This window comes from Hibiscus syriacus, unplaced genomic scaffold (genome assembly GCF_006381635.1).
Source record: "Hibiscus syriacus cultivar Baekdansim isolate YM2019G1 unplaced genomic scaffold, ASM638163v2 tig00111634_pilon, whole genome shotgun sequence".
NCBI lineage: Eukaryota > Viridiplantae > Streptophyta > Magnoliopsida > Malvales > Malvaceae > Hibiscus > Hibiscus syriacus.
Genome location: NW_024063140.1, coordinates 642,250 through 697,355, shown reverse-complemented (window position 1 = coordinate 697,355; position 55,106 = coordinate 642,250). Strand labels below are relative to the sequence as shown.

The window sequence follows — 55,106 nt, the reverse complement described above, 5'->3', positions numbered from 1 at the left end:
TCTTCTTGTACCTTCCATGATAGTTCGCAACAATGTGTCGGAGACAATACCTATGTTGGACAAAGGGTGGTTGCAACATTGGACCCAAAGACTCCATTGCTGCTTTGATACCAGCTCCGCGATCTGAAATGACACAAATTTTTTCTCTCGTGATAACATGTGCACGTAAATTTCAGAGGAAAAAAACCCAAGAATCTGTATCTTCTCCTTCGACAAGAGCAAAAGCAACTGGAAGAATGTTGCGATTGCCATCTTGGACAACTGCCAATAATAAAACTTTCTTGTATTTTCCATACAAGAAAGACCCGTCGATCTGGACCACAGGCTTATAGTATTTGGCAGCATTAACGCACTGTGGGTAACTCCAAAAAACCCTGTAGAATTTGCATCGGAGGTTTCGAAGTCCACAATTGTCCCAGGATTCAACGTCCGCACCAGCCTAAACCAACCTGGAAGTTCGTTGTAAGATGCATCTCATTCGCCATGAAGTTTGACAATGGCATTTTGTTTTGCCAACCAAGCTTTTTTATAGGAGACGATGTACCCATACTGCGATTGTATAGCTGAAATCAACACTGCAACAACTATATGAGAGCTTACTTTTACCATGGGCATGATGGCTTGGCATATCACTTCAGAGTCCAAGTTGGGATGATCTTGGTTGACCCCTCCAGCACAACATGTGTGAGGACCGTTGTATACTGTTAGTTACCATATGTTGTTTTTCCTCTTCATTTTCGATATGCGAACCATCTAATTGTATCCGTTTTCGCGTCGGGCACAATAGCATACATATTTTTCGATCGTCGATCGGTTGACTCTGGACTGAACAAAATTATGGATATTGTAATTTTTGATAGCCATCATCGCTTCTTCTTTGATTGAAAACTCCATGCCTAAAGATAACTCACCATTATTTATTGATGAGTAATATCCATAGTACCGAGATGAGGCATATCCGCAAATTCTGGCCCGTACATTGCACCATAATCAGCTTCATACATTTGTGCAGGAGGGTCAGTTTGTGCCACATTTCCTGAAACTTCATCATCATCGGAGTTGAATTGCGGTGATTCTGGGTGAATTAATAGTCCAGTCTCAGCACCATCCGCACCAGGCTCACGAAGCGGTTCTTCTGGTGGAGATGATGGTTCCTCCATGCTCTCCACATTTAGGTCGAAGAACCTACTACTTGCACGCCTTCCCCTTGAACTGGAAGGCATATCGACATTGAGATCGAAAAAGCTCGCAGTCGAATGCCTCCCCCTGGAGCTTGAAGCTATCGTGTCAAATGGAAACTGCACAGATGGTTGTGTCGATGGCATCTCCATATGGTCAAAGAAATTTACAGATGAATGCCTTCCCCTTGAACTGGACGTGGTGTTGCCATACGGATTGTTCATGGACCCACCTTGGTACATATCGTAAGGAGTTACGGATGAATGTCTCCCCATTATGGCATTAAAATCATTACACATTATTGTAGTCGGGCTGTCAACTTGATCAACTTGTTCAGCCAGCCCATAGTGTGAGCTTAAAGATTAACCCCGAACAGCACGCACTTGAACAAAATATGCATACATCTCAATAGCGGCGTCTGAATAATTACTTTGAGCTTCAACCATCATTTGAACATCATCATTGTTCGAAAGTTCGAACGATGTATAAGTTAATGGAAACAATGATGTTGGAAATCTGTACTGCAACGACGACATTCTTCTATTACTTCCAACATGAATCTTCCTCGAAATCTTCGTTATCAGCTCCTCAAGAGTTATGTTTCTCTTAAATGATATTTTAACACGCTCATTTGATAGGAAAACAACGTCGGTTTCATCTTCTTGAATTTCACCATCATAATAAACAATAGCTGAAAGTCGCGTCATTCTTTGAGTTTAAAAGTGCGGTAATATTATATCTATAAAAAAAATAACTTAAACAAACCTGATTAAATAAATTATATATAAACGAAAATATAACACAAAATGTTTTTTACACATCAACGTAAATAATTTAAATAATATAATTTTATGTTATTACCTGCACCGTAAAATTATTTCTACGTATGCTCCCGCTTTTCAATTTTACAAACATAAAAATTAATTGGAAAATAATTAGTATAATATTTTTTTCAAATAATGATAATAAACAATAAGTATAATTAAAAAATTATAACAAAATTACCTTATAACGAAAAATCGTACGAACTTCTAAATCAAATATGAGAAGATTGCCAGAATTATTACTCGTTGACGGAATTGTTGTATTAATTTATAAGAGAGGAAAGATGCATGATATGTGAGGAGAAATGCGGTATTTATAAATATATAAGGCGCGGTACCGGCACCGCGTTATATGTAATTATTATATAGCGCGGATCAGGGACCGCGTTAAATATAATTTTGGTACGACGTATAGCGCGGCCCCCTGATCCGCGCTATACCCCTACGTGGCATATAGCGCGGAGCAGGGGCCACGCTATACCCCACGTGTAACCCAGTCAGCGTATAGCGCGGTACAGGGGGCGCGCTATACTCCACGTGGCGCCAAATCAGCATATAGCGCGGTTCAGGGGGCGCGCTTTACTGCTACGGGTGTTAGATCGGGAAATATAATCTGACCGATGTTAGATCGATAAATATACCGATCATCGATGATTTTTGAGGAAAATCGCCTGTCACGTGCTTTCTACTCTTCAATATATATTTTTTCAAATTCAGTTCTCACGTGATATTGTTTTGGGTTCGGTTAGCAATTCGCCAATTCGCTTATATTGTAAACAGCCAAGATTTTTTTTCCTTTAATAAATTAACGATTTTTTTTAAGTTATAACCTTCTACCACGTACCAAAATGGAAAAATTATTAATAGTACATGCAGGAATACTTTTCCAAATTAAATCGAGGAGTTTATTTATAATTTATATAAATGATATTTGAAGTTGAAATTTTGGATTTATTTTTAAATTTTATTAGTTTGAGGACTACATTAGAGAAAAAAAGAACTTGTGTTTTAGAGAATGAACTTGTGCCTCTCAAACTTATTATCATGGGTCGAATCATAAGAATACAACAAATATTTTTTGTGTTAAACACATGTTTTCTTCAAGTTCTCTTCTAGACTAACATTGGAATACTAGCGCGACTCAAGAGGTTGAAGCTAAGGACAACCATCGAGATAGAGAATGGGATGCACACCGTTGCTCGTAAGTTTGCTTCCAAAGAGATGGAGGTGCCGTAATTCAAAAATAGTTTATGCAATCACTAACACTTTCTTATCATATTCTGAAAAATAGATCTTATATACATGATTTAAAATTATTATTCAGTGCTTTATTTAGTGTTTTAACATTAATTTAAACTGAACATTAATATTTTTGTTTATATTTTCGCATCATTAATTCTATAAAATGATGGTGAATTAATTATTTTATTATAAATCAATAACATTTATAATTATTTTTTTACTTTTTGAAATTTTAATAAAAAATTACGATATATTCAAATATCAATGACTGTTTATTTAATTTACGGCCGAATCCCCCGGTATTAATCACTCTCTCTGTCACTTCGCATTGGACTGTTGATTGGCCGTCAATGGCGGCTCTAGAGACCTCAACTGCTGCCTCCCCGACGTTATACACCAACAACACATTGCGGAACGCTTTCGGCGGCGTTCTTTCTTTCTTCATCCTCCTCCTTATTGGAGTTCTCGTTTTCTCGATCCGTCTTTTCTCTGTAAGATCTTTCATTCATCGCGCTTTCGAAAATGTTCTGATCGATCTGTGATATATAATTTCCTACAACTCATTTTTCTCTCTATTTTTTGCCGCGAAGTATTAAGGGGAGAATGAAGTTAAATTGAGCTAAAGATTGACTCGCATATTTGATATATAGTCATTTTTTATTTAATGATAGTACAATTTAAATCTTCATCGTTTGGATGGTAAGAAAGTTTGAGGAATGTGAATGAAAATGATCTTTTGTTTCTATTTGTTGCATATGGGCTGCTTATGTTGAAAGTATTAAAATAGTTTTCAAGTTTGGTAACCAACTTTGAAAAAATGGTTTTCAAAGTTTGGTAAATGTTTCTTTGAAAATGGTTTTCAAATTTTGGTAAATGTTTCTTTGAAAAATAGTTTTTCAAAGTTTGGTAGATGTTTGTTGAAAAATGATAATAGGATAATCACAATTAATCCCTAGGTTTTAGGGTATTTATAAGATTAAGTCCTTAAGTTTCAACTATAAATACCCTAGCTCATTTAGCTTCAAAATCATCCCAAAAATCATTTCTTTCTCCCAATACTAGAGAGATTTCTTGTGAGTAGTGAGTGTTTTGTAAACACCTGTAAATTTTCTCTCTTAGTAAAAGATCTGCAGCAGTCCGGAGACGTAAGCACAATTGGCTGAACTCCGTTATCAATTTCGGGTATTATTTTTCTGCTCTTATTTCGTATTCTCACTAATCTGACTATAAGAAAATTACTTGTACTTGGTTTATTTCCCAACAACTGGTATCAGAGCTTTTGAGTTGTGAATTTTGTCAATTTTTTGCGAGGTTACTATTCAGGGTACTATTCACGTGAATAGTGAATTTCGTGAATAGTGAAATTCGGTCGGCGATACGAGTTTGTCGACGGAGGTGTTCTAATACATAGCGGTTCGCAAAAATTGTCAGAAACGATCCAAACGAAGCCAGATTTGAGTGGGAGCGATGGCTACAGACAAAGGGAAGGTAGAAATTGAAAAGTTCGATGGTGTGGACTTTGGACGATGCAAATTGAAGATTTTCTATACCAGAAAAATCTATATCAACCCCTCTCAGGAAAACAACCAGAGGGCATGAAGAATGAAGACTGGGCTCTTCTCGAAAAACAAGCCCTCGGAGTTATCCGACTGATGTTATCCCGCAATGTTGCTTTCAACATAGCAAAGGAAAAGACCACGACGGGTCTTATGACGGCTCTCTCCAGTATGTATGAGAAGCCATCGACCTCAAACAAAGTTCATTTGATGAGGCGATTATTCAATTTGCGGATGACGGAAGGGGCATCGGTGGCACAACACCTAAATGAACTCAACACAATCACAACCCAGTTGAGTTCAGTGGAAATTGAATTTGATGATGAAGTTCGAGCTTTAATTCTCTTATCATCTTTACCAGACAGTTGGAATGCTACTGTTACAGCAGTCAGCAGTTCATCGGGAAACAGCAAATTAAAATTCGACGATGTTCGAGATCTGGTACTGAGCGAAGAAATTCGACGGAGAGAATCGGGTGAAGCATCAACCTCCTCAGCCTTGCACACGGAGTCCGGAGGGAGAACTTCAGAAAGAAATTCAAATCGTGGCAGATCGAAATCCAGAAGGGGAAAATCAAGAACAGGAAATAAAGATTTTACCTGTTATAATTGCGGTAAGAAGGGCCACTTCAAAAGAGATTGCCGAGCACTGAAGAAAAATACCGGCGCACAGGAATCTGCCAACATGACGGAGGAGACAAGTGATGACATGATTTTAAGCGTCAACAGTCCAATTGAATCATGGATTTTGGATTCAGGGGCATCTTTCCACTCCACGCCATGCCAAGAAATCATGGAGAACTATGTCAGTGGTGATTTTGGGAAGGTTCATCTTGCTGATGATGAAACCTTGAAGATCGTCGGAAAAGGAGACATCCGACTAAAGCTGCCAAACCAGACCACCTGGAAGCTGACAGGAGTGAGACATATTCCTGGTCTTAAAAAAAATTTGATTTCTGTAGGACAGCTTGATGGAGAAGGATACAGTACAACCTTTTCAGGTTGTGAATGGAAGATTACCAAAGGAGCACTCATCATTGCTCGTGGTAAGAAGACTGGTACTCTCTATGTAACCTCAAATTTAGAGAATATCATTACAGTAGCAGATGGTGATGGAAAATCAAACCTATGGCACCAAAGGCTTGGCCATATGAGCGAGAAAGGGATGAAGACACTTTTGTCAAAGGGGAAGCTGCCAGATCTAAAGAATGTAGATGTCGGACTATGCGAGGATTGTATCTTTGGCAAACAAAAGAAAGTCAGCTTTGCAAAGATTGGTAAGACACCCAAGGCTGAAATGTTAGAGTTAGTTCATACTGATGTATGGGGACCATCTCCAGTTCCATCTCTTGCAGGCTCATTATATTATGTCACCTTCATCGATGATTCTACAAGGAAGGTGTGGGTTTATTTTCTGAAGAAAAAATCAGAAGTCTTTGATACCTTCAAAAAATGGAAGGCCATGGTGGAAAATGAGAATGGTATGAAAGTCAAGCGGTTGAGGTCTGACAATGGAGTAGAGTACAGAAATAGGAGATTCAGAGATTTTTGCGCAAACAATGGGATCAAGATGGAGACAACAGTTCCCATGACACCGCAGCAGAATGGCGTAGCAGAGCGCATGAACAGAACTCTGAATGAACGTTCCAGAAGCATGAGGATACATGCCGGATTGCCCAAATTTCTATGGGCTGAAGCTATTAACACTGCAGCTTACCTGATCAACCGTGGGCCCTCATTTCCTTTGGATGGCAGAATATCAGAGGAAGTTTGGAGCAAGAAAGAAATAAACCTTTCAAATTTAAGAGTGTTTGGTTGTATTTCTTATGTACACATAGACTCTGCTGAAAGAAGTAAACTTGATGCTAAGTCCAACAAATGTACCTTTGTTGGTTACGGCGGTGATGAGTTCGGTTACCGGTTTTGGGACTATGAAAATCGGAAGATCATTAGAAGCAGAGATGTCATTTTCAATGAGAATGTGATGTACAAAGACAGGTCAACTGTAGAATCAAGCAGCTCCAATACCACAGCTGAAACAAAGGAATTTGTTGAGTTTGAGCAGATTTCTGGAAATGATGTTCAGATCAGTCCTGAAGCAATTCAAGAAGAACCAGGCACACCGAAACTAAGACGCTCCTCCAGAATTCCTAAACCAACCCAACGGTATTCTCCTTCTTTGCACTACTTGTTTCTGACTGACAATGGTGAACCAGAGTGCTATGATGAAGCAATGCAAGTGGAGGATTCAGTCAAGTGGGAGTCTTCCATGAAAGATGAGATGGACTCGCTTTTGTCAAATCAGACGTGGGAATTAGCTGAATTACCACCAGGAAAGAAAGCGCTTCACAACAAGTGGATTTACAGGATCAAAGAAGAGCACGATGGGAGTAAACGCTACAAAGCGAGATTGGTTGTCAAAGGTTTTCAGCAAAAAGAAGGTATTGACTACAATGAAATTTTCTCTCCAGTCGTGAAACTGTCTACAATCAGACTGGTGTTGAAAATTGTAACTGTAGAGAATTTACATCTTAAGCAGTTAGATGTAAAGACAGCTTTCCTTCATGGTGATTTGGAGGAAGAAATCTATATGAGGCAGCCAGAAGGCTTCATAGAGGCAGACAAGAAAAACCTGGTATACAGGTTGAAGAAGAGCTTGTATGGTTTAAAACAAGCTCCTAGACAGTGGTACAAGAAGTTTGATAGTTTCATGAGTAGCACTGGTTTTACCAGATGCCAAGCAAATCATTGTTGCTACATCAAGAGGTTTGACAATAGCTTCATTATTTTATTGTTGTACGTTGATGACATGCTCGTTACAGGCTCAGACATGCAAGAGATTATAAACTTGAAGCAAAAATTGTCAAAGCAGTTTGCTATGAAGGATCTGGGCGCTGCAAAACAGATTCTTGGGATGAGGATCAAGAGAGACACAAAGTCAAGGACTTTGATATTATCACAGGCTGAGTACATCAACAAAGTACTCTCCAGGTTCAACATGCAAGATGCTAAACCAGTAAGTACACCTTTAGGTGTTCATTTCAGACTCTCCAAAGAACAGTCACCAAAGACGGAGGAAGAACGTGCACACATGGTGAAGGTGCCATACGCCTCAGCGATTGGAAGTCTGATGTATGCCATGGTTTGTACCAGACCAGATATTGCTCAAGCAGTGGGAGCTGTTAGCAGGTACATGAATAATCCGGGCAAGGTACACTGGGAAGCAGTCAAATGGATCCTCAGATATCTGCGGGGTACCACAAACAAAGCATTTTGTTTCAAAGGTGGAGATACGATACTGACAGACTATGTAGATGCTGACTTAGCCGGAAATGTTGACATCAGAAGGAGCACTACAGGGTATGTCTATACTCTAGGAGGAACCGCAGTGAGTTGGGTTTCTCAATTATAGAAGATAGTTGCTCTCTCCATAACTGAAGCAGAATATGTCGCTGTTACGGAAGCTAGCAAGAAGATGGTTTGGCTCCAAATTTTCTTGGAAGAGTTAGGCAAGAAACAAGAAAACAATGTCTTGTATTGCGACAGTCAAAGTGCTATACATCTAGCAAAGAATCCGTCTTTTTATTCCAGGACAAAGCACATAAAATTGCGATATCATTTTATCCGGTCTCTTCTGGAAGATGAGATTTTGAAACTTGAAAAGATCAGTGGAGCTCAAAATCCGGCAGATATGTTGACAAAGACGGTGACTACAGACAATCTGAAGTTGTGTTCAACTTCAGTTGGCATGCTAGAGTAACAAGACTAGAAAAGTTGTTGCATTGATCGAGGTGTGAAGACAGATTAAAATCAGTCTTCAAGTGGGAGATTGTTGAAAGTATTAAAATGGTTTTCAAGTTTGGTAACCAACTTTGAAAAAATGGTTTTCAAAGTTTGGTAAATGTTTCTTTGAAAATGGTTTTCAAAGTTTGGTAAATGTTTCTTTGAAAAATAGTTTTTCAAAGTTTGGTAGATGTTTGTTGAAAAATGATAATGGGATAATCACAATTAATCCCTAGGTTTTAGGGTATTTACAAGATTAAGTCCTTAAGTTTCAACTATAAATACCCTAGCTCATTTAGCTTCAAAACCATCCCAAAAATCATTTCTTTCTCCCAATACTAGAGAGCTTTCTTGTGAGTAGTGAGTGTTTTGTAAACACCTGTAAATTATCTCTCTTAGTAAAAGATAGGGAAATTACTTGTACTTGGTTTATTTCCCAACAGCTTAGTGATTTGGAATTTTTGTGTCCTTCAATGTTTTCAGGTTATAAAATACGAGAGTGTTATTCATGAGTTCGATCCTTACTTTAATTACAGAGTCACTCAGGTCAGTTTACTCAGTCTCCCATCTCTTTTACAATTTATAGCTGTATTTGTCTGTTTTGTTATTTTTCTCAAATTTTTGGCTCTTAAGTTACATATCAAAATGATATGGTTATCTTGTTGGTTTCAGTTTCTTACAAAGGAGGGAATATATGACTTTTGAAATTGGTTTGATGATCGAACCTGGTAACTGCAAATTAGTAGTTAATATATATTGTTTATGGCTTTAGGCTTTTACTATGTTATTGCCGAGCATTTCTGAGTTAACTTTCCGTTTTGGTATAATCAAGGTACGTACCCTCTGGGGCGTGTGATTGGAGGAACTGTTTACCCTGGGTTGACCTTGACAGCTGGCACCATATGCTGGTATGTTTCCTGAAAATTAACAGGCTGAACCATTCTATTAGATTTCGCTATTTTTTGGTATAAGTTTTCCATTACTTGTGTTTGAATTGTTTTTCTTTCCCTGTTGCATCAGGTTGTTAAATTCTTTAAATATTCCACTGTCCGTGGAAACCATTTGTGTTTTTACTGCACCTATAGTCTCTGCTTTTGCTTCATGGGCAACATACCTCTTGACTAAGGTCTTTATTATGTGTTTAGTTACTTTCAACTGTTCACCTTGAATTTATTTTTTATATTCTGTGGCCTCTTTTTATAGGAAGTTAAGGGTGCTGGTGCTGGACTGACAGCTGCAGCTCTTTTAGCGATGGTAAATTATGGAAGAGATATTTGTAGCATTATTAGAATTCATTATTTGATAATGATTATTTTAAACTTCAATTTTGGACAACAGTGGTTGAACATTATTTCACATGGCACATAGATAAGTAAAACTTACCTTTGTTTTTACTGGTCTGTATCTGTCTCTCTGTTGACAATATTTGGAATTGCCATATCTCTATGTCAACTTACGTTAATGTTTCTTATGGTTGACACCTTATTTCAATTCATTTATGTTCTTATATGCAGGTTCAATCATATATCTCCCGGTCCGTTGCTGGTAGCTATGACAATGAAGCTGTAGCAATATTTGCTTTGATCTTCACTTTCTATCTTTATATAAAGGTTAACTTTGAGATATAGTCAGGATTAATTTACTGGTTGTGAATAGTATCTCATCATTAACAGATAACCTGCTATTTAATTTGCATGGAGATTCCTTCCATTAATTAATTTCAAGTCTGACAATTCTCTTCATTATGGTTATATGCGGACACTAAATACTGGATCCCTGTTCTATGCCACCTTAAATTCAATTGCATACTTTTATATGGTAGGCATGTGCTAACTTTTATCCATGTTCTTGTTTCACTCATTATTTATGTTCTCAATTAATTATTTTGTTTTCCAGGTCTGTTCCTGGGAAGGATACACATTCATTATTAATCTCATTCCGATGCATGTGCTTCTATGTATTGTGACTGGTCATTATTCTTCTCGATTGTACATCGCATATGCTCCTCTTGTAAGTATCTGCATTACTCTAGAAGCTTGAATACCAGTCAAAAAGCAACAGGAATAGGCATTCAGTACACCATCGAAAAATTTCCTTTAGGCATCATATTGATTGGAAATGTGCAAAAAATAATAATATTTTGAACCCTAAATGTTTGAACTTTCTTTATCCGCTATACAGATTCTTGAACTTGTTAGGGCTTGCATTTTGTATAACATTCAGTTTTAACCTTCACTCTTGTCTCTTTGGTTAGAAGCTCATTTACAAATAAAGGTGTTAGTTTTCTCACTTAATGATGGTAGCATGTTTAAATAATGTATCTTTATTTTTCCTTGAATGGAGGACATATATCTTTCTGGAGATATCTACTTGGACTTGATTACAATTGTAATTACAACTGTTTGCTGCAGGTTGTTTTGGGAACATTGCTAGCTGCTTTGGTAGCAGTAGTTGGGTTTAATGCTGTCATTACATCAGAACATTTTGCATCATTTTTGGTAAACCTTTTCCTTCATCGTTTCGCCGAGTAGTTGGCTTGTTTTGTTATTAACTTGTGCTTGCTGCAATTCATTTGTCTTGCAATCTCAGGTTGTTATAGCATTAAAGTATCAAGAGTCATTTATTCTTGCTAGCATTTCATGTCATTGACTGTTCCACTTGAGGAGCTGTTGCTGTATGACGAACTATTGTGTTTAAAATGTCAATGATATTCCTGATTCGTGGAAGTGTTTGTATGCTCTAGAACAAGAGATAAATAGAAGAAAATTTTGATGTTTGAAATCTTAATAACTTAAGCAGTATTCAGATTTCCGAAATACCTCACATCCCCTTTTTGCAATTATTGGTTCATGTGATGCATTTCCGCTCTCCTTAATCCGATTGTGTTCTCCCCACTGCAGGTTTTCATTATTATCCATTTTGTGGCTTTTGTGTACTATGTCAAGGGGATTCTTTCCCCCAAAATGTTTAAAGTTGCTGTGACACTTGTTGTATCTGTTGGCCTGTAAGCTTTCCTTCTCTTCTGTTTCTGTAGCTTTTTCAGGGAAACATGAATTGATATGCTAATGGCAAGTGGCAACTAGGAACAAACTATAATGAATATTTTGTGATTTAACTTTCTTATTAATTAATTGAGCATACAATGTGATTATATTCCATGCGGATTTGCTTGGTAAATTTACAGATAACCATACAACTAAGATGCAGAAATAAATAAAGTCACATCGTTTCTGTTCTCAGGGCTGTGTGTTGTGCTGTGATAGCTGTTCTTATAGCATTAGTAGCTTCCAGCCCAACAAAGGGATTGAGTGGACGAAGCTTAAGTCTGCTTGACCCGTAAGTACTTGAATCATTTTAGTATATTATATGTGACTGTTTTCTGCATTATACTGCAAATTAAGTCAAGTGGTAGGAATTCTAATCAATGATAGTGCAGTTTGATACATATTGCAACTGAATATCTTGACATATTTGTTGAAACGATTTTTTTAAAATGTGAAATTTTGAAAATCACATTAATTTTTAATTTACCTCTTTCAATTGATTTTTAATTTAAAAACAAATACGATTTAAAAACCTCTCGTTTTGAAAAATTTTGGATTTCCTTTACAATAAAAAAAATACGGCTCAAAGAGTCGCCACCAATCTTTGATTAGAGTGTGATTGGGCACCCAAAAATGTTTGTTATTTTAAATAAAAATTAATTTTAATTAAAATAAAAAAAAATACGGCTCAAAGAGTCGCCACCAATCTTTGATTAGAGTGTGATTGGGCACCCAAAAATGTTTGTTATTTTAAATAAAAATTAATTTTAATTAAAATAAAAAATTAAAGTATGCGTTACCAAAATCCGAGTTCGGGAGTCGGTTACGTGCAGGGAAGGATTAGCACCCCCACAACGTCCTAAAACGGTACCTAGTCGATTAATTTGCGTCTTTGCAATGAACTTTACAAATTCGAATTTAATTTTTGATCCCGTAAAACAAAAAAAAAACATTCAAAAGTACTCAAATAAATTAAATTTAAATTACCAAGTCGTTTTAGAAAGATAAAGAATGTTCGATTATTTACAAATATCGAGACCATATCTTAAAAGCTATAACAACCTTTTCTTGATAAATTTAAATAAACGAACATTTCCTTTTCTTTCGTTCCCAAATTTTAGGTGACGAATCAATTTTTGGTTTCACTTTCGGGATACACTTTTAATTTAAAATGTTCATAACGGCCCTCTAATCAGTTAAGACATGCCACTCAAGACAATTTTAAATTAAAAGGGTATTACCCTTAGTTCGATTATGTAATAGGTCGAGTTATGCACGTGAGACTATCATGCAAATTATGCAAAAAGTGGATGTCATGCCAAAATTAATTAAACTAAATTAAAAATATCATACAACGTGACATACAAAAAAAATTATATACATACATTTAAAATTAAAAATAGAAACAATGCATATTAACATATAACGTACAAATATGACTCAAATATAAAACAAAAATTTAACATATTAACATGTTAAAATAATGACTAAATTTAAATATATGTAAAATTAAACATACAAATCGAAAATTAAACCAGGGATAAATAAAAACACGCATAAATATAAGGGATTTAAACATGAATAATCTAATGAAATTACAACTAAAATTAAAACTGGAAAAATAACGAAATCAGGACAAACACAAAAGGTTAAATTCGAAAGCAATCCTAAAAGTGACTAAAGTGTAAATATGAGGCTAAAGTACAAGGGCACCAGAGCAAATTATCCTAACATTTAGGTGGCTGGAAATTAATTAACCAAAAATATTAATAAATAAAACCTAAACTAAGTAAAAAATCTAACCTAATTACACCTACCCAACATCATGTTTCACTTTTCAGTTTCCCTAGCTCACGCCTCACTCTTCATTTTTCTTTTTCAACACTCTCCCTCTCATTATCACGCAAGCTACAGACCAGCAAAGGAAGCCGACTTCCGCTCTTCCCCTTCAACCACCATCGCTGCCACTCCCTCATTTGAACACCGCCGCCGTCGCTCGGCCACCATAAACGCCGATTGGCCACCGTGATGGCCAAAGAGACCAAACAACACCTTAATCAACATAAAAAACTTTGTTCTACTCTCCTAACCTTTCTCTTCTCTGGTTTAAGCCAAAAACAAGACTAAGGCCAACATGCAAAACCCCCTACCCCTTAAAGAGGATCGATTGTTCAATTTCCTAGCCCCGATGGCAAGTCCCTGTCAACGAGATCACTAACAAAAGGTAAACTACTCCCATCTTTTCCTATATTTTGGTTCGAATCAAAGAGATGGTTGCAAAGAAAAAACGTAAAAGGGAGACAAAAACTACCTCCCAAAAGAGATTCCTTTTCTGTTGTAATCCTTTTGTTTTGAAAATGATGAGAATTTTACATGAGTTGTTTCTTTTTCTATTTTGTTCTGGTTTCGAGATAAAGAAAATATGGTTGTTGGAAATGCAGAAGAAAGAAAACATTTCGAGAAGTTTTTGTTGTGTATCTCTTTGCTATGAATTTTACAGGGGAACAAATGATGGAGGAGAGGCCTTCCTTGCTTTCTACTTTTTCTTTCCCAATTTCGCCGGCGCCCTTACAACGCTCTCAACCAACACTGCTGTGTGATGAAACTACTACCAGTCGAGCTTTTCCTAAAACAAATTTCAATCTAGAACCGAAGCATAACAGGTATATCGAGACTAACTTAATATTTCTACTTGCTTCGAATAAAAAAACAACAAATATGCGTGCTCAGTATTTATAAAGTATAAAGAAGATAACATGCTTGTATTGATTCTACTGCTTTTCAGAAGAGTAAGCTGAATCTTTTGTTACACCAATTGATCTTTGAATGTGGCAAAGAAATATCTTACTGCTCTATTGTGTAAAAAAATAAAAATGAAAAATGGTCCCTCGTCCCTCTCGTAATGGTAATGAATTATTATCTCCCCCGTTCTTTTTTTCGTTCCTCTCTGTATAATCTGTGATAGTTGATCTCTAATCCTCCCCCCTTTTCTGGTGGTTAATTGCTTATTAAAAACTGACCCCCCTCCTTTACAGTTTTTTTCTGATATATTAAGAAAACTAAAATCCATATTTTGTTAACTCCCGATAACTACTTTTAGTTTTCCAGGGAGTATTCACGTGGGCTTGAGTTGGGCCTTCAATTGCTCTGCTTCGGGTCTGCTCCGATCTAGCCCGAACAAAAACGAGCATCTACAGCTTCCCCTCTTTGCTCATTGTCGTGCAACGAGAATAGAGCAAAGATCAATAGATGATCAAGTTTGTCTGACCATTAGAACTTCAAAAGATTAATCCGCTTCTCTGCTACTTCAGGATAAGCGAGACTTGAAAAATCTTCAAATAACGGGTTTGCTCCCTATTCTTTTAAGGAGTATAAGACTCGAACAATCTTCGGCAAACGTGTCTGCTCCCTATTCATTCAGGGAGTATAATACTCGAACAATCTTCAATAAACGGGTCCGCTCCCAATCCGTTCAGGGAGTATATAACTCGAACAATCTTCATAAAACGGGTCCGCTCTCTATTCCTTCAGAGAGTATAGAACTCGAACAATCTTCATAAAACGGGTCCGCTCTCTATTCATTCAGAGAGTATAGAACTCGAACAATCTTTATAAAACGGGTCCGCTCTCTATTCCTTCAGAGAGTATAGGACTCAATCTTCAACAAACGAGTTTGCTTCACTACTCTTCCGTGAAGGCTTATAGATGATTTGCTTCACTACTCTTCCGTGAAGGCTTAAGTTTGAATTGTTTCGAAGGTTCAACCTGGAAATCAAACATTATCAATCGTTAATGTATGTTTGAAAATATTATACTCAAAAATTTAGAATTTGATAAAATTTTTGAAAATCCATCTCCATCGCGAAAACTTGTCTGGAAACCATTGGATACGTGAATCTACTTTGGCTTAGTTTTCATCTAAACATCGTTCTTTTCAAGATCTCAAAACTAGTTATCTTCATCTCAATGCTTCAATATCTTCAATCTTCAACTATCTTTGGGAAACCTGTAAATGCTTAAGTCATCATGTAATTATGAATGCCATGATCCTATTCATGCCTAAAATGTATGCAATTATGCAATTTAATGCATTTTCTTCTTCGAAAGAACACTGTCTCATTTTGATCTCAATGGAACTCAGATTCATCTTGGGCACAGAAGATTTGACCAGTTCACCCCAGTTAACAATCTCAATTCCATATCTCTCGGCTTAACAGGACCTTGACTCCTTCCTTTCTTGAAACCTGCCAGTACCCATGACCAACTTCTTGATCAATGACAATCTCTTTGGGTCTTCTTATCATGGCTGAAATTTTCTATGAATTCCAAGGTTTTAGCTTCTCGTAACCACACAAGATTATATGTTAAAACCATTGTCAGCTTCAGAATACCTGTATTTTCCAAAACCTTTTGCACAATAATACAAAATAATCTTATGTACTTCAAGTTAAGCTATATGTTTTAACTTTTCAAAATAAGATGTTTGCAAAAGGGAGATTAACAAGAAAAGACATCTCTTTATTTAATATAATACAGAGAATTTTTAGGTAACTACATGGCAAACTTTTAACTGGGAAAAACAAAAGAACAAAAGAATAGGCGTCTTCAAATATCAATAATGCAAATGCTTTTGAACTGGCACGCCGTTAGAATGACTCGAGTGTAGCTTCTGTCGAAAGGATCTCCAAAATTGTGATGATGCTTAAGAGTATGAAGCTACTTCTAAACTCCCAAATCTCCATCATTGGATGCCTTAAACCAGTATTGAATCTCATGTGCATTCAATTTCTCTCTTGGTTGTTTCAATCGAGACTCATTAATCTTTAGTCTCAACCCTGATCACCAACTGTCATTGTTACTACCCATATCAGGAGCTCCTTCTACTTCCAAAATCAATTCAGAACCTCCACTATGCACAAATTCTGAATTTAAACAAAACTCAAGTCGCCCTTTGCGGGTTTTCAACTTGAGACCTCCTTTAGTTTCAAGACGCCCTTTGCGGATTTTCATCTTGAACCCCCTTTTTATTTTTCTCTATTTTTTTCTTTTTTCATCATTTTTCTTTTCTTTTTTCTTCCATTTTCTATTTTTTTTTATTTTTTCCTTTTCATTTTTCATCATTTTTCATTTTTTTCTCATTTTTCTTTTCTTTTTTTATTTTCATTTTTTCATTATTTTCATTTTTTTTTTCATTTTTTCATTTTTTCATTTTTCATTTTTCATTTTTCTTCTTTCTTCATTTTTATTTTTTTATTTTTCTTTTTTCATTTCTTTTTTAGGCGAAATACCTCTTAACAGCATCAGAATTCACTGGATAGGGTAATTCCGATCCATCCATTTCAGTTAAGACTAGAGCTCCCCCAGAAAAGGCTTTCTTGACAACATAAGGTCATTCCCAGTTGGGCATCCATTTTCCTCGGAAATCCTTCTGAACATGCAAAATCCTTTTAAGCACCAAATATCCTTCATGGAATTCTCGAATACGAACTTTTTTACCATGTGCTCGTATCATACGTTTTTGGTACATCTGACCATGGCAAATAGCTTTCAATCTCTTTTCTTCAATCAAATTCAACTGGTCATACCTAGCCTGTACCCATTCTGTCTCATTGAGCTTCACCTCTGACAAAATCCGAAGTGAGGAAATTTCCACCTCAATAGGTAAGACAGCTTCCATCCTATATACCAGAGAAAATGGAGTTGCCCCAGTTGACGTCCGTACAGAAGTTCGATAGGCAAAAAGAGAAAATGGAAACTTCTCATTCCAATCTTTCTAGGTGTCAGTCATCTTCTCTATGAGCCTTTTGATGTTCTTATTAACCGTCTCTACTGTCCCATTCATCTTCGGGCGATAAGTGGTGGAATTATGATGCTTTATTTTGAATTGTTTACAGACCGAGTCCATCATCTTATTGTTTAAATTCAACGCATTATCAGAGATAATCCTCTCTGGTAAACCATATCTACAAATGATCTCCTTCTTTAAGAATTTGCATATTGACAATTGGGTAACATTTGCGTAAGAAGCTGCTTCTATCCACTTGCTGAAGTAATCTATGGCTACCAGGATGAAGCGATGACCATTTGAAGCTTTGGGCGAAATTTGTCCAATAACATCCATGCCCCACATTGAGAATAGCCACGGCGCTGTCATTACATGCAACGAATGAGGAGGAGTATGTATCTTATCTCTATAAATTTGACATTTGTGACATTTTTTGGCATAATTGATACAGTTTGTTTCCATAGTTGACCAATAATACCCAAATCTCATAATCTGCCTAGCCATAACATGCCCATTAGCATGGGTACCACATATTCCCTCATGCACTTCTTCAAGAATCAACTTGGCTTCTTTCGTGTCCACACACCTTAACAAGACCTGATCCAGACTTTTCTTTTATAGAGTCTCACCATCAAGCACATACTCTGATGCCATTCTTCTAATGGTTCTCTTATCATTCTCACTGGCCTGTTCCGGATAACTCTGATACCATATATATTGCAAGATATCATAATATCAGGGGTTTCCATCTTCTTCCTCTTCAATATTAAAACAATGGGTTGGATACTCATAAGCCTTTATTTCAATGGGCATCATATTTGAATGTTCGCTCATCTTAAATGCTGCTGCCAGTGTGGCCAAGGCATCTGCCATTTGATTTTCTTCTCTGGGGAGGTAATTGAAAGTTACTTTTTTTAAATTCTTCAATGAATTCCATAACCAACTCACGGTATTCTACAAGCTTAGGATCTTTTGTCTCCCATTCTCCCCTGAGCTGGTAAATTACCAAAGCTGAATCCCCATACACTTTGAGCATTTTTATTTTGCGATCAACGGCAGCTCTAAGACCCAAAACACAAGCTTCATACTCTGCCATATTGTTTGTACACTCAAAATTAAGCCGACTAGTAAAAGGATAATGTTCTCCCTCTAGTGAGACCAAAATTGCCCCGATTCCATGTCCCATGGCATTTGAAGCACCATCGAAGTTCAACTTCCAATATTTACTAGTGGATGTCACTGCTTCTTCTACCGAAATAGCCATTAAATCTTCATCTGGGAAATCAAAGCTCAACGGCTCATATTCTTCCGAAGCCCTACTTGCAATAAATTCAGCTATAACACTTCTTTTAATTGTTGTTTGGTTTACATATTGGATGTCAAATTCAGACAATAGGATTTGCCAACGAGCTAATCTTCCAGATAATGCAAGCACACCCATTAGATATTTCAAGGGATCAAGCTTGGATATAAGCCAAGTAGTATGATACAACATATATTGCCTAAGCCTTCGAGTAGCCCATACCAAAGCGCAGCATAACTTTTCAATGGGTGAGTATCTAAAATCACATTCAGTGAACTTACTGAGATAATAGATAGCCCTTTCTTTCTTCTCAGTTTGGTCACGTTGCCCCAGCACACACCCGCATTGAATTTTCATAAACTAATAAATAAAGGATCAAGGGTTTGCCTGAGATGGGTGGCACTAAGATTGGAGTACTCGAAAAATATCTTTTCGCTGCTTCAAAAGTTCTTTGACAATCCTCACTCCATTCCCCTGAGTTATTCTTGCGAAGAAAGCATAATATGGGATCACACTTTTCCGTCAGCTGTGAAATAAACCGAGCTATATAATTCAATCTCCCTAAAAATCCTCTAACTTCTTTTTGTGTTCGTGGGGCTGGCAAGTCTTGAATAGCTTTTACTTTATCTGGGTCTATTTCAATTCCCTTTTGGATCACTATGAATCCTAACAGCTTCCCAGATGTCACCCCAAAAGTACATTTATTTGGGTTGAGTTTTAGCTGGCATCTTCTTAGTCTTTTACAAAGTTTTCTCAAATTCCTAATATGTTCTTCCTCTGTCTTAGCTTTGACAATCATATCATCGACATAAACTTCTATTTCTTTATGCATCATATCATGAAATAACGTCACCATGGCCCTTTGATATGTTGCCCCTGCTTTCTTCAATCCAAACGTCATTACTTTATAACAAAATATTCCCCATATGGTAACAAACGTCGTTTTTTCCATATCTTTAGGGTTCATCTTAATTTGATTGTAGCCATAGAAACCATCCATAAAAGAGAACAAATAATTTCCAGCAGTATTATCCACTAGAGTGTCTATATGTGGAAAAGGAAAATTATCCTTTGGACTAGCTCATTTGAGATCTCTATAGTCGACACACATTTGAACTTTCCCATCCTTCTTCGGTACTGGGACGATATTCGCCACCCATTCAGGATATTTAGCCACTTTAAGAAACCCGGCATCAAATTGTTTCTTCACTTCCTCTTTAATCTTGAGCAGCATCTTGGGTCTCATTCTTCTCAGTTTTTGTTGTGCCGGTTTACATTCAGGCTTTATTGGCAGTTTGTGGACAACCAACTCTGTATCTAAACCTGACATATCTTCGTATGACCAAGCAAACACATCCTTGTATTCTCGAAGCAATTCTATCAAATCTTGTCGACCTCCAACTGACAGAGTGGTACCAATCTTTACTTCTCTCTTATTCTCATCTGTCCCCAAATTCAAAATCTCAGTAGACTCTTTATGAGGCAAAATCTGCTTATCTTCATTCTTCACCATTTTCAGCAATTCAGAAGGTAGTTCACATCCCTCATCATCATCACAATCCTTGATTTTCCCTTGACATATAGGCTTCTCGAAATCAATATCTGGGTCAGAGTCATTAGCATTCATATTATTGATATCTGAGTTCCTGAAAGAAAAACGAATGAGAAGATATATATACATATATACATATGGAAGGATCTTTTCCTATATAAATAAATAGAAAGAAATAAATACATACATATATATATATATAACAAAGAATGAATGAATGAAATGCATGGGAGAATGTTTTCCATTTGGAACTAATAGAATGCATCTTTTATTGAAAGCAAGAAAAAACAAACAGCTTAACCCTTTACATAAAATCACCTATTGCCCCAGGGTATGAACAACAGGGAGAAAGTTCCAGTGCATTACTCTGTAACAGATTTGTAAACTACAGGCAGTTCTTCCGCGGTCCAATTGTTCAACACGAAGCCCGGCGGTGCAGGATAAATGCCCATAACTCTCATTTTCTCAAACTCACCATCAGTTATAACATTAATGCCTAAATCTCCCAAGGTATTCTCAACCATCGTCTCATTACTCCTTGAATTCCCTTAAAACATATGCCCTCCAGATATGAAAATGTTGCTCAATGGCGGGAAGGTCATGGATTCCCAGCTAAGGTTTTCACCAGCCAATCTGGCCTTTCTCATTTCCTGACTCTTCTTAATTCCCCTCAGCTTATCCCTCGGAGTTGGCTAATACCCCAAACCAAATTGATTTCTTTTAGTAACAGGGCATATTGGATTCACCGATCCTTGTAACTGACTTCCTAACCCTTTACCAACTTTTGATCCTCTTCCAAGGGTCAGCTTGAGTCCCATTTTGGTACAATTTGACAATCTAGGCTTTGGTATTTTCCTACCTTCAGCCACAAACGTAGCATTGACAAACTCCAACGATCTGAAAGAACACTCGACCGCTTGCTCATCCACTTTAATAGACGGAGCAGTAGTAGAAACAGAAGCAATAATGTCCTCTTCAGCGTGAATACATACCAACCTTCCATCAATCACAAATTTCAGTCTCTGGTGCAATGTGGACGGAACTGCACCGGCCTTATGAATCCAAGGCCTTCCTAACAAACAGTTGTACGTAGGCATAATGTCCATTACGAGAAATTCAACTTCATAAGTTGCTGGACCAATAGTTAGAGGAACATCAATCTTGCCCAACACTTCTCTTTTAGTCCCATGGAAAGCTCGAACCACACTTTGGCAGGTTCTCATAAGTGTACTATCTAATGGAAGCTTCTTCAGAGTCACTAAGGGCATCACATTCAAAGTCGAACCATTATCAACCAAAACTCAGGACAACACATGCCCTTTACACTTAACTGTGATATGCAAAGCCTTCTGACTACCAATCATTCCAGAAGGGATCTCATCCTCAGAAAAAGATAAATAGCCGGTCCAACTTTTCAATGGACAACTCTTTCAGAACAAAAGTCTGGTTAAAAACCTTTAACAGAGCATTCATATGGGCCTCTGAACTCAAAAGTAATGATAAAACAGAAATACGGGCAGTCAGTTTGTGTAACTGTTCCACAACATTGTACTCACTGTGCTTCAGAAACTTCAAAAATTCTACCGCTTCACTCTCGGTTACTGGTTCATTGATAACATGCTCATCTTCTTTTATCTACTCATCAACCTTTTTCCCCTTATCAACCGCAATCTTCTTCTCAGACTCTTTAGGTGGATTAAGAGAATAACACCTACCACTTCTAGTAAAGTGTCCCACCTCATCTACTTCCTCATTCTCTTTTGTTACATATCTCATCTGGCAATCATATCTCCAAGGCACTTGTTTATCATCCAGATATGGGAATGGAGATGGAGGTGTAATAACCACTTTCGGAGCTACCTTTTCAGCAACTCGATTCTTGGGAGTAATAATTAGGGGACAACTGGCATTGTATACCCCTTTAGACGATCCTTTTGAAGCATAAATTTTTGCTTCCTCTTCTTCAGCAATCTCTTTAAAGAACTCAATTTCTTTACTGTCCATCATGTCTTGTACCAAAGATAGAAAGTCAGGACATTGCTGAATACTGTGTCCTTCACTGTTATGATACTGACATACATCTCCACTGTTAAACTATTCACCCATCAAATTGGGCTTTAACAATCCTACCTTGACCATCTGGCACCACACCCAACTCATGGGTGATACCACATCACTAACATTCCTTACAATTTTTTTTCTTTTCTCTTCAGTAATCGCGTTAACTCCTGCCCCTGCATGGCTTGGCAACGGATTCTGAGCTATATTCGGATGCTCACTGTCACCAAAGTTGATGACATTCCTCGTTCTCAAAGCTTGGACAACCTTCTTAAACGCAGTACAATTCTCAATGGAATGCCCGGGATTCCCCGTATGGTACTCACACTGAGCACTAGCATCATACCATTTAGGAAAAGAAGGTTGCATTGGTGTCACGTGATACGGTGAAACTACATGCCGATCATACAAAATCTGAAACAATTCCTTATAAGTCATATGGATGGGGTCAAATTGAGGCCTCTCTCTCCTTTGGTCCCTTTCTCCTTGTCTATTGTCATTTTGTGTTGATGACCCTACTCCTTGAGAACGGGAAATAGTGATGTTATTAGAATCGTATTGCCTCACATTACTGACTTCGTTTTCCTTTTTCCTCTTTGGTGGCCTCTTACTAGACTCTCCTCCCTCGAGCTTTCCACTCTTAACCGCCATTTCAATCATTTCTCCCGCCGTAACTACATCAGTAAAACTTTGATAAGGATTACCAATAAGATGCGAGAAAAAAGGAGCCCTTACGGTATTGACAAAAAACATATTTGTTTCCTCCTCTTCCAATGGCGGATGGACTTGCACCGCTACATCTCTCCATCTTTGAGCATATTGTCTAAAACTCTCGTTAGACTTCTTTTCCATTCCTTGCAACATCATCCTGTTGGGCCTAACATCTTTCACATGTTTGTATTGCTCAAGAAAGGACTTAGCTAAGTCTTTCCACGATTTAATATTAGCTCTACTCAGCTGGTTATACCACCGGATTGCCGAGCCAGTTAAGCTTTCCTGAAAGCAGTGTATCAACAATTGATCGTCCCCTATGTATCCGGTCATCTTCTTACAGAACATCGTGATATGCGCAGAGGGACACCTGGTACCATCAAACTTCTCAAAGCCAGGAACCTTGAACTTTGGAGGTAAAACCAAATCCAGAACTAGACTTAATTCCTTTGCGTCGAATCCATAGACACTAGTATCTTCCTTAATGGCTCTGACTTCTCTTTCTAGCTGTTTCCATTTCTCTTCTAGCAGATTGTTTTGGTCCTTCTTGGCTTCTTCATCAAGGTCCGGAACTTGATGATATTGATGTTCTTTCTGATACGAACTAGATCCAGGCTGTACGTTAATAGAAGCACCGACTGGATTAATGTGCATCTTCCCGACATGAACAGAAGTCTCTTGAATGTTCTGAGGTTGTGTTGGGGTGAACCCTGGAGGATAAAGTGAGTCCTCAGTTACAGCTTCCGGCATAGGGTCTTTCCCATGTTCTGGATTTCTTCCTTCCAACATACTCGCAAACTTGGCAAATATCTCCTTTTAGGCATTCATCATATCTTCTTGCATTTTCTTGATTTTATCTTGTAACTCCAACTGAGCCTTCTCAATTTGGGCAAGTTTGTCCTCCATAACTTTCTTCCTGGTTCTGTAGGTATGCTTGGGATTTTCCAATATTCCTCTGTCACAGAGTCCTTTTGTTAATGTTGATGTTTATTAATGAATATTGAAATATATGATTATGAATGAATAAAATGCGATGCAAAAATTTAAATGTATTAAAAAATGCATATGCAAAATGCAGGATGTTGATCCTGGAACGACTCCTTAGAACAACTCTTTATATTAGAACGATGTTCAATTACAAAGTTGAAACATATCACAAATAAATCTGCACCGTCTCTCCTATTTGCTGTACATGTGCTAGCAACTCCACGATCTTCTGGTTCTCTTCAGCCTCGGGATCCAGTTCTTCAGTCACATCAGCAGCTTCCTCAAATAGAATGACCAAATATTGAGCTATTCTCCGCGCGTGTCCTAAGTAACAAGCAATAAGGTCTTCTCTTCGCTTAACTCTCGCCTGAGCTCGCTCCCATCGAAAACGCCACTGTATATCCCCCTCATAAGGAACTATTAATAGCTCTCTTGCTTGCCTCTGAAAATCTTGAACCATGGCTTCAAGCTCACTCACTTGTTTTTTCAAACTCTCAACTTCCCCACGGCTTGAGCTACCTTCCCTGTTTCGATATTGTCGTAATGCAGTCTCTAAACTTGAAATCCTCTCCTTCAACTTCTTGTAACCGCTGCTCTAAAGAAGTTTTTTCCTTCGATAAAATCTTAACTTGGTGTCTGCTTTGCTTGAGCTCTTCTTGACTCTCTCCGACTACTCTTTTGAGGCTCGCCACCTCTTGCTTCAATTCGACAGACTTACTCAAGCTAGAACCTGTCTGAGCTTTTACCATTCGTTGATAAGTTGACCGAAGATCGTCAAAGTCTAGCCGAAGTTGTTTCTCCACTTTTTCAATTCGATCTGCTCTACTCTTCTGAATGTCAATCTTCAATCCCTTTTGATACACTTCATCTTCCAGCTTCTGCAAAGTCATTCTCCATTGTCTCCGTTCTGCTTCGAAATCGCGTTTAGCTAACTCTAATGGAGATGACACCACTATCAACTGTTCTTCCACCGACTGAATATTTTCAGGATTCACCATCGGGATGTTGTCATTTACTCGACCGCTTCTCCACTGCTCGTACTCTTGATATAACTCGAGATCATAAGTGAACAGATTCACACGACGAGTTTGTTTCCAGGCCTCAGTAACCCCTTTAACTTTACCCTTATATTGATCTCGTTTGAATGCAAAATCCTACCCTACCAAGTCCCATGTGGCTGGAATGAACTGCCTTGACCCATACTGTCTGGAAACTAGTAGCGGTGCATACCCAACAGAACTCCATATACCTGGCAAAGGAACCCAATCTCGCTCTCCACATCGGTAAAGTATATCTGAAGAGACATTCCACGAAGCTCGCCATAAAATATCACCATCTCTGATATCCTTGAAGATGACCATCCATTTTTCTTCGGTGAAACCCCCAGGCCATTCTTTAGAAAGAAAATCCTTCAAAGGCGAAAACCCATCTAGACACACTCGTCCTGGTGCCCTTTCAACATGTTTGAAATGACTTAGAATCCATACTAGTAACAAAGACGCACACCCTATAAAGCTTCCTTTTCCCTCGTGCCTACAAGAACTCAAAGATCGGAATGTCTCAGCTAGAATGGCTGGAACAGGATCCACGCGCTTGTCTAATCTTTCAAACAGGTCAATGACTGATACGTCTACATATCCTAGCACCTTTGGAAAAATAACGAGCCCATAAATTCCTAAAGCAAACAAGTCAAGCTTCTTTCTCTTATCAGGGTGATGATCAATTACTTCTTTCAGAGCAGCCCAAGAGACGCACTCACTGTCTCCCTTCTTCTTAATATTTCTAACTACCCAATCTTCACTCATTACGGTCATCAATAGTAATTTCTTCTTAAACGAAAGAGTGACTGGCAGCTTGGTATATATTCTATCTATCTGGGACCTCGGACAACGGACCAAAGCTTGATACTCCTCTATTGTTCGTGTCAGATCCACCCTACCAAATGTGAAACAGCTATAAGCCGGATTCCAAAACTGAGCCAATACTCTAAACATATTTCGATCAATAGGAACATCCAGAAGATAAGGAATATCGCCGTACAACTGATAAAACATCTCCTTATCGGCTGCTTCCCATCTTCCCCATACCTCTTTTAGCTCACTTAGATCATTCTGACGTACGTTGATGTGAGTGTAACCAAATAACTCCGACACATATCCATGCATCACGCTGTCCCCATTAGTCAATTGGGAGTGTTCCGACCACCTCAAAACATCCGCATTGTCCTCAACCTCTTTCTGAACCGTTCGTTTCATATTACTGGCCTTTTATATAGACATCGATCCCAAATCAACACCATGTAATGGACATTGCAATGCAAAAATGAAAAGAAATAAAGCAAAGATAACAAAAGATCAGTTAGTAAACATAAAGCAATTAAGTCGGGATAATAATTTGTTCAAGAATCCTACCCACATGCTGGCTACCCAATCATGCTTTATCAGATCCTACCTAACATGATATCTACCCCCATGCTTTGTTATTCACAAAAATAAATCCTAACCGCATGATATCTAATTCGTATGCTTGTTCGAAAAATAAACCTAACCGCATGATATCTAGTTCACATGCATTTATTTGAAAAACGAAAATAAATGACTCAAAAAAGATTTTCCTTGTGTATTCTCCTCACGGGATTCTTAAGGTTCGATTTTTGTTCAACCTAAGTTCAGGCTCTATGTTCACTATATGCCGGGTTCAGTTCTAAAGTAATAAGTTCTCGAATTGTCCTTGCTGGTGCCCCTTTGGGCTGTAGAACCCTCAATCCTGGCTCATCACAGGCTTTAGGGGATCGAGTTCAATTTCGAGGGAACACACCTCCTTATATCCATACGGATGTGATTACCATCACGAGGACCATAAGACGTGAGCTCCAGGAGCGATCCATATCCCATACGAAGGTGAAAACCACACGAGGGCATAGTCTCTCACTCCTACTTAAATAAGACGGAGCGGGGTTTTAGCTCATGCCATGATAATGCAGTTGTGCAGTGTGTGAGGAAAAGCGAAAAAACAAAAATCAAAAACACTCAAAATCAATTCCCAAAACACACAATTATTCTGAAATCATTTGCAAACAAATCAGTACAACTATTTAATTGTTAATCGAATTAAATCAAAATACAAACAAAACTTATTAAAAACCAAACAATGCATCAAAAATCAAATTAAAACGAATTTATAACTTTCAATTGCAAAGACAATTAATTAATCGACTATCGACCTGACTCTCTAAAAAAAAGTCCCCAGCAGAGTCGTCAAGCTGTTGAAACGATTTTTTTAAAAGGTGAAATTTTGAAAACCACATTAATTTTTAATTTAAAAACAAATGCGATTTAAAAACCTCTCGTTTCGAAAAATTTTGGATTTCCTTTACAATCGAAAAAATACGGTTCAAAGAGTCGTCACCAATCTTTGATTAGGGTGTGATTGAGCACCCAAAAATGTTTGTTATTTTAAATAAAAATTAATTTTAATTAAAATAACAAATTAAAGTCTGCGTTACCAAAATCCGAGTTCGGGAGTCGGTTCCGTGCAGGGAAGGATTAGCACCCCCACAACGCCCTAAAACGGTACCTAGTCGATTAATTTGCGTCTTTGCAATGAACTTTACAAATTCGAATTTAATTTAATTTTTGATCCCGTAAAACAAAGGAAAAAAACATTCCAAAGCACTCAAATAAATTAAATTAAAATTACCAAGTCGTTTTATAAAGATAAAGAATGTTCGATTATTTACAAATATCGAGACTAGATCTTAAAAGCTATAACAACCTTTTCTCGATAAATTTAAATAAACGAACATTTCCTTTTCTTTCGTTCCCAAATTTTAGGTGACGAATCAATTTTTGGTTTCACTTTCGGGATACACTTTTAATTTAAAATGGTCATAACGGCCCTCTAATCAGTTAAGAGAGGTCACTCAAGACAATTTTAAATTAAAAGGGTATTACCCTTAGTTCGATTATGTAATAGGACGAGTTATGCACGTGAGGCTATCATGCAAATTATGCAAAAAGTGGATGTCATGCCAAAATTAATTAAACTAAATTAAAAATATCATACAACGTGACATACAAAAAAATTATATACATATATTTAAAATTAAAAATATAAACAATGCATATTAACATATAACGTACAAATATGACCTAAATATAAAACAAAAATTTAACATATTAAACTATAAATTTGAAAAAAATGTATATTTACATGTTAAAATAATGACTAAATTTAAATATATGTAAAATTAAACATACAAATCGAAAATTAAACCAGAGACTTAAATAAAAACACGCATAAATATAAGGGATTTAAACATGAATAATCTAATGAAATTACAACTAAAATTAAATCTGGAAAAATAATGAAATCAGGACAAACACAAAAGGTTAAATTCGAAAGCAATCCTAAAAGTGACTAAAGTGTAAATATGAGGCTAAAGTACAAGGGCACCAGAGCAAATTATCCTAACATTTAGATGGCTAGAAATTAATTAACCAAAAATATTAATAAATAAAACCTAAACTAAGTAAAAAATCTAACCTAATTACACCTACCCAACATCACGTTTCACTTTTCAGTTTCCCTAGCTCACGCCTCACTCTTCATTTTTCATTTTCAACACTCTCCCTCTCATTATCACGCAAGCTACAGACCAGCAAAGGAAGCCGACTGCCGCTCTTCCCCTTCAACCACCATCGCTGCCACTCCCTCATTTGAACACCGCCGCCGTCACTCGGCCACCATAAACGCCGATTGGCCACCGCGATGGCCAAAGAGACCAAACAACACCTTAATTAACATAAAACACTTTGTTCTACTATCCTAACATTTCTCTTCTCTTTTTTAACCCAAAAACAATACTAAGGCCAACATGCAAAACCCCCTACCCCTTAAAGAGGATCGACTGTTCAATTTCTTAGCCCCGACGGCAAGTCCCTGTCAACGAGATCACTAAAAAAAGGTAAACTACTCTTATCTTTTCCTATATTTTGATTCGAATCAAATAGATGGTTGCAGAGAAAAAACGTAAAAGGGAGACAAAATCTACCTCCCAAAAGAGATTCCTTTTCTGTTGTAATCCTTTTGTTTTGAAAATGATGAGAATTTTACATGGGTTGTTTCTGTTGAGTTAATCGATTGACTGAATCGGCCAAGAGGGGGGTGAATTGGCAATAAAATTTTTGGTGGAAGCTTTTCCAGAAAATTGAAAGAAATTGCACAGCGATTTAGAGTGGTTCGACTTTATCAACCAAAGTCTACGTCCACTACCTTAGCTATCCACACTAAGGATTTTCCAACAAATTCACTAATTTGTTTTTTCTTTTGAGGCCAAAGCGATAACCTTACAACTCCCTCAAGAATATACCCCAATTCTTGAGAACACTCTTTTCTCAAAGAGAAATACAAATTTGCAAACTTACAAGAAAAACCTCACAAGACAAATATGTTTGCACAATTCTAGAACAAAGAAAGAACATTCAAGAATAAATACAATTGAGCACAATAAGTTTCTTGAAAGCAAAATGAATATTGAATGAAAAATAGGCTTGAAATGCTCAAACTTGAGGTTTGATGCTTTCTCTTTGATTCTCTCTTGATTTTAATTTCTTGATGTTTCTTGTTATTGATCAATGGCTTCTAAGCTTGCTTAAATACTCCTTGAATCAATTCTGAACGTTGGTGATAATTAGTGGAGTCAATAGAGCCGTTATTGTGTGAAAACAATTAATTTTATGGTTGGGAGCGTGCATGACCATTATGCATCGGTGCATCAGTGTAAAATTTCAAATATTTTGACCGTTGGACTCCTAGTGCATCGGTGCACTCTAGTGCACCGATGCATGAAGTGCATTCGATGTTTGAAAAATAGCCTGGTGCATCGATGCATGGATTATGCATCAATGCATCAAATGCATTCGATGTTTTAATTAAATCAGAGTGCATCGATGCATGGAGAGTGCATCGGTGCATGGAATGCATTCGATGTTTCAACTTATTCATTGATGCATCGATGCATGGTATTAATACATCGGTGCATGCCTTTGAAAAATTGATTTAAGGCTTGATTTTGGTTCAAAATACTTTGTGAAAATTGTTTCAAAAATAGTTTAAGTACAAATCACAATTTTACACATTTAGTAAGGATTAAAATTGATCTTCAAAGACTTGGAGTAATAATTTGATATTCGATAAATTGAATTGAATATAAATTGTAGAATCATTTGTAAAAATCTTAAAATTCATTTAACTTAATTTGTTATATCGAAATATCAAAAATGTTTTTAACAATCTCCCCCCTTTTTGATATAACAAAACACTTGGGAAATTTTAAGATTTAGAAAATTATTTTTGAAATCAGCTTTTGAAAAATTACTCCCCCTTACTATGACACACATCTTCTCCCCCTTTTTGTTAAATCAAAAAGACTCTATAAAACGTTTTAAACAAGAATGTTTTGAAAAACTTAAGTCAATTGATTTATTAATTATAAGCTGCTAAGATCACAATCAAAAGAGAGGTTAGCCATTAGTTTCATAAATCAATATTCATATAACATGCAATGGTTAATTGGTCATATATGTCTAATAATAATGCAAAAATAAGAAAATTTAACCAAACTAAATATATATATTAAGTTCAAGCATCCATAAATATAAAATAAGTCCAAACATTCAACAACCAATCAAAGTCAAAGTATCCAAAAACAAAGAAACCAGAAATATCAAAATTAATCCAAGTTTTAATTTTAAGAAAGCATGACAAGAAATACAAATCTACTCCATCGGAGGATCGGGAGGAGAAGGATAATGAGCTCGAACTTCAAGAGTCAGAGCATCCATACGATCACACATCTCCCTCTGAAACTCAGTAATCTGAGACTCCATGGAAGCAAATCGTAGATCAAATGCCTCTAAAAAAGATCGGAAATAAGGTGGTGTTTGATCTTCTTGCCGAGCGGGTTCCGGTGCATTAGCTGGATCGTCAATATCTTGAAATATCCCTTGAAGCTCGGGATCAACATTCGCAGCCGGAGGAGGAGGAGGAGCACAAGAAGAACTAGCTCCCGGAGTTTGTTTATTTGGTCGGAAGACCCAAAAACTGGTGCGTTCATCTTGAACCTAATCCGCTTTCTTTAAAGAAGTGAGATTGATTTGATTTTGGAGAGGAATAGGAGTGTCGAGAGAAACGTCTAGACCAAATTTGATAAACATGTTACTAAGTAGACATCCGTAGGCTAATGTTTCAACATGTTTAGAAGGAACAATGTTTACGATGTCTACTAGTTGACTAAAAATGACCTGTGGAAGATTTATTTTGATTTAATTTTTAATACAATATATCCACCATAAATCCCTAGCACGTAGAGTGGAGTACCTACCAGCAGAAGGACGAAACCACCAAGAAATAATAAAATGAAGGAAACGGTCGTGATGGGTTCGAAGGGTACTGACACTAGCATTAGGAGTATAGGGATAAGCCACACCATCATCATCTAACCCGAAATGAGAAGCAATAGTTGCGGAATCAAAAACAATGTACTGTCCTAGAAGATAGGATCTAATTCCGATGGTTCCACATTGGGTTTGATTTTGAATACAGACCGCATTGGAATAGAAAATGCGGACTAATTGGTGGAAAACGATAGGTTGAAGCGAAAAAAGTTTATCAAACTTCCATTGTTTAAGAATTGCGAGGTATTCAAAGTCAATTTTGTTCATGGCTTGAAGTGAGGGAATACGTTCTTCCCGAATTCTATAGGATTGGAATGACTTAATGTATCTATTGTAAAGATCGTTTCTACGACGCTCTGGCATATTGAAACAGGAACTCAATAGGCTACTAGAAGTTTGAGGAACGAGATTAGGAGGTAGAGGAACGGAAGGACGATGTGAACGACTAGAGGAAGTCCTAGGACGTTTAGGATTAGACATGATTAAAGGAAACGAAATAAGGAATATTACCTGCAATTTGAAAACATATGTATGCACAATCAATCCCAAAACTCAATTGAGTCCTCAATATTTCAAGGTTATCTAAATCAATCCTAATGGGAATGTTTTGAAAACTATTAAAAAAATTGATAATCATAATAATATAGTTTTCATGAAAACAAAAACAATTAAATCAAAAATCTTACTATTTTTTTTAAAATTTTCGAAATCCAATTTTTTTTTTTTTTTTGAAAAATTGTTTGTTTTGGAAGAAATTGGCAATAAAATCTTGTTTAGAACCAACAAACAATCAATGCCCGATATAATGTACATCCTAGAACTAATTAAAACTAGTTCTAAAATCATAAATTTGTAAAATAGAGGTTTTAAGAAAAATACCTTGAAAATTTGGATTGAGAGAGATGAGGAGTTGTTTTGCACGATTTAATGATTGAAGCAGGTTTGGGAGTTGAAAAGCTTGAAAATTCCGTTAAAAAATCTTTGATTTTGAGAAAGAATGGAGATTTTAGAGAGAGAGAGACGAACGTCTTTGAGAGAGGGGTTTTTAGGTTTTGAGAAAATGAAGAAAATGAGGCATTTTAACCCAAAACTCGACCGATGCATGATCTTGTGCATCGATGCACATTCAAGGCATGCATCGGTGCATCATGCGGATTCATCGATGCACATTCAAAGGGATGCATCGATGCATTGTTAAGTGCATCGGTGCATTAAGCACAAAAATGTCAAAAATCCATTTTAAACACTTAAAATGCTAAATTATTTAGCTCTAGTGGTTTTGGCAACTCATATATTGAAAATTAACCATGTTCAATCAATCAAGTTAATCTCTTAAAAAATATTTGAACATAAAATTAATTTTCACCAAATAACATAAACTCCCCCTAACTAATGGCAATGAATGCAATCAAAAATTACTATTATAAGCATTTTTCATTTATTCTTAAAGGTGCTAAAAATTATTTTAAACACTAAGTGAAGATAGGTTGGCTAAACCTAATTCTCTCCTAATTGTCCAAAATCTTTCTTTGTCTAAAGGTTTTGTAAAGATATCCGCTAATTGGTGCAGAGTATCAACAAATTCTAGAACTACATCTTCCTTAGTGACATGGTCTCTAATGAAGTGATGTCTTATTTCAATGTGCTTAGTTCTAGAGTGTTGGATGAGATTTTTAGTGAGACAAATAGCACTAGTATTGTCACACTTGATAGGAATGGTACCAACTTTAATTCCATAATCAAAAAGTTGTTTTTTCATCCATAAAACTTGTGCACAACAACTACCAGCTGAAATGTATTCGGCTTCAGTAGTAGATAATGCAGCACAATTTTGTTTCTTTGAAAACCAAGAAATCAGCATATTTCCAAGGAATTGGCAAGTACCGGATGTGCTTTCCCTATCTAATTTGTATCCTCCATAATCCGCATCAGAAAAAGCATGCAAGCTAAAGCTAGAGTCTCTAGGATACCAAAGTCCTAAACTAGGAGTGTCTTTAAGGTATCTAAAGATTCTCTTAACAGCTAGTAAATGTGATTCCTTAGGGCATGATTGAAATCTAGCACATAAGTAAACACTAAACATAATATCCGGTCTACTTGTAGTTAGATAAAGTAGAGATCCAATCATTGACCTATATAATTTAACATCTACACATTTACCTCCTTCATCTAAGTCAAGCTTTGTTGAAGAGCTCATTGGAGTGTCATGAGGTTTCCCATTTTCCAGTCCAAACTTCTTGAGCATATCTTTGACGTACTTAGCTTGATTGATGAAGATGCCATCTTTTCTTTGCTTGATTTGGAGTCCCAAGAAAAATAAGAGCTCCCCCATCATGCTCATCTCAAACTCACTTTGCATTAGCTTAGAAATTCTTGGCAAAGAACATCATTAGTAGAACCAAATATTATATCATCAACATAAATTTGAACCACTAATAAATCTTTACCTTTATGCTTCAAAAACAATATAGTGTCATCCTTCCCTTTTGAAAAACCTTTTTCAATTAAAAAATGACAATCTTTCATACCAAGCTCTAGGAGCTTGCTTTAAACCATAAAGAGCTTTTGTCAATTTTAAAACATGATCCGAAAAATTTGAATCTTCAAAACCTGGAGGTTGTTCCACATACACTTCTTCTTTTATAAAACCATTTAAAAATTCACTTTTAACATCCATTTGATATAATTTAAATTTATTGAAACATGCAAATGCTAATAACATTCTAATTGCTTCCATCCTAGCTATGGGAGCGTATGTTTCATCATAGTCTATGCCCTCTTCTTGAGTATACCCTTGAGCAACAAGTCTAGCCTTGTTTCTCACTATATTACCACTCTCATCAAGCTTATTCCTAAATACCCATCTAGTACCTACAGTAGATTTGTTACTAGGCCTTTCAATTAATGTCCATACTTTACTTCTCTCAAATTGATTTAACTCTTCTTGCATAGCCATAATCCAATGTTCATCATTTAATGCTTCTTTAATATTCTTAGGCTCTATGCATGAGATAAATGCAACATAATTACAAATATTTCTAAGAGATGATCGAGTTGTTACCCCTTTTGATGGATCACCTATAATTTCACCATCCTTGACATAGTTGTACTCTCTTGGATAAGATACTTCCCTTTCTTCAATGGTTGGATTCTCAAGAGGATCATGAGTTTCCTCATTTTTCGTTTCTTCCTTTGATGATGGTTCTCCAACGTCATATCTAACGTCATTTGTATTTATAATACCTGCATCATCATTCACACAAGAATCCTTCCTCGGAAGGGGATTATCATCGAAAACAACATGTATAGACTCTTCTACAACTAAAGTTCTTTTATTAAATACACGATAGGCTTTAGAATTTAAGGAATAACCCAGAAAAATCCCTTCATCACTTTTAGCATCAAATTTGCCAAGGTTTTCTTTACCGTTGTTTAAAACAAAACATTTACATCCAAAAGGATAAAAATAACTAATGTTAGGCTTTTTATTTTTGAAAATTTCATATGGAGTTTTCTTTAAAATTGGCCTAATCATTACTCGATTTACAACATAACAAGCGGTATTTGTGGCTTCCGCCCAAAAATATTTTGGCAAATTATTTTCACAAAGCATGGTTCTAGCCATTTCTTCTAAAGTTCAATTTTTCCTCTCAACAACTCCATTTTGTTGAGGGGTTCTAGGTGCTGAAAAATTATGGCTAATACCGTTAGAGTTACAAAATTCAGTAAATCCAAGATTTTCAAATTCAGTTCCATGATCACTCCTAACACTAGTTATAGAGTAACCTTTTTCATTTTTGATTACTTTTAAAAACATGATGAATTGTTCTAATGCTTCATCTTTAGTATTTAAAAATAGAACCCAAGTATATCTAGAATAGTCATCTACCAAGACAAATGCATATTGTTTTCCACCCAAGCTAGTAGTTCTAGTTGGCCCAAAAAGATCTAAATGGATCAATTGTAAAACTCTACTAGTTGATACATCATTAATGGATTTAAAAGAAACTCACTTTTGTTTTCCTTTAGCACAAGCATCACAGATTTTATCATTATCAAATTTAAGCTTAGGCAACCCTCTTACTAGGTCTCCTTAAATTAACCGTTGCAAAACACTCATACTAGCATGTCCTAGTCTCCTATGCCATAACCAACTATCATTTTCATCCTTAGCAACTAGGAATAAATTAGTCATATCAAAAGAATCTAAATGCACCATGTATATGTTTCCTATTCTATGACTAACAAGCATAATCCGATTAGATGCAATGTCAATGACTTTACAACCATTAATTTCAAATAAGACATTGAATCCTTTATCGCATAATTGACTAACACTCAATAGATTATGCTTTAATCCATTCACATATAAAACATTTTTAATTTGTATGGAAGAGGTATTACCTATTGTACCAATACCTTCAATGTGACCTTTTGAATTGTCTCCAAAAGTCACTTCTCCTCTATTTTTGGCGTTAAGCTCAATGAACCGGCTTTTGTCTCCGGTCATGTGTCTTGAGCATCCACTATCAAGGTACCATGAATTTGAATTTGTTTCCCGTGCCTTGTAGCAATGCTCCTTTCCCTACAAACATATATTAATTTTTGATTTTTGGTACCCAAATTCTTTTGGGTCCATATTCATTAGTTTCCAAAATCCTAGTCCCCTTAGGTATCCATTTGTATAGGAAATTTTTATCTTTAGTAGTAATAAGTTCTTTAGGAACCCACATACTTCTAACGATTTTTCCATTAGAGGTTCTTTGGGGACCTCTATGATTGTAGTTTCTAAAACTTTTTCTAACAAAGTTGGATTTTGAATTTCCACCTTTTTCAAAATATTTTGTTCCAACTTTATCAAAAGAAGTTTTAAGATCATCAATTTTCTTTTGATGATCATCATTGATCTTTGAAAGTAAATTTTGCAAATCTAAATTTTTCTTTTCAAACTCTTCTAGTTTGATTTGCAAATCTTTGATTTTACTTTCAAGATCGTTGTTGGTTTTGGATATGAGTTTGTTTTCATTTTTCAATTTTGAAACATCATTTTTATATTTTAAAAATAATTTCTCATAATCCGAAGCCAACCCATTATATTCCTCTAATAACTCATCATAGGATAAATCATCAAAATAGGATGAGTTAGAGGTTACCTTAGAATCTTCCCCAAATGCCATCAAGCACAAGTTAGCTACTTCGTGTTCCTCTTCATCAGAACTTTCTTCATCGCTCCATGTAGCCACATGAGCCTTGTGCTTATTCTTTGATTGACCCTTTTTCTTCAATTGTGGGCAATCATATTTGACATGCCCTGGCTTTTTGCATTCGTAGCAAATGATTGGGTCTTTCTCTTTCGGTTCATTTTTGAGGCCTTCATTTCGTTTGAATTTTCTTCCTCGATAAGGTCTCATCATTTTTCTGAACCGTTTGGCAAACAATGTCATTTCCTCGTCATCGACATCGTTATTCGAATCACTCTCTTCTTTTGTGGATTTGAGAGCAACTCCAATGTTTTTCTTCTTCTCCTTCTCCTTTGGTGTCTCGTCAATCTTGTCGAGGTCCACCTCATCTTCGAGCATCATTTCATGAGTGAGGAGTGACCCAATTAGCTCTTCAAGAGTTAAGGACGTTAAGTCCTTAGACTCGATGATTGTCGTCTTCTTTGATTGCCACGATTTTGGGAGGGAGTAGACTAACTTCCTTACAAGCTTTTCATTTGAAATGATCTCTCCATATGATTTGAGACCATTGACAATCATTGAAAATCTATCCTTCATAGCTTTGATATCTTTATTTGGTTTCATCCTGAAATTTTCATAGCTATGCGTTAGAATACTAATTTTAGATTTCTTTACCTCATCGGTACCTTCATGAGTGACTTGAAGTTTGTCCCATATTTCTTTGGCGGTTGTACACGATGAAACTCTTCCGTATTCATCTGGTCCAAGAGCACAAAAAATGATATGCATGGCTTTGGAGTTGAGCTGGAACATTCTTGTCTCTCCTTCACTCCACAACCTTGGATGAGTGAGAGGTTTGATGTATCCTTCTTCTACAACATTCCATGCTCCCATGTCACTTGCTTGAATGAAGTACATCATTCTATTCTTCCAATAGGCATAGTTAGCTCCATTGAAGAAAGGAGGCTTATTGACGGGCATCGAGTCGAGACCGGAGTCGAAGTTTGAAGCGGAGGCCATTGATGACTTTCATTATCGATATAACTCTTCCCGAATCAACTCAAGAGGCGATTAAACCTTCAAATGAGTTAGGCTCTGATACCAATTGTTAAGTTAATCGATTGACTGAATTGGCCAAGAGGGGGGTGAATTGGCAATAAAAATTTTGGTGGAAGCTTTTGCAGAAAATTGAAAGAAATTACACAGCGATTTAGAGTGGTTCGACTTTATCAACCAAAGCCTACGTCCACTACCTTAGCTATCCATACTAAGGATTTTTCAACAAATTCACTAATTTGTTCTTTCTTTTGAGGCCAAAGAGGTAACCTTACAACTCCCTCAAGAATATACCCCAATTCTTGAGAACACTCTTTTCTCAAAGAGAAATACAAATTTGCAAACTTACAAGAAAAACCTCACAAGGAAAATATGTTTGAACAATTCTAGAACAAAGAAAGAACACTCAAGAATAAATACAATTGAGTACAATAAGTGTTCTTGAAAGCAAAATGAATATTGAATGAAAAATAGGCTTGAAATGCTCAAACTTGATGTTTGATGCTTTCTCTTTGATTCTCTCTTGATTCTAATTGCTTGATGTTTCTTGTTATTGATCAATGGCTTCTAAGCTTGCTTAAATACTCCTTGAATCAATTCTGAACGTTGGTGATAATTAGTGGAGTCAATAGAGCCGTTATTGTGTGAAAACAATTAATTTTCTGGGTGGGAGCGTCTCATGCATCGGTGCATCAGTGTAAAATTTCAAATATTTTGACCGTTGGACTCCTAGTGCATCGGTGCACTAAGAGTGCAACGATGCATGAAGTGCATTCGATGTTTGAAAAATAGCCTGGTGCATCGATGCATGGATTGTGCATCGATGCATCAAATGCATTCGATGTTTTAATTAAATCAAAGTGCATCGATGCATGGAGAGTGCATCGGTGCATGGAATGCATTCGATGTTTCAACTTATTCATTGATGCATCGATGCATGGTATTGATGCATCGGTGCATGCCTTTGAAAAATTGATTTAAGGCTTGATTTTGGTTCAAAATACTTTGTGAAAATTGTTTCAAAAATAGTTTAAGTACAAATCACAATTTTACACATTTAGTAAGGATTAAAATTGATCTTCAAAGACTTGGAGTAATAATTTGATATTCGATAAATTGAATTGAATATAAATTGTAGAATCATTTGTAAAAATCTTAAAATTCATTTAGCTTAATTTGTCATATCGAAATATCAAACATGTTTTTAACAGTTTCTTTTTCTATTTTGTTCTGGTTTTGAGATAAAGAAAATATGGTTGTTTGAAATACAGAAGAAAGAAAACATTTCGAGAAGTTTTTGTTGTGTATCTCTTTGCTATGAATTTTCTAGGGGGAACAAATGATGGAGGAGAGGCCTTCCTTGCTTTCTACTTTTTCTTTCCCAATTTCGCCGGCCCCCTTACAACGCTCTCAACCAACACTGATGCGTGATGAAACTATTACCAGCCGAGCTTTTCCTAAAACAAATTTCAATCTAGACCCGAAGCATAACAGGTATATCGAGACTAACTTAATATTTCTACTTGCTTCGAATAAAAAAACGAAAAATATGTGTGCTCAGTATTTATAAAGTATAAAGAAGATAACCTACTTGTATTGATTCTACTGCTTTTCAGAAGAGTAAGCCGAATCCTTTGTTACACCAATTGATCTTTGAATGTGGCAAAGAAATATCTTACTGCTCTATTTTGTAAAAAAATAAAAATGAAAAATGGTCCCTCGTCCCTCTCGTAATGGTAATGAATTATTGATCTCCCCCGTTCTTTTTTTCGTTCCTCTCTGTATAATTTGTGATAGTTGATCTCTAATCCTCCCCCCCCCCCTTTTCTGGTGGTTAATTGCTTATTAAAAACTGACCCCCCCTCCTTTACAGTTTCTTTCTGATATATTAAGAAAACTAAAATCCATCTTTTGTTAACTCCTGATAACTGCTTTTAGTTTTCCAGGGAGTATTCACGTGGGCTTGAGTTGGGCCTTCAATTGTTCTACTTCGGGTCTGCTCCGATCTAGCCCCGGACAAAAACGAGCATCTACAATATTATTTTGGCATCGATCTAGCTTTGAGGGGCTTTTTGTGCTGTGCAAATTCCTAAAGCCTAATGCTTAGATGAGGTGCCAGAAAACTATTTGATCTGTTTTGTACTTAAGTAGGTTGCCATGCAAACAGCATATTCTGTCTTTATACCATGTATCCTTTGTTCAGAATCATAGTTGTTTGAGATTAGAAGTTTAATTTCTTTCAGTTTTCTTACTGCATATTGACAGAACTTATGCAAGCAAATATATACCGATCATTGCTAGTGTCAGTGAACATCAACCACCTACTTGGCCATCTTATTTCATGGACATTAATGTTTTGGCATTCTTGGTTCCATCTGGAATAATTCTAAGTCTATAGCTTTCACAAATATTTTAGCTTTTTACTAGTAATTTAGTTCATGTAGATAACTTGTCTTTCCCTTGTTTGAAGGCCTGCTTTTTGCCTTTAACGGATGCAAGCTCATTTGTCATCCTCTATATTGCAATCTCTGTATATTTCTCTGGACTAATGGTAAGAGGAATGAACACATGCAATTTCAAGGCATTATTCTGCAAGCATCAGTTCCTTTGTTCTAATAGTGTAGAATCACTTGTCTAATTTTACAGGTACGCTTAATGCTTGTGTTTGCTCCAGCTGCATGCATCACATCTGGAATATCTCTCTCCAAAGCTTTTGATGTTTTAACTGGATCAATCAAGTTTCAGCTCCCTGGAGTATCAATGGATGCCGAAGTTGATGTAAGCATGTTCTATTTATCCATGATAAGACAAATATTTGATGAAGTCATTTAGCTACATGACTAATTTCTTTGCTGCTGCCTCTGATCTTTAAGGCAGGGGAAACTAGTTCTGATACTACTGAAGCACAAAATGATGGAGTAAAGACAGAGAAACCTGAGGAGACATCCAAGGATCGACCCTCAAAGAAGAGCAAGAAAAAGGGAAAAGGAGCATGTGGAGAAGACTTCTGCTAAATCCAAAGTCAAAACCAAAGCTGAGAAGAAGAGGCTTCTTTCTTTACCTCTGGAGGCATCCACGGTTTCACTTCTCTTACTCATCATGTTGGGCGCCTTCTATCTGGTACTTTGATTTCCTCTTATATATCCTCTAATTCCTTGTGTTTACCCGTGCTCTTATTATAGAGGTTTATGTGTCACTAAATAGACAGTTAAGGCTATGATATGATGTTGATCTGTAACTTTTCAGTGATTGTGCTGGATGTTGAGAAGGATTTGTTTAGTTAGCTTTTTCTCTTAACTTCTGGGTGGATATATGTTTCTATGAGCGGGGTTTAGATCCTTGCACTAGGTATATAAGCTCACATTGGAAGGAAGAGATAAGTTGTCAGAACTCAACTAATAAAAAGATTGTTTATGCTTTTCAGTTATCTCGCTAGGTTTTAAATGCTACTAAATTCATTTCAGATTTGGCAGTGGCATTAAATAGGTTGCCAAATGCTAATGAGAGAGTTGTAAGAAATAAGAATCTGCCCATGGATAAAGTAAAAAGTAAAGGTTGCTCTGTTTGAAATATATACATATATTATTTATATGTCTCAGGGGAGTGAAAACTTTGTTAGCAATTATTTCTTCTTTTTTTCATATGAAATTTCCTTGCATGTCGCCTGTATGTTTCTTGCTCCTTTCTTTCTTGTTTTAATTGTAAAAAGTGCAAAACACTGTTGCATTTTCCTTTGCAGGTTCATTGTGTTTGGGCTGCAGCAGAAGCTTACTCAGCCCCTTCAATAGTTTTAACGTCTCGTTCACGTGATGGTCTACATGTTTTTGATGATTTTAGAGAGGCTTATGCATGGTTGTGCCATAATACGGATGTTGATGATAAAGTAAGTTCTCTACGTGGTAGCTTTTCTGGATTTCAACAAATTTTATTTACCAGTCTATTGTGCCAGAAGTTTTAAGGTTATGTTTTTATAGAATAAATATTAATTGACAGAAAAATAATATTTCAAGTTGTGTGATCAATGTTGATATTTTGAGCATGTAATGGGTTGACTCTGATTCCCAGTTGGTGATATTTTTGCTGATATATGTGTAACGGGCTTGTTTTCCATGTAGCAGCTCACCGTTGTGTAAAACGATCCGGTTTAACAGTGTAAGTGAAATTTATGTCAGGTTGCATCACGGTGGGACTATTGTTGACAATAACACCTGGAACAATACTCGTATCACACAGTTGGTACCGCGATACCTTCTCCTGAAAAGGCCGCTTGGGAAATATTCCACTCCTTGGATGTCAAATATGTTCTTGTCGTCTTTGGAGGTATAGTTTCTTTTTCGTTTACAAGAAAATACGACTCCTTAATATATTATCTTTCTGACGATTTACTTCACTCATTAGGTCTCATTGGCTACCCCAGTGATGATATTAATAAGTTCCTGTGGATGGTTCGAATCGGAGGAGGTGTTTTTCCTCATATCAAGGAACTGGATTATCTGGTGCGTTCTTTGAGCTGAAATTGATTAAAACATACACCCTCGTTCGATCTATTTGGTCTTTCTTCCTTTTTCAAAGTATTGGCTTGTCTATAACAGGAAGTTGAACAATAAAGATCCTATTTTCTCCAGAAAAAAAATTATCCTTCTTATCAAGTATGGAGAAAAACGTCCTTCCTGACTTGGTTATTTCGCTCATTGTCTACAGAGAGATGGTCAATATAGAATTGATTCCCAGGCCACTCCTACAATGCTAAGTTGTCTCATGTATAAACTCTCATATTACAGGTCTGTTGGTTTACGGCAGGAGTATATATGCGTGGTTTTTTTTTTTTTTTTGGTCAGTTTTGTTTGGAGCAGAAGAACTTCATCCCCTTAATTTACATATCTGCAGGTTTGTTGAAACTGGTGGCAAAGCCTTTGATAGAGTTAGACAGACAGATCGGAAAGAAATATTTTAAACTCACTCATTTTGAGGAGGTTTGATGATCCTAATTTTTTTTCCTTTTTATTTAAATAGCAAATGAAGATCATGAAACGTTTCCAACAATATTTTTTTAAAAGTAATTCCACCCCGATTAATGTGATTTTTCGAGCCTAAATTCAAAATGCTTGATATGACCTTGAAATTACTTCATCGTTCGTATCTGCTCTGAAGGTTCTGTGATACTTGACATTTCGTTTTCGGAGGATGTCGATATTGTAACATACCATTCTTGTTTTCTAAAGTACTCGTATCTGGTAAATATTGGGAAGAAAATTATATCTTTGAGTCCAGGTGGCATAGCATGATGAATGACAGAATGAGAATGATTAATTTCGCTCTGTTCTAGTGATTTCCTTGTAATGTTTCTCTTTTATTCTGTTCAATTTAGGTATTCACAACGCATCATTGGTTCGGATTTATAAATTAGGGGTTTGCAAAAATACCTAACCCGGTTGACCCGACCCGTCGATCAGCCGGCCCAGATCTAAAAAAAGGGTAATTTTCTAAAACAAATTACTAAATCCGACACTTTCCAGGTCGGACCCAGGTCACAAAATTTATTTTTTCGGTTACCCGAGTTCCCGATTAATTTTATATATATATTTAATTTATAAAATACTTATACACCCGTGACCCGTCCTCCTCCTCCCACCCCACCCGGTTTCTAATTGAAATCCCTAAAGGGCAAAGGCTGCACGCTTCAGACCTCCACGACCATGCTGCACGCCACGCTCCACCGCTCTTTCCTGAGCCCTGGCTTGCTCTCCTTCCTGACTTCCTCTCCTCTCAGCTCACGTAGTCAGCTGGGAACCTTCTCAAACCTTCTCACTCACTCTGCCTTGGTTTCACTGCTCCAGACTCCACGCTCCAGCCAGCTCCAGGTAAGAATTAAGAACAGTCACGCAGTCCGATTAATTTGATTAGTATCATTTTTTGTAGACATTAAGAATTAAGAACTAAACGAGCTAACAGATTGCTACTGCTAAACAGCCTAACCATCCAAATTACTCAGCTAACGCTACGTGTAGCTTCAACCTCTAACTATAATACCCCTCTTAAATGAATAGAAATCCTGTCTCTTAACTTTGCTATTATCCCTACCCCTTGCTCTAGCTTTTTTATAAATTGTTTTGACGTTTCTTTGCTTATCTCAAATTGTTATTAAACAATTATCTTAGATTTTATTTGACTAAGATTTGTGCTACCATTTTTTTATACGAATGATCACAGACACAGTTGCACTGTGACAGTGCAGCTGACTTGCTTGACTAATATTATTAGTGGCTACAAAAAAATTATTGTTTTCAATGTGATACCCTTTTTCATATTTTCATGCCCATTGCATCTTCTCAGTGTATGATTGTTTCTTATGCTTGATCTATAGTTTCTTTTATTTATTTATTTCACTCTGTTCTGTATTCTCATAAATATGTTACCTTTACTTGATTAGTATCATTTTTGGGCAGTACGTTTTATGAATATACAGTAGGCCATGCATATTAAAGCTTTATATTATCATGTCTTGATCATGCAGGTCTTTGCCTAGATTTTCATCAGTTTGATTAGTCTGTCGAATGTTTATACAGGAGATTTGAAGGGAACTCTTTTGAAGGTCCAATACCATCAAAGAGTTCTTTTTCCATATAATGTCGATGACATGAGAAAATATTGATGATATAGAGATGTTATCTTCATCAGCTAAGTCGTCTAAGGAATCCGAGATAACTAATGTGGTTGAGACTCCAGTTAATACGAAAAACAAAAGGAATGGAAAAAAAGATTGTTGAAACCATTAAAGCTAAAGGAGGCAAAAAGAAAAAAAAACTTCTTTTGCTTGGGATCATTTTAAAGCATTTGAGGGTGATTAAGAACACGTCGAATGCATTTATTTTCCTTTAAAAATAAGTTGTGCAGCTGCGAATGGAACTAATGCAATGAAGTGTTATACAACCCGGTGCAAGAAAGCCCCCTTTAACTTGGAAAAAGAACAAACAATCTTAGATTTCGAGTCCAAGACAAAGTGCAACACTAATGGGACCATAGAGACAGTTAGCATTCCTAAATTATGGCATTTTGATCAAGAGAATATTAGAGCAGCACTCGCTAAAATGGTGATTGTTGATGAGTTACCATTTAGCTTTGTTGAACATGAAGGATTTAGTATATTCAACAAGGTAGTCATTCCTGATTTTATTCCCCCTTCACGCACTTCTATTATAAGAGATTGCTATGTTTTGTTTATTGAAAAAAGGAAGACACTGAAGAACTTTTTCAAGAACTAGGGTATGTCTTACCATATATATATGGACATCTAGTTAGAAATTGTCGTATATATGTCTTGCTGCTCATTTCATAGATGATACTTGGAAATTACACAAGATGATCATCAACTTTTGTCCAATTGTCGGTCATTCTGGGGAACTTATTGGTAGATTCGTTGAAAAATGTCTACTAGATTGGGGTCTGAAGAGAATCTTGACAGTAACCGTTGATAATGCCAATTCAAATGATCTAGTGATCAAGTATTTGAAGTAAATTGTTAACTTGTGGGATGGAAGCTCAATTTTTTCATATGAGATGTGTTGCCCATATTCTGAATTTGGTTGTTAAAGATGGATTGAAGAATGTTGATTATTCTATTATAAAAGTTCGTGATGATGTGAAATATGTAAGGTATTCCCCTGCAAGGGTACAAAAGTTTCGATCTTGTGTTGAAGAAGAAAATATAAACAACAAATCTCTTGTTTGCTTGGACATTGAAACAAGGTGGAATTCCACCTATTGCATGCTCAAGAATGCTTTAGTGTTTAGAAAGGCATTCAAAAATATGAAAACGAAGTGCGTTCCTTACACCAAAGAGCTTAGGAAGATTGGTGGTCCTCATGATGATGAGGATTAGGACAAAGTTACTGCTTTCTTGAGATCTTTTATGAGGCTACATTGAGCTTCTCTGGATCAAGGTATGTGACTAATAATAATTTTATGGAAGAAATATTTGATATTGGCTATGCAATTAATCGTTATCTTGATGACTCAAATGTTGGGCTTAAGAGCATGACACGCCAAATGAAGATGAAATTTGATAAGTATTGGGCAAATGTTAACAATGTGTTGATGTTCATTGCTTTAGCTCTTGATACTAGGCATAAGTTAAGATATGTTGAGTGGATTGTTCGTCGTTCTTATGATCCTAGCAATTCTTTTGAGTTGTGTCAACGAATTAAAGACACTTTGACATCGTTTTTGATTTTTATGCTTTTTCGCAACAAGCGGCACCACAAATAATTATTGTGCTATGGAGTCTAGTGCCCATGGTGGTGAAGGAATACGAAAGTTGAAATGAACAAATTTGATAAAGGATTTTGTGAATGAAGTAGAATTATTTGATACTTCCGAAATAACTGAGCTATAGAAGTATTTGGGGGATAAATGTGTTCGTGAGATGGATGAATTAGATATCTTGTCTTGGTGGTCTACGCAAACAATGAACTATCCTATTCTTATGAGAATGGCTCGTGATGTACTTGCAATTTTAGTTTCTACCATTACTTCAGAGTTTGCTTTTAGTACGGGAGGACGTGTGCTTGATTTCTTCTGTACTTCTTTGACTCCTAGGTTGGTGGAAGCTCTTATTTGTACTCAAGATTGGATTCGTGCTTCTCATAATACTATTATGGTAGAGGAGAGCTTGCTAGCATTGGAGAATATGGAAGAAGGTTAGTTTTCAATTTCATGTTTAGATATTTAAATGTTTATATTTTAAAACATACGTAATAATTGTAATAATTGCATATTTTAAATACTTAATATAGAAATGCAAGATTTAACTTCGGAACATCCAACAATTATCATTGATGTAACAAGTGAAGTTCTGGGTGTCACGTATGAAGAACAATTCTTATAGGACATAGTCCCAAACTTTGGTAAGCTATTAAATTTTAGTTATATTTTCATTTATTAAAGTTTTACTTGATATTTGTTACGATGAAAATTTAGTAATGTTTTTGTTTTGCATATTCGTAAGATATTGGTTGTTGTAAACTTATAGTTTATTTATATCTAATGAAAGAATTGCTTGTAGGAAAAGAGAATGGCAAATGAAAAAGTGTAGTAATGATCATGAATTCATGATTCAAGTATCAAGTTGATTGTATCTAATATCTACTCATCTAGTTAGTTATGAACTTTTATGTTTTATTTATATTATGGATTATTAGATTTTGTAATTCGAACTTTTAAATTTTGTGTTTGGATGTTGGACTATGTAATTCGAAGTTTCGAACATTTAAATTTGTGTGTGTTTTTTTATTTAATAATTTGAAGAAAAATATTTAGGTATTTGGGTCGGGACACGGGTCGATAAATCACTGACCCCGGATGTTTTGGGTACCTGGTAATTGGGTACCCGGATTTGCACACCCTTACTTTGAAGGCTTCAATTTACTGGGTACCCGGATTTTTGGGTACTCGTATCTTTTTTTCAAATTATTAAATAAAAAAACACACAAATTTAAATGTTTGAAACTTCGAATTACGTAGTCCAACATCCAAACACAAAATTTAAAAGTTCGAAATACAAAATCTAATAATCCATAATATAAATAAAACATAAATGTTCATAACTAACTAGATGAGTAGGTACTAGATACAATCAACTTGATACTTTAATCATGAATTCATGATCATTACTAGACTTCTTCATTCGTCATTATCCTTTTCTACAAGTAATTCTTTCTTTAGATATAAATAAACCATAAGTTTACAACAATCAATATCTTACGAATATGCAAAATGAAAACATTACTAAATTGTCATCATAACAATTATCAAGTAAAACTTTAATCAATGAAAATATAACTAAAATTTAATAGCTTACCACAATTTGGGACTTATGGCCTATGGGAATTGTTCTTCATATGATACCCGAAACTTCACTTGTTTCATCAATGATAATTGTTGGTTGCTCCGAAGTTAAATCTTGCATTTTTATATTAAGTATTTAAAGTATGCAATTGTTACAATTATTATGTATGTTTTAAAATATAAACATTTAAATATCTAAACATGAAATTCAAAACTAACATTCTTCCATATTCTCCAATGCTAGCAAGCTCTCCTCTACCATAATAGTATTATGAGAAGCATGAATCCAATCTTGATAACAAATAAGAGCTTCCACCAACATAGGAGTTAAAAAGTACGGAAGAAATCAAGCACATGTCCTCTCGTACTAAAAGTGGACTCTGAAGCAACGGTAAAAATCGGAATTGCAAGTACATCACTTGCCATTCTCATAAGAATACGATAGTTCATTGTTTGCATAGACCACCAAAACAAGATATATAATTCATCCATCTCTCGAACACATTTATCCCCCAAATACTTGTCTAACTCAGTTATTTCGGAAGTATCAAATAATTCTACTTCATTCATAAAATCCTTTCTCAAATTTGTTCTTTTCAACTTTCGTATTCCTTCACCACCATGGGCACTACACTCCATAGAGCAATAATTCATTTGTGGTGTCGCTGATTGCGAAGAAACATAAAAATCAAACAATGATGTCAAAGTGTCTTTAGTTTGTTGACACAACTCAAAAGAGCTGCTAGGATCGTAAGAACGACGAACAATCCACTCAACATATCTTAACTTATACCTAGGATCAAAAACTATAGAACATCAACACATTGTTAACATTTGCCCCATACTTATCAAATTTCATCTTCATTTGGTGTCCTATGCTCTTAAGCCCAACATTTGAGTCATCAATATAACGATTAATCGTATACCCAATGTCAAATATTTCTTCCACAAAATTATTACCAGTCACATACCTTGATCCAGAGAAGCTTAATGTAGCCTCATAAAAATCGTAAGAAAGCAGTAAATTTCTCTCAATCCTCATCATCATGAGGACCACCAATCTTCCTAAGCTCTTTAATGTAAGGAACACACTTTGTTTTCATATTTTTTTAATGTCTTTCTAAATACTAAAGCACTCCTTAGCATGCAATAGGTGGAACTCCACCTTGTTTCAATGTCTAAGCAAACAAGAGATTTGTTGTTTATATTGTCTTCTCCAACACAATATCGAAACTTTTGTAGCCTTGTAGGGGAAGACCTCACATATTTCACAGGAGCACGGACTTTCATAATAGAATCATCAACATCCTATAACCCATCTTTAACAACCAAATTCAGAATATGGGCAGCATATCTCATATGCAAAAATTGAGCTTCCAACACGCATCCATCCCATAAGTTAACAATTTGCTTCAAATACTTGATCGCTAGATCATTTTTACTGGTATTATCAACGGTTACCGTCAAAATTCTCTTCAAACCCCAATTTAGTATACATTTTTCAATGGCTCTACCAATAAGTTCCCCAGAATGATCGGCAATTTGACAAAAATTAATGATCATCTTGTGCAATTTCCAAGTATTATCTATGAAATGGGCAGTAAGACACATATACGACAAATTCTGACTAGATGTCCTATATATGTGGTAAGACATATCCTAAAGGAAAAATTCTTGAAAAACTTCTTCAAAGTCTTCCTTTTTTCAATAAACAAAGCATATCAATATCTTGTAATAGTAGTGTGTGAAGGAGGAATAAAATCAGGAATGACTACCTTGAACATACGAAATCCTTCACGTTTAACAAAGCTAAATGGTAACTCATCAATAATCACCATTTTAGCGAGTGCTGCTTTAATATTCTCATTATCAAAATGTCATAATTTAGGAACGATAACTGTCTATATGGTCTCATCAGAGTTGCACTTTTGTCTTGGACTTGAAATCTAAGATTGTTTATGCTTTTTCCAAGTTAAAGGGGGTTTTCTTGCATCATGCAGTATGGCGCTTCATTGCATTAGTTTCATTCGCAGCTGCACAACTTGTTTTTTGAGAAAAATAAATGCATTCGGCATTTTCTTTATCATCCTCAAATGCTTTAAAATGATCCCAAGCAGAATAATTTTTTTCCTTTTTGCGTCCTTTAGCTTCAACAGTTTCAGCAATCTTTTTCCCCTTCCTTTTGTTTTTCGTATTAACTAGAGTCTCAACCATATTAATCTTCTCGGATTCCTTAGACGACTTAGCTGATGAAGATAACATCTCTATATCATCAATATTTTCTCATGTCATCGACATTATCTGGAAAAGGAACTCTTTGATGGTATTGGACCTTTAAAAGAGTTCCCTTCAAAGACCTAGATGTTTTTCAAAATTCAAATATCCCAGGAATTTTTGATATTTATTCTCCCCTCCGACATTCATTCGTTGTCCACTGCCGCCGTCCGCCACCCGCCGCCGCCGTTTGTCACCGCGTCGGTCGCCACATCCGATGGCTGTTGACCACCAAATCTTCCAGGTTTTTTCGTCTCGGCGCCATCATCTCGGTTCTAGGCATCATTACGTCAGGGTGAGCCTTCAACTCAGTGGATCTTGGACGAGGACCTTCGGCTTTCAGTTGTTGGCGACGCATCTTCTTCTCCGTCAAAGATCTTTACACCTTGGTTTACGTTTTGCCAGCGTCTCATCGCATGTCCTATATCTACATGTTGGACTCTATTCATCACCTACTCCCTTCCTTTTTCGCCGGCAGTCACAGCCTCCATCGCCGGCAGTCACAGCCTCCATTGTCGGCAGTCACAGCTTCCATCGCCGGGCGATAACAAAACAGTTCCGTCAAGTCCCTGGGTTGTTTTTACTTCAACGGTTTTCTTCATGCGAGCTGCTGGAATCGTCCCTTCTGTCCAGCAAAAATCGAAGGGCCAAACTCCTTCATCCTCTGCAGACGCGCTTTCTCCGTCATCTCTCCCTTCTCATCTTGAGAAGGTTCGTACCATCTTCATTATGGGTATGCCTGTAGATGTCAAAGGGAGAGAGCTGCAGAATCTTCTGAGATGGCTTCCAGGCTTTGAAGATTCTCATTTGAGTTATAAAGGAGAAAAGCCTAAGGGTTTCGCTCTCTTCTCAAATGCAGAATTTGCAGTTGCTGCCAATGATGCTCTCCAGAAAATGGTTTTTGATTCTAAGTTGAAGTCTCTTTTGCACATTGAGATGGCAAGGAAGAATCTTGTTGTTAAAAGATGTATTATTTCTAATTATGATGCTCCTGTTCCTCCAGTACAGCCATTGCCAAATCCAGCCTCTCTAGCATCTCCAAGTATTCATGTGCCTTTTAAATCTGGAAGTTGCGACGAAAAGTCGACAGTTGATGGTGTCCACGATGGAACCAGGGAATCTATCACAAAGGAGTGCAATGTTGATAAGTATGGATGCTACACATTATTTGTTGAAAATTTACCAGAGAATATCCTTTGGAAGAGGCTTGGATCATTTTTTTGCTCCCATGGTCGGGTTATTGATGCTTTTATTCCAAATAAAAGAAATGCAAAAGGAGTTCGTTTTGGTTTCATTCGCTTCGCTTCAATCGAAGAAGCAAGGAGAGCGACCTCAAAAATGAATGGCTCTTATATCGACGGCAGCAAAATTGGCGTTTCTTTCGCTAAATTCAAACCTCGTCAATCTTATTGGAGAAAGTCTTCCACAAGTGTTCTCCACAAGTCCGGGATGGAAGATGATTCGAGGAAGAAGCATTATAAAGTCGAATGTGCTATTGATGAAGAAAAACTTCAGGTGTTGAATTATTGTCTAATGGGGTGGTGTAAAAATTTCATCAAAATCAGTCATCTCGCTAGACAAATGCATGCGAAGGGCCTCACTGGCTTCTCCTTAATGAGAGCTGCTGGAAATGCGATATTAATGATTTTTGAAGATTATGCTTCTTTGAGAAGTGTGAAGAACGATAAATCAGAGACTCTCGCAGAGTGGTTCTCTATAGTCGAAGCTTGGTCAGAGAGTTTGGTATTGGAGTGTCGCCGAGTATGGTTAGTTTGCGAGGGTGTTCCGTTTCACGCATGGAATTGGGATACCTTCAAGAACATTGCTGATAGTTGGGGTCAGTTACTAGCAATCGACGAAAGCTGTCAGTCACCATCATCCTTTGATCGGGCAAAAATTCAAGTCCTAGCAAAGGCTGGTGCGAGAATTGATGCGATGTTGGAATTGAAGGTGGGTGACAACTCCTTCAAGATCATGGTGCATGAGATAGAGCCTTCATTCAAGCCAAACTCGTGGGCTCCTGAAGAAGACGAATCTAATTAGATTTTGTCTTTCTATTTGAGGTTTAATTTAGTTTATATGGTTACAGGTGTTGCTTTTATTTTGTTTTATGTTCTGTTGCGTTGTTTAAATTCTATTACTGGAGGTGTAATTAGAAATAAGGTGTTTAGATTGTGACTTTGGTTGAGGTTATATGAGGTTAAGGTGTTTGTTGTAATGGTGTTTATCACCATAGGAGGATATTTCGTGTAATCTTTTGTATTGGGTATTGTTATTAATATAATTTGAGGTACTTTTTTCTTCCTTCCAATGTTCGTTAACATACTTCTTAGTATGTGAACGAATAAGAAGGGAGTTTTTAATGAGACCTCCAACTTCTATCAAAAAAGAAAGAAACAATCATACACTGAGAAGATGCAATGGGCATGAAAATATGAAAAAGGGTATCACATTGACAACCATAATTTTTGTAGCCACTAATAATATTAGTCGAGCAAGTCGACTGCACTATCACAGTGCCACTGTGTTTATGATCATCCGTATAAAAAAATGTTAGCACCAATCTTAGTCAAATGAAATCTAAGACAATTGTTTAAAAACAACTTGAGATAAATAAAGAAACGTCAAAACAATTTATAAAAAAAAACTAGAGCAAGGGGTAGGGATAATAGCAAGCAAAGTTATCAAAGGCTCAAGGCGCATCAAGGCGCAAAGTGTTCTGGAGCCTTGAGGCGCGAGGCACATGAAAGGCGCGGGATTTACGAAGGGGAGGCGTATGATATTCAAAAAATTGTAATACATGTATATATTAATGCAATCAAACTCAAATATCATATATACCCAATATTAGGCTTCAATAGAGTTCATTCTCAAACTCAAAATACTAATCTACCGCCATAAAAGCTATCAACAAGCATAATCAAGTACAAAGTTTAACTAAAACATCCAACATGCATAAACAAAACATCAAATAAAGTCATTGATAATAATCATCAAACATCAAACTCATCCTCATCATCATCGTGAAGTGGTATGTCATCATCTTCCTCCTCATCCGTCTCATAATCCCCAATGTCTTCTTCTTCAGTGTCACTCTCCTCTAGCATAATAACTTCATCATCTTCATCTACAAGGAGGGTCTAGCTTTTTCTTTTCCTTTCGAGCTTGAACTAGCAATATTCTTTCTTCTAGTATTATGGTCACGCTCATAAGCTCCGGAAGCTATACCAACATCCTTCCATGTCAAATCGTCATCATCAAACACATAATCTTCATTTTCTTCTTCATCCTCATCCATTCTACCAAGCAACCATTCGTTACTTTTATCAATGTCATCCAAATAGGTTGGATCAATGACATCACGATGATTATAACGCCGCTTTAATGCTCGATTATATTTCACATAGACTAAATTATAACGCCGCTTTAACGCTCGATTATATTTCACATAGACTAAATTATAACGCCGCTTTAATGCTCGATTATATTTCACATACTAGAAGAATAAATAATTTTATAAAGGAACGATTAAATAAATAAATAAAACAAACTAAAGTCAACATTGATAGACGCGTAGAAAGAAGAAAATGTAAAAGAAATGGTAAAAAATTTAGAGGAATATTTGTGTGTTTAAACTTAAATTAATTCAAATTAAAGTTAAAAAGTAATTAAGGAATCACCGTTTCTGGGGGTCTCTTCTTCATCTTTTCACTTGGGGTGAAAGTTTTTGAAAATAAAAAGCCTCATAGTCCTCTCCGTGTTCAGCTCGCGTCGTGGTTTTTTTGTATGAGAAACACAACCCAAAAGGAAGATTACACAAAACCACCAAATTCATATTATCAATCTCTTCTTATTCTTCTTCTTTTAGAATTTCCCCCCTTAATTTATATCGAAGTACCCCCTTTCCCTCATTCATTTTCTTTGTCATCGGTGTTGTTCGATCTTGACTGTGGGTTCGCGTTGTCTTTGACGATCGCTTGAAGAATTGATAAGAAGCATCGATTGTTCAGTTGTAATTACAAGGTTTTAAGCCCACATCGTGCGTCAATTGCGCCTCGTGCCTCAGAGCCTCACTGCGCCTAGGTGCGCCTAGGCTACATGCCTCGCTTCAGTGTTGAAAAAGCCCCGTTCAGTGAGCATCTGCGCTTTTGCGCCTCAGGCGCGCTTTTTACAACTATGATAGCAGGGTTAAGTGACAGAGGATTTTCATTCATTTAAGAGGGGTATTAGAGTTAGAGGTTGAAGCTACACGTAGTGTTAGCTGAGTAATTTGGGTGGTTAGGTTGTTTCGTAGTAGGAATATGATAGCTCATTTAATTCGTAATGTCTATAAAAAATTATACTAATCAAATTAATTGGACTACGTGATTGTTCTTAATTATTACTTGGATCTGGCTGGAGCGTGGAGCAATGGAGCCAAGGCAGCGTGAGAGAGAAGGTTCCCAGCTGACTGCGTGAGCCAAGCCAAGGCCCAGGAAGGAGCGGTGGAGCGTGGCGTGCAGCGTGGTCGTGGAGGTCTGGAGCGTGCAGCCTTTGCCCTTTAGGGATTTCAATAAGAAATAGGGTGGGGTGGGGGGAGGACGGGTCACGGGTGTATAAGTATTTAATAAATTATATATATATATATATATATATATAATTAAGCAGGTACCCGAAAAAATCAATTTTTGTGACCCAGGTACGACCCGACCGGGTAATTATTTTTAAAAAACTACCCGGTTTTTTAGGTCCGGGTTAGGTTTTTTTACACACCTCTACTCCAAAGAACATGATTCGAGGAAAGAGTAAGAAATCAAAATCGGTATAATATAATCTAAGATCATTGCCATGATCTACAATTCCATACGTACACACATAGGAATTATAGATTATTTTGCGTGCCGAAAGATGTGGTCTGATGTTTACCTATACCTTGTTTTATGTTTTGGCAGAAAACTAGCTCAACAAGGAGTTCAAAAAGAAGTGGAACAAAAAAGAAAGAATCCATGGCACTAGGAAACACAGTATTTATAACAATGGAGAAAAAATATCTGTAACTCAAATAGTATGGTTCGTTTGCCCAAAGAAGACCTTTGAGGTTTTGCTTGGTAACAAGAATGAAAAGAGCTAAAGACCAACAATTTGGTTATTTATTCTCTTTTTCATCTTTCCTGCAAAGCAAGCCTGACACCGAGTTCAATTATTCCAGCAAGCTTAGGTGATTTTTCTTCAAGAAATACAAACAAAACAAATCGAAACGATTTTGCAGGCTTTACTTGATCTTTGTAGTCTGT

The 55,106-nt window shown here is 36.4% G+C and overlaps 1 pseudogene; it reads left to right on the top strand.

Moving 5' to 3' along the window:
- The first annotated feature begins 3,534 nt into the window (after positions 1 to 3,534).
- LOC120166301 lies at positions 3,535 to 42,670 on the top strand (annotated as a pseudogene).
- The last annotated feature ends 12,436 nt before the right edge of the window (positions 42,671 to 55,106 follow it).